Here is a 72089-nt window from a genome sequence, read left to right on the forward strand (position 1 = left end):
TTTACATACCTGAAAGCTTGAGTCTGAGCTTCTTTTTTTTTTCTTTTTTTTTTTTTTTGTAAATCCAAATGTACTTGACAATACTGAAGTTTACTTTTATTTACTCTTGTGGAAGCCAGGCGTGGGGGCACACACTTGTAATCTCAGCATTCGGGAGGCTGAGACCAGAAGATCGCAGTTTGTGAACAGCCTCAGTTACTTAGCAAGGCCCTTCACAACTCAGGGAGACCCTGTTTCACAGATAAAAGACTAAAAAATAAGGTTGGGGGTATAGCTCAGAGGTACAATGCCCCTGGGTTCAATCCCCACTACCACAAAAAAATATCAAACTTGGTCAGACAGGTGGCAAACACCTGTTATTCCAGTACTTGGGAGGTTGAGACAGAAGAATCACAGGTTTGAGGACAGCCTCATCAACTTAGTAAGACCCTGTTCCAAATAAAAAATAAAACAAGGCTGGGTATAGGCTGGAGGGAGAATGTCCCTGGGTTCCATCCCCAGTACTTAAGTAAATAAATAAACAAACCTTCAAGTTACTTCAAAAGGACTAAGTTGTATATTTTCTCTTTTTGTGGTACAAGGGATTAAACCCAGAAGCATTCTACCTCTGAACCACATTCCCAGCCCTATTTTATTTTGGAACAAGGTCTCACTAAGTTGCTGAGCCTGGCTACAAACCTGTGATCCTCCTGTCTCGTCCTCTTAAGAACTGGGATTATGAGTATATGCCATAATATCCAGCATATATTAAAAAAAAAAAAAAAAAAGATGCCGAGTGTGGTGGCGCACGTTTGTAATCCCCACTATTGGGAGGCTGAGACCGCAAGATAGCACGGGTTCAAACCAGCCTTAGCTACTTAGTGAGGCTCTCAGTAACTTAGTGAGACTCTGTTTCCAAATAAACTAGGTCTGGGAGTATAGCTCGGAAGTAGAAAGATACTGGGTTCCACTCCCAGTACCACCCCCCCCCAAAAAAAAAAAAAAAAAAGAAAAGATAAAGAGTCTGACTACACTGCCCATGCAAGTCTCAAACTCATAGGTTCAAGTGATCCTCTGACTTAGCCTCTCAAGTTGCTAGGATTATAAGCATTCACCATCACATAAGACTCCCCCCTCCTGTCTTTTTCTTAAAAGGGGTTCTTTTTTTTTTTTTTTTTTTTTGGGCGGGTCTGGGGATGGAACCCAGGGGCATTCGATCTCCGAGCTACACCCCCTGCCCTATTTTTTATTCTTTATTTTGAAACCGGGTCTCACTGAGTTGCAGAGGGCCTCACTAAGTAGCTGAGGCTGTCTGCGAACCAGGATCCTCCAGGTCTCAGCCTCCCAAATGCTGGGATTACAAGCGTGCGCCACCACGCCTGGCTCTTTTTTTATTTTTGTCTTTTTGGAACCACGGATTGAACCCAGAGTACCACACCTGCAAAGCAGGTGTTTTGTCACTGAGCTACATCCCACCCCCAATCCTGTCTTTTGAATATTTGGACAGTTAAGCCTAAAAGTCAGCATTTGAGGAATTTTAAATAAATTGAACAAAACTCTTGTTTACTGTTTTTTTTTTTTTTGAGGAAATGTCGGTACATGGTTCTTATTTTAGTCACAAATTCATTAAAAAAAAATTGATGTGGTTTTTCTCATAGCTATAGCCAGAAAATAGTTCATGTCAATATAATACATTTCTCTGCGAATGGTGACACACCTGTAATCGCAGTATTTGGGAGGCTGAGACAGGAGGATCTCACGGGTTCTAAGCCAGCCTCAGCTACTTAGTGAGGCTTTCAGCAACTTAGTGAGACCGTTTCCAAATAAAAAATATATATATAAAAAAGGTCTGGGAGTGTAGCCCGGAGGTAGAAAGCCTCTGGGTTCCACCCCCAGTAACACCAAAAACAAAAAAACAAACAAACAAAAAAAACCACTAATTCAGGATTTAGATACAAATAGATATGAAAAAATAAAATGCTTGCAAACTAAAATTAATTTTTGAAAAAAAATACCAAAAATGAGAGAGAGAAAGGCAGAACATATTACTCCTCTTCCTTCCTTTTTTTGGAGAAGGTAGTACTGGGAATCAAACCCAGGCACATCCTATCCCTGAGCTATATCCCCAGCCCTACTTTATTTTTTATTTTTAAACAATGCCTCAGTAAGTTGCCGAGGCCTTTGCTAAATTGCTGAAGATGGCCTCCAACCTGTGATCCTCCTATCTTATTCTCTCAAATACTGAAATTACCGGCTTACTATTCCTTCTTGTTAATGTGTTTATAAATCATTAGGTCCCTATCACCTTCCTCTTGTCTTCTTTATTAATCACAAAGTATATAAAGGAATGAGCACATTACTTAAAGTAAATTTCCATACAAATTATTAAAAAGCTACTACCTTAAGGCAACCTTCAAGAGAACGGGATTAGTCTATAAACAGAAACTTTTTACAAAGTTTAAGAAATTGAGAACTGTTGGCATAGTACTTCCTGTGCACTGACAGCATTTCTGGGTCATAAATCCAAACCCTCCAATACATACTGCCTTCCGCAAACGTTCCCACTCACCACTTCTCCTTCTGTGGCATGTCAGTCAAGCTCACAAGGCAATAAAAAGTCTACTGAAAGCAGTGCGCAAATGTTTCTCATTTGCCTGTCAGCAGGTTCTCTATAACCATTTATTTCTAACATGGTTATGCCACACTTTCCTCAGAAGAATATTAATGGTAGCCTATCATGCCAAAGCCAATTAACATTTCTATGTAATACCTATACATCCAGGTCTAATCCCAGCATAGATACCTCCTGACAATATCCCCCTAAGGAATTCAGTTCTTTATTTCTGTAATACTATTCCTCCACTATCTTCCTTCAAATAGGTACCCAATATCTAATATTGAATTTAAGTACAGGAACTCCATTTATCTATGAAATTACTCAATTACATAACTATTCAATCTGTTTGGCATAACTGAACCCACCATACCCCACCCAAAATCACCAACACAACATTTTGAACACGTTAAATTTTATTAAAAATATTAACATTGTACAAATATTCCAATACAGTTATGGTACATGAACACTGTACCAAAAGCATGGTTTTTCTTAATGTGATAACTAAATGGAAAGGTCATGTAAATGTCTCAGTTTAAATATTTCTCGTTAGTGTATGCATACCAGCAATTTAATGTTTGCAGGAGTTTTCGGTCCAATTATAGAAATAGTCTTAGAAAACAGTACTACACATCATAGTAAGATTCACTTAAGTACAATTCTACCTTTGTTATCAACAGACTAGAGCTTGCACCCAATCTTCATAGGTGAGAAATCAGGATAAGCAATGTTCATGGGATCCTGACAAAGTTGCTACAGAAAATGAGAGCCCTTATGAATATTTGAGCAATTTAAGTTTTTCACCACAAAGCTTCCTTTTTTGGTCCCATGAAATGTATATTGTTGTAAATGCATAAAATCAACAAGTCTGCACTACATACCTCTTACACAAACTCACCAGAATTACTTGAATGTTCCTATCGCTTACTATAAAACTTCCAGGAGCATGCGTTTTAGTGCAATCTTTAAAGCTCTAAACCCTGATTTTTTCTATCTCTGGTACATGCACAAAATGTGCCAGAAGAGAAAACAATGACCTGAACACAACACTCTAATTCTGAAAGTATAATTTTACCATAGGGATATTCAGCTAGTCTACCACAAACTTATTGATGAGTTTCTTTCTTCTTTCTTTTTTGGCAGATAGGGATTGAACCAGGGGCATTCTACCTCCGAGTTACACCCCCAGCCTTATTTTTTATTCCTTATCTTGAAACAGGGTCTCACTGAGTTGCAGAGGGCCTCACTAAGTAGCTGTAGCTGTCTGCAAACAGCGATCCTCCTGTCTCAGCCTCCCGAATGCTGGGATTACAAGCGTGTGTGCCACCACGCCCAGCTTGATAAGGGTTTCTACTCATGATGTTTAATATCTAGGAGATGTTTTACATTCCAACCAATTAAGAAGGTAAAGTCCTGTAGGAATAACTGAGAAGGTTCTTTAGGCATCCAAATACAAAAATGACTTTTAATCAGTGTTTATGTCATATTATTTTTATATGGTATGGTCACAAATGCTTAGTTACTAAGTTTAATTTCCAGAATTTATACTTTACCATTATAAAATATTCTATAAAATGAGAGATTTTAAACTTAAGCAATCATCTAAATTTTGAGCCCTAATTCTATGAGTATCTATTAATCTTATCAGGTGGTAGGACTATTTATTTTTGTGTATGTTAGGGATTGAACCAATGGCCTCTAACATGCCAAACATTTACTCTACCACTGACCTAAACCTAAACCCCAACTTTGCATTTATGTTATTATACAGGTCTTAAAATTTTTGCAATGTAATTTTTTGACTCAAAGTCAGTTATTAAATCAATGTGTCTAAACTGACACCACTATTATCTATAAAATTGCTAAAACTTTCAGGTTTAATTTTTATAACAGAATTTTTTGAAGGATTTATGATAAATATCTTTTAGTGTTTAAATCCTCTAGTCTGTTATATCTTCTTGTTTTCACTAAAATTAGCATGCAATAAACATCTCTTAAGATGCATTATATATCAACCTACCCAATAAAATACAGTAAGTATATTAGCGATTGAAATCATAGTAAAATTGACTAACTACTGTCTTTTCAAGATTCTTTTTACATCACAAAGTGCCTATCTTGATCACTTAAAATATACCTTAAGTATTCCATTATTTCAATACTTTCAGGCTTTTCCTGAGATCTGCTACCAAAATGAGAATAAGTACTTATTATATGTTCCTAATAAGAACAGATTTAACACTAAAATCTTATTTTTCTATAAGGCCAATATAATTGCCCACTTATAGGATATGGGGTTTCTCCCACACTTAATGCCCCACTACTAATTAAAAAAAAAATAGGAAAAAAAAAAGTTCTTACCAATAATTCCACTGGTTATCGTCCCCAGCGAACCCCACCTAGCAAGTCGACATCATGACATGTCAGGTCAGGGCAGCCTCAACCTCGCTCCCTGATAGTCAGGTGATAAAAGGAAGGAGTTAAAACAGGAAAAGCATACTTGCAGATTTCTGGATAACATCTGAAAATGATTTAAAAACCAAACAAAACAAAACCAGAGCTTCTGGTAACTTTAAATAAAAATATATGTATGTACTTTTAAAATTTTCTCCAGAAAAGTTAACAGTAACTACTTCAAATTAAATATATTAAATTACTGACCAATACATTAAATATGTAACATTTTTAAAGCCTGGCGTTTGCATTTCAAAAGTAAGCTCTAACAAACAAACTTGTAAAAGTAAACATGTCAGGTTAATGAATTTGTTATTCTGGATTCTCCAGTCAGACATCCAGTACTCAGAACAAGCCTAGCCCTAAGTTAACAGAAGCTCTCATTCTTAGAGAAACATAAACACACTTATAAATCCAGTGTACTCTTTCTATAAGGCTCTTCCTTAGCTGCTCACTTGAGAGATTTCAAATAATAAAGGACGACACCAACATTAACTGTAGTTGGTTTTCTTTAAGAATAAATTAGCCCAGCATAGCGAAATTCTCTTTGGAAAAAAATATCAGCAAATTTTAACATATTTATAAGTCTTTATAACTAATAGGTAATAAATAGCCTTATAGCAAGTATTAACTGGAAAAGGTTTGGTTTTACAAAAATACACAATTAATAAAACATAGGTATGATTATTTTTAAATGGGCAGGAGGCAAATGATGTAATGAATTTCAAGAATATTATTATATGGCTTTATGCTTGGAGTAAAATTTTTCATCTCTTCTCTTTTTTAATTTAAAATATGTAACTTATTTTGTTGTATGCTGACCTTTATAAGAGGGTTCACCTCTGAAATTAAGAGTACAAAATCAAATGAGAGAAAAATTACCTGCTACTAATAGAAAGCATTGGGCTTTCTTTGCAGAATGACCCCAGTAACTAAGAAAACTGAAAAAAAATTGTGCTGAACTCTTTCATTTAAAAAACTTACAGAACCATTGCTCATTTGATCAAGTAAATCTGGATTTATTGGAGATCTGGCAACTTATTAAAACTTTTTTTGCTTTTAAGTAATTTAAATACCTTCATATGAATGCATACATTTAAGCAACTGCTATAAATGAGTGATCAAATAAAAATTAGCATTTCATTATAGGGATGGGATATATTTGTTTCCAGAGGGTACCTATAAAGAAGCGGACTATCTCAACACAGAAATATTTCCTAACACACACTTTAGTGTTAATAGGTTCATAAATAAAGCCTAATTAATTATATTTTGGGAGAAAAAGATGGAAATGTAGAACAGAAAGCCAAATTCCACAGAGCTCATAATTTGTACCTACTTAAAAAAAAAAAAAAAATCTACCACCCTAACACAAATCTAGCTAAAGATTTTTTTTGAGGTTTATATATTATACTGTTAGATTTATTTCTATAAAAAGTTCTAGGTTTTCTCTGAATGTTACTATAAGCAATAAATGCATGAGATATCAAAAAGGAAAAGCTTATATTTATAGGATTATGCTTTATAGTTAACTAAGTCACAAAATTTATAAAGCAAATATTAAAGGGTACCTCTGCAGATAGATTTTTAATTAGTGAGGGACAGAGAAAAAAGTAGTCACTTTAAAATTCAAATTATAATTTGCAATTAAAGGGTTCTGACACAGAACATAAGTTAATGTTGTTTCTGTTTAGAGTTTATATTTTAGAGTAGGTGGGGGAAGCAAAATAAATGACTTTCTTAGAATCACTTCTTCTACTTCAAGTCCTAAATTTCTTCATGACAACTTTGTATCTTATAACATCTAATTTTTAAAAACATAAACAAATTAAATATTATTTGTAAATTTTTTTCTTTGCAAGAAAAAGCAGGCTTGAAGTCTAATTTAGACTTGTATTTTCAAAGTTTAAAAGCAGCATTTAAAGAACGTTTGGTGTCTTTACTTGTATACATGGACATAAGAAAGAAAAATAAGCCTAAATCTTACCAAATAATGCCCATGCTAATTTAGAACTACAATGGATCATACAATTTCTTTATCATTTTCCAAAAAATTTTAATAAGGCCTGTTAAACTGCTATACTGTGTAATAGGACTTGCAAAAGAAATTGATAGGCTTTCATCAGAAGTTAAAGTTTTAGTTAAAAAAGAAGTCATGACACCCAAAACAATCTAGTCAAGCTTATAAGAAATTAAGTAGCTTATGATTTTGAAATCTTAATATTGCTGTTACTTACAAAAGACACCAAACAGAAACAAAACACAAAATAATGGTATGTCCATTTTAATTATTCCCCAATGGCTCAAATCTTTTCCATTAAAAAAAATTTTTTTTTTTTTAGAGGAACTAGGGTATAGTTTGGTAGAGTTGCTTGTTTAACATGTGCAAGGTTCTAGGTTTAATTCCTAGCACCAAAAGAAAAAAAGAACACATTTTAAAAACCACCTAAGAGTAAAATGAAAGGGAAAATTTCACAGTAATTTGAAGGCGATACAGACTTTATTGCACTGTGGAGTTTATACTCTTTTGTTCCTCGCATTCTCAAGCCAAAATATGACTTTAGAATAAATCAGAATTTCTAAAGGAAATAGGAAAATAGATGTTATGATCTGGCCAATAAAAAACTCAGCCATTAGAGACAGTAAATATAAAAAAATAAAAGAGGTGTTAACACAAAGTCAGAGGTATAACTACTATTTAAAAGCCTCTCTCATAAGGCAGTACTGTTTCCCAAAGCAAATTTACATAGCAATAGGAAATTAAATTCCTAAACCAGTAACTGAAGTGGTAATCACAATCACGTATACAACTGAAGTTTATTCTGCAGTGCAATTGACGCCACAGTACTAACAGTTTGCTCTTTATGTACATTCATTTATCCAGCAAATAAGGTCTTCAGCCACAAATTATCCCTGATAGAAAGAATGTGGGTCAAAATGAATTGCAATCTGCTTCCCCACCCCCATTTTACTTGTTTTAATGAAAATTAGCCAATGTCTACAAAAATGTTCAAAAACCTTTGAACCTATTCTTTTTTAAATAAAGGAAAAAATTTCAAAATCAGAAGAGATTATGAAAGAACACCAATCAATGAAGTGCTATTTGGAATAAATACTTGAATTTAGACTAGTTCTCAGTCTGATATCCATAATACATGTTGGAATAGACAAGAAATTTTGCATGAATTTGATCACTCACATAGGCAGTTATATTTTAAAAACAATATTCCTTGCAAGGATTACGAATAAAATAATGTTTTAGGACACAATTGAATTTGAAATAGGTAATGTTTTGAATAGATTTTTGAGTTTTATTGAAATCTTACATGAACAAGAAATTGGAAATACAATCACATCAAAGAACAAATTGTCACGGCTTTGACGTTTAAGCCAAACAAATTTTGTAGGGCAGATTTCAAAAAAGTGTGAAGTTATAACAATTTAAAAACACATTTAACCTACTTCTAGGAATGCAAAACATACAATCATAGGTTATTTTCAATACAAGAAAACTTAAAATTTGTTTGCTTTAATTTCTTAAAACTACTAAGACAAAGCACTAGCTTGTATTTTTATTTACAGCATACTTCATACTCCTATGTAGTCTATCCCAAATCCAAAAAATGAAACTGTCCAAACCAAAGGTTCTGCAAAATCATGATTTAACAGCTTGTTCTGGAGCTAAAATGAAGCCTAAAACGATAAAAGCATTGTAACCCCCAGAATAAGGGAACTCTGCAAGCCCAATAATGTCCAAGAGCATTTATGAAAAGAAAAATAAAAAGACTTGAGTATATATACAATAGTGATTTCTTCAGCCCAATACAAATGGCAGCAAACTGCTACTTAAAAGATGAAACCGTTAAGCCAATTGTTTTTGAAGAATGTAGATCTAGAGCCAATCGTATCTTGCCAGTATCATTTTCAAGCCCTCACTTGTCTATTTCCACTGTTGCCCATAAGTATCCTGATAAAATTCCTGGTTGTCATTATTGTAACCATAGTTACCAGAATAGTCACCACCTTGCTGAAGCGGCTGCTGTGCGATGGGTTGGGAACCCCAGTTCTGTTGGTTGTTGGTCTGACGACGCTTGGAATCAGGCTGGTTGTACCCATCTGCCTTTCTCTTGCCTCCTACATTGCCCCCACGATTGCCCCGAGATCCACGGGAACGGCCTCTCTGCTGTTGTGCAGGACCCCCTCTACCACCCCTAGAGCCTCTTGGTGGTCCCAAAGGTGCCCCCCTCTGTGAATAGCCAGCTCTACCTCTTGGAGGTGGTGCTCCCCGCCCCCTTGGTGGTGGTGGAGCACCTCGCCCTCCCCTTCCTCCTCCTCTTCCTCTTACTGCATAGCCATCATCATAGCCGTAGTAGGGATCTTCATAGCCTCCACGATAGTCATGATAATCATAACCATAGTAATCATCATAATAATCTTCATAGCCATAATAATCTGGAGGGTAGCCATATCCACCTCTCCCTCCACCACGACCTCGACCTCTAATTGGAGGTGGCATTCGAGGAGGAGGGTGATAGTAATAATCTTCATACCTAGCGATGGAGGAAAGGGATAAAAAAAAATTAGTTTATGTCAAGATTTCCTGATTTTTTTTCATTAACCTCATCTCTGTTATCAAGTTATTCCTTACTCAAAGACATATCCATTAAAATATGGACTCACGCAGTGCTTCTCGAGGCCTGTCTAGCAGCTTGGCGTTCTTTCCTTTTCTTATCAGGTGGCTTAGCTAATACTATTTCAATTTCTTCCCCTTCTATTTCTTTTCCATTCATTTCATCCATAGCCTAAACAAAATTAGAAAAATAAATTTATTTTAAAAAATAGTATTTGGGGGTTTTTTTGGTACTGGAAATTGAACGTAGTGGTGTCCTACCATGGAGCTCTACCTCTATTTTTTTTTTACATTGAAACAGGGTTTCCCTAAGTTGCTAAGGGTCTTGCTAAGTTGCTGAGGCTGGCCTCAAATCTGTAATCCTATCTCAGCCTCCCAAGTACTGGGATTGCAGGCATACTTCACCATGCCTAGCAAGAAACAGTATTTTAAAACATTTAACATAAATGTCACTTAATATATTTGGTAAATATCTCAGTTATTTTAATTTGTGAAACATTAGCCTAGTGAGAAAATTTTTTAAAAAAGTACATCTTGCCGGTAATACATTCCTGTAACTCCAGTAACGTGTGGCTGAGACAGGAGGATTGTAGATTTAAGGCCTGCCCCAGCAAGTTAGCAAGAAACTTTTTAAAAAATAATAATAATCTAGGGATATAGCCCAGAGGTAAAATTCCCTGGGTTCAATTCCCAGTAACCACCCCATACACACAAATTACGAGTTATCTGTGTTCTATACCGTTGAAAATTTCAGAAATGAAGCATTAAAATCAATGCCAAGTTGGTCATTGTGGCACATGCTTGTAATCCTAACACTTGGGAAGCTGAGACAGAAGGATATTGCAGGTTCAAGGCCAGCCTTAACAATTTAGTCAGGACCTTTGCAACTTAGTGAGACTCTGTTTCAAAATAAGAAAATAGAGCTAGGGGTGTAGCTCAGAGGGAGAATGCCCCTGGGTTCAATCTGCCAAACTATGAATTTTATAAGCAACAGTTCCTAATTAGATTCCACTGATTAAGACAAGGTCTGGTGTGTAGCTCAGCAGTAGAAAGAGCTTGCCTAGTATGCATGAAGCCTTGTGATCCGTAGCAAGCCAACAAAAAAGTTCAAAACCAATTTAATTTTTCTTTCTTTTTCTAATTTGGCAGTAGGGGGCAGTGGAAGTCCCGACCCTCATGTACTATAGGCATGCACACCATGGAGCTATATCCCTAGCCCTTCATCTCCTTTTTCCTTCTTACACTGAGGACTGAATTTAGGGCCATTATCCATTTTCCCCCGCAGTACTGGGGATGGAACCCAGTGGCATTCTACCTCTGAGTTACACCCCTAACCCTATTTTTTATTCTTTATTTTGAAACAGGGTTTTACTCAGTTGCAAAGGGCCTCAATAAGTAGTAGCTGAGGTGGTCCACAAACCATGATCATCCTGTCTCAGCCTCCCAAACACTGGGATTACAAGCATGTACCCCCACTACCGGCTCCACCAGCCATTTTTATTTTTCACTTTGAAACAAGTTCTCACCAAGTTGCTAGGGGCCATCCTAAATTGCTGAGGCTAGTCTCACACCTGTGATCCTCCTGTCTCAGTCGCCCAAAACCGGGATTAGAGGCATGTGTTATCACACCCAGCTTGCTAATTTATTTATTTATTTATTTAGCAGTACGGAAAATGGAAACCAGGGGCATTCTATCTCTGAGCTACACCCCCAGCCTATTTTTTTTTCTTTATTTTGAAACAGGGTCTCACTGAGTTGAAAAGGGCCTCACTAAGTAGCTGAGGCTGTCTCCTATGCTCCTGTCTCAGCCTCCAAAATGCTGGGATTACAAGCGTGGGCCACCATGCCCTGCTTTATTTTTTATTTTGAAATGGTATCTTGAGCCGGGCGTGGTGGCGCACACTTGTAATCCCCTTGCTTGGAAGGCGGAGACAGGAGGATCTCGCAGGTTTGAAGCCAGCCGCGCTGGCATAAGAGACCCTGTTTCAAAAATATAAAATAGGTCTGGGAGTGTAGCCCGGAGGTAGAAGGGCTTCCAGGAATCCCAGTACCACCAAAAAATAAAAATAAAAAATGAAATGGTATCTTGATAAATCACTGAGACTGGCCTCCAATTTGTGATCCTCCAGGCTCAGTCTCCCAAATACTGGGATTACAAGAGTGCGCCACTGTACTTGTTTGTTAGCAAGTTTTAACAACAAAATCCAAATATCAAGAAGAAAATTGTCAAAGTCTCTACCTTAACAGCAGCTCCTCTATCTTCAAAATGGACAAATGCATAATCTTTCAACTTCTTTACTCTTTCAAGTTTTCCAAATTCAGAAAATGACTTTTCCAATATTTCTTCTGTCACAGTAGTAGCCAAGTTTCTTACAAATAAAACTTTCACCTAACAGCAATAAATACACAAAATTGGCACTGGATATTTATTTTTACCAGAAGATTTAAAATTTTCTTCATGTATTCTGGCACAGACTTTTCTTCTCCAAAACACTAAGTGCTAAAAGTGTTGTCATAGAAAGTATGAGAAACTGCCAACAAAATGATCTTGATATTAGCTAACCAATTTACATAAATTGCTGGTTCCTGCTTTCTATCTCTGGTTGGAAAAATACCTAATATGATGAATAGAGTCCTCAAGGAGCCATTGTATTATTATTATTAATTCACACATTTAATGATCTCTACATCCCCCACACAATTTTTCTATTTTCTTTCCTAGAACTGGATTAACCCTAAAATTCACATGAAAAAATAAGAAATGGGGGAGGTGACAAAATCTATAGACTACTGGATATAAAGAACCTATAACATTTAAACCACTGAATAAAAGTAACAATCAGAAAAAAGATAATACTAGTCTTTATCTCACACTATATACCAGGATAAACATAAAATAGGTAAAATATTTAAATGAAAAGAGGGAGAAAAAATTATGAGAAGTATTAGAAGAAAACAAGGTGAGCCGTGCGTGGTGGTGCACGCTTGCAATCCCAGCATTCAGGAGGCTGAGAACGGAGGATTGCGGTTCGTGGACAGCCTCAGCTACTTAGTGAGACCCTGTTTCAAAAATAAAGAATAAGCCGGGCGTGGTGGCGCACGCTTGTAATCCCCGCGCTTGGGAGGCAGAGACAGGAGGATCGCGCAGGTTCGAAGCCAGCCACGCGCGCTGGCTTAGGAGACCCTGTTTCCAAATAAAAAATGTAAAAATAGGTCTAGGAGTGTAGCCCGAAGGTAGAAGGGCTTCCGGGAACCCCAGTACCACCAAAAAATAAATAAATAAATAAAGAAAGAAAGAATAAAAAAATAGAGCAGAGGGAGGTCAAATGCCCCTGGGTTCCATCCCCCAACACCCCCCCACACACACACCAAGGAAAAAAAAAAAAGGAAAACAAGGTGATTCCTTTCAACAGTAAAGTGAAATGGACTTGTAACTTAAAATCTAGAAACCACACAAAAATGTGATATATTCAACTACAAAAGTGTCATAGCTTCTAAATGGCAAAAAACACTAGTCAAATATGGAAAGAACATTTGCAACTTGGATCACAAAGATAATCTTTTATGCTAGAGCACTAAAAAATAAGAAAAAGCTCAACAAATAAGTAGAAAATTAGACAGAGTTCATGAAGACGTGTGGCTCATCAACACTAAAAGTGAAAATTCATACACAGTAAGAGAAGCAAGCCATTAATAGCACTGGGATACCGTTTGTTATCAGAGTAGCAAAATCACAAGTTTAGCCATATACTATTTTGTTAAGGATGAGGAAAACCTCCTAAAAGGGGGACTATGGCAACATCTTAACAATTACAGATGAATTTACCCTTGGTCTGCCATTCTAATCCTAAGAACCTTTCTTGCACTTGTTATCAACTAACATGTTACAAGCTTATTCACTATACTACTGAAATAAAACATTAACACCAACTCAAAGTTCAGCTAGCTGAATGTACTTCCAAAATGGAATATTACATAGCAATAAAAAATCAAGAAGAGGTCTATGAGTGATCTACAGACTGCCAAGATATACTGTTGGTAAGACATGTTTTTTCCCCATTCTTTATTTCTAAAACAAGGATACAACTTACAGTGAGTGGAATAAATAACCACTGTACCAGTTCATTGGCCACACCCTATAATTTTTTAGTGGGACATACAGGTATATTTTCTGAGAGTTGATTAAACAAAATGGCAAATAAGCAAATAAACCAAATAAAATGATGCAGGAGGCTATCAAGCAACCAGGTATCTAAGAATCAGGGAAAATAAGAATATATATGCCTATATCCCCTAAGAAAACACTAAAAGGATAATCTGGAGACTACTAAACCTAGATGTCTTATAAAGGAGACAAAGGGGATACAGCAGAAAGGGGACTCATGGAAGCAAGATTTCCCTATACCTTTTTATATAATTTTGTTTGGAATTTTGTTTTTTTGTGGTACTGGGGATGGAACCCAGTACCACTGGGTTCTACTACTGAACTATATCCCCAGTCCTTTTTTAAAAATTTTCAGACACAGTCTCACCAAGTTGCCCAGGCTAACCTCAAACCTGCCTCAGCCTTCCCACAAGTAAGAATTATAGGTATACCCATCTCATAATTTTTTAACTAAAGAAATATATTATGTATTCAAACAAAAATTAACATACAACTGAACAAATATGTTATCTCAGATAAAGGGCTATGTGCATAAAGTTCTGAGAAGATATTAGTTCAATTATTGGCCTCTATCCCTTCCCTTTTATTTTTGTCAAGTTGTAGGATAGAGGTCCAGCCTCAACACAGAAAGGCCATCAGTGGCTTACTCAATACTTTTTTTTTGGGAGAAGGGGGTTGCACTGGGGATCAAATCCAGAGCCTTGCACATGTTAGGGAAGTACTCTACCACTGAGCTTTTTTTTTTTCAACAGGGTCTTGTCTTGCTAAGTTGCCAGGTTAACCTTATACATATGATCCTCCTGCTTCAGCCTCCTGAATAGCTGGAATTGCCAACAAACACAATCATACTCAGCATTATTTATTTTCTGTGGTGTTAGGTGGGGATCAAACCTAGGGCCTTTTACTGAGCTATATCCCAACTTTTTTTTTTTCTTAACTCAACATGGATCTATTATTTTCTGTGAAAAAACCATTAACATACTATATAAATATTAGAATTATGCTAAAAATGTTCAGTAGGTGGTCTGGGGTATGTTCAACTCAGTAGTAGAGTGTCTGCCTAAAAATGTGCAAAGTCGTGGGCTAGATTTCCAGATGTGCAGAGTAACAATAATTTAAGTGTTCAATAGGGCTGGGCATGGTGGTGCACTCTTATAATCCCAGTACTTGGGATCAAAGGCTCAATGCCAGCCTCAGCAACTTGGGGAAGCCTTCTGCAACTGAGATTCTAATTAAAAAAAAAAAAAAAAAGACTGGATATAGCTCAGAGGTAGAATGCCTCTAAGCTTTACTGGTTCAATCTCCAGTAGCACACACACAAAAAGTGTTCAACAGGGAAAAGTATCCCTTTAAGACAAGTAGGTTTAGGTTCTAGTTGATAATAAAACTGACTCTAGTACCTAGGAGACAGAGATAGGATTGCAGGTTCAAGATCAGCTACAGCAATTTAGTGAGACTTGTAGCAACCTAGCAAGACCTTGTTTCAAAATAAAAGGTACTAGTTCAAACCCTAATACCCCCCCCCCAAAAAAAGACAAAAAACAAAATTACAAAAATATTGACCCAACTTGGCAAAAATCTTCAATGAATTGTAACATTGGTAAACAGAAGCTTTACTCTAGTGAATAAACTTTTCTCCTAAATGAGTAAAAGAAAAAAAAAAAAAAAAAAAAGCTAGGCCTGGTGGTGCAAGCTTGTAATCCCAGCACTTGGGAGGCTGAGACAGGAGGCTTGCACAGGTTCAAAGCCAGCCTCAGCTACTTAGTGAGGCTCTCTGCAACTTAGTGAGACCCTGTTTCCAAATAAAGTATAAAATAGGTCTGAAAGTATAGCCCAGAGGTAGAAAGGCCACTGGGTTCTACCTCCAGCACAACTAAACAAATAAATAAGTAAATAAAAAAATAGGAAAAAGTAAGTTTCTAGTTTATACAGCCCCCCCATTCTGAAATCTGTTTCTGATTCAGCAAGAAGAGTTAGAAGAATAAAACCTTGAGGTAGTCTGACCGAGAGAAAAAGATTCAGAAGAAATTCCACTTGAAAAGTTACTAAGGGTGTGTGCAAAGTGGCTGTAAGCCAATCACTCGCTGAATGTTAGGTTTTCAAAGGCTGTTATTCCTCTCTCATAATGTAGATATATGTAGAATGCAATTTTAAGTGTCTTAATTTAAAAAAACATAGGTACCACTTAAGTTTCTAAACTCCTACACAGGCTCCAAGTTGTAGTGGACCTCACACTTATCCAACCCCAATAAAATAGATGATGTCCAAGATTCAGTAGTCTTCCCCAAGTCACAATTGTATTAGGAGAATAAGCATCTGGAATTAAAATTAAGCTAATTGAAAAAGAAAATGAAAAAAAAACTGGGGATATTTAGATTCCCTGTCTCTTTCCTAGACATCCATCTCTCTACTGAAGGACTATGAGATAAAAAGATACTGAGCAGCACTCATCAGAGCTTCTCTGGTCCATTTTCAATGGATCTTCTCAGCTTAACTAAAGATACTTTTCCCTATAGACTTTACACCATACTGGCATAAACTGAGTTCCCCAGATTAATCAGAATGATGATTTGCCTCTTCAAAATCTGGAAACCCTGATGAAAAGAATTCTCAGTCACAAAGAATCTAACCCACCAACTTATGGCCATCCACAGAGGTGCTGCCTCCCTAGGAAGGCAAGAGGCATAATCAATATTCAAGAATGCACTGCAAGCAGCAGAGATGCAATTCCCATGTGTCATTTTAATCTCAGAGTCACCTAGAGGAGAGCCTAAGAACCAGGACTAGGGCACGACCTTTCCCTAAGCAAAGACTGCCAATGCAAGCACAGGGCTGACAAGGGGACGGAGGATATGCTACAGGGCATATTTTGTCAATACCAAGTAACAGCAAACATGATAATCCTTTGCCTTTCTTCTTGGGACATCACTATTAAATAAAAAAGAGAAGCTGGCTATAAATCTAAATAGAGTATAAGTCACAATATGGTCAAAAAAGTAATAATTTATCTCCAAAATATTATAATAATTAATCTCCAAAACATTATTTGTCTTTACTCAACAAGAAACATCTTTATTTAAACCTCTATATGCCACATGTTGCCTAGCACTAAACAAATACTCAGTGTGTACAAAATGCTTAATTAAAGGGATTTAATTTCAGTTCCTTTGGCACAGTTAATCTGCAGGAAAAGGGAGGTTAACGGAAATTCCAGGATACCAATATAGGCTATTGCTTCGATGTAAAATCAGCTCCTTGCTTAAGTAATTAAAGTCTAGAGCTATAACTTGTACATATTATAAAACTCTAAAAGTTTGAGCTTTATTCTGAGTACAAAATTGAAATGATAACCTACCCCCACCCCAAGCAACTGCATTTACCTTAGCCATGACTTCTGGATCTGGTTCTTCCACAGGGTCAGCCCATTCAACTGTAACTACATTTCCCCATACTTTTACTTTTCCACTCATCAGCCGGCGTCTGGCTTGTGCTGCTGACTTGTGATCCTCATATTCAAGGAAGCAGAACCCCCGATTCTTCTTTTTGTCATCGGGTTGATGATAGAGAATAACGTCCACCAAACCCTCTGTTAAACCAACAGCCAGATATATAAGCCAAAAGCATCCACCACACATCTAGCGATTAGGCAGACCTAAATCCTTTTGCCAAGGAGCAAAAATAATTGAAAAAGCCTAAAAATGAGTCACTAATTACCTAGTAGACAATTAGATCAACATAATTAGATATGAGGTTTGGGACAACAGTACAAGTTTCCTATTAATTTTAGGGTCCTAAAGGCATAGATACAGGTCCGACTACTTTATTTTGACATTTGATTTACATGACCTCTAATTTAGAAAAGCACTATCAAAAACTTCAAAAAACCAAACTGTTAACAAATTCAAGAGAATTTTCAACAATTTTGGCCAAAAATTCTTCCTTAAATCTAAGTGAAAAATTATTGATTTTACCAAGAACAGTGATTGCCTTCTATTAGCAGTATCCCTCTCATTTTCAGTCCTTTGCCCTTGTCCCTCCATGTATTTTTTTTATAAGTTAGCCCTACTTTTAAATATTACCCTTGCTCTTGCAAATGCTTACATTTTGGCACACACCAAGTAATCCAGTACTTGGGAGGCTGAGACAGGAGGATTGCAGGTTCAAGACCAGCCTCAATAATCTCTAAAGACCCTCTGCACTGTAGTGAGACTCTTGTTTCAAAATAAAAAATAAAACTGGGCTGGGGATGTAGCTCAGATGTAGAATGCCTCTGGGTTCAATCCTAGTACCTCAAAATACTAATAAAAAGCTGGGCGTGGTGGGGCACACTTATAATCCCCGCGCTTGGGAGGCGGAGATGGGAGGTTCACACCGGTTAGAAGCCAGCCTTGCTGGCTTAAGAAACCCTGTTTCCAAAAAAATATATAAAATAGGTCCGGGAGTGTAGCCCAGAGGTAGAAGGGTTTCCAGAAACCCCAATACCACCAAAAAATAAAAAAAAAAATAAAAAAAAAAATAAAAAAAAACAAAAACAAAATTGCTTAGATTCTATTTCTAGAGCAGACTTCTCTAAATTGCATGTGCCTGCTTGCTTACCGAGGTCTCCTTTGATGTCTTCGACAAATATAACGACATATAGCACCACTATGCCCAACATGTCTTCTCTAGACATTTTTTTTTTTACCTAATATACAATAAATATGACCGAGTTCTCAGCAAGAAATTGAGGACACTTTTTTACTTCATCTTTTACTTCACTTCTCCTATGCACTTCCAAATCCATTTGTTTCTTTCTGTTTCTACTGCTACTTCCTAGTCCAGGCTTCCACCTACCTACTCTGACACTCTGACAGCCTCTTTTTTTTTTTTTTGTGGTACTGGGGGTGGAACCCAGGGGGGACCTTCTCCGAGCTATACTCCCAGACCTATTTTATTTTTTAATTTTATTTATTTATTTATTTATTTATTTGTTTGTTTGTTTATTTATTTTTTACAGTACTGGGGTTCCTAGAAGCCTTTCTATCTCCGGGCTACATTCCCAGACCTATTTTATATTTTTATTTGCAAACAGGGTCTCTTAAGCCAGCGTGGCTGGCTTCGAACCTGCGCGATCCTGTCTCTGCCTCCCAAGCGCGGGGATTACAAGCGTGCGCCACCATGCCCGGCTCCCAGACCTATTTTATATTTTTATTTGGAAACAGGTTCTCTTAAGCCAGCGAGGCTGGCTTCCAACCTGCGTGATATTCCTGTCTCCGCCTCCCAATCCCTCCTAAGCATGGAAATTACAAGTGTGCGCCACCACGCCCGGCGTGACAGCCTCATTTAATTCACCAGTTTTTATTCTTTCTTCTTTTTCTTCCCCTCTAGTACCAGGGAATAAACCTTAGAGGTGTGTAACCGGACATGATGGAGCACGCTTGTAATCCCAGTACTTGGGAAGCTGAGACAAGATGGCACAGGTTTGAAGGCTCTCAGCAACTTAGTGAGGACCTGTTCCCAAATAAAATATAAAATAGGCCTGGGGGTATAGCCTGGAACTAGAAAGCCCCTGGGTCTCAACTCCAGTACCACAGACAAAAAAAAAAAAGGATGCTTTGCTACTTAACTCCATCCCTAGACTTTTTTTTTTTTTTTTTTTTGCGGGTCTGGGGATGGAACCCAGAGGCATTCTACCTTCGAGCTACACCCCCTGCCCTATTTTTTTTAGTCTTTATTTTGAAACCGGGTCTGAGTTGCAGAGGGCCTAAGTAGCTGAGGCTGTCCGTAAACCGCGATCCTCCGGTCTTAGCCTCCTGAATGCTGGGATTACAAGGATGTGCCACGACGCCTGGCTATCCCTAGACATTTTAATATTTTATTTTAAAATAAATGGCACAGGCTGGTCTCAAACTTGTGATGCTCCTGCCTCCGCCTCCAAAGTAGCTAGGATTAAGTACCAGCATGTGTCACAAGGCGGGACCCAGCTTTGACTTATGGGGAAAGGGGTTCTGGGTATCGAAATCAGGAGGCTTTCTACACTGGGATTTAACCCCAGCACTTTTCTAAGTTACCACAAACTGACCTTGACCCTACATTCCTCCTGTCTCACTCTCATGTACTGGGATTACAGGTATGTACCACTGTGCCTGGCTTCGGCTTCTATTCTTAACCCTATTTCACTCCAGGCCTTTATCCACATAGCAACAGAAATAATATATTTGTAAACAGTTATTCCTTATGACCTTTTTTTTTTTTTTCGTGTGGTACTGGGGAGTGAACCCAGAGGCATTCTACCTCTGAGCTACACACCGAGCTCTATTCATTTATTTATTTTATTTTTTGTGGTACTGGGGATAGAACCCAGGGACTTTCTATCTCTGGGATATACTCCCAGACCTATTTTATATTTTATTTGGAAAGAGGGTCTAGCTAAGTTGCTTTCTGAAAGCCTCACTAAATAGCTGTGGCTGGACTCAAACCTGCACAATCCTCCTGTCTCAGCCTCCCAAGTACTGGGATTACAAATGTGTACCACTCTATCTGGCAGGAGTTTGGATTTTAATGTACATATAATGAGGATTAGAAGGTCATGCTGGGCATGGTGGCTTGGAATCCCAATATTTGGGAGGCTGAGACCAGAGGATCACCGTTTGCTGCCAGGCTCAGCTACTTAGTAAGGCCCTTTGCAACTCAGTGAGACCCTGTTTCAAAATAAAGAAAAAAAAATTGGGCTGGGATGTGTAGCTTGGAGGTATAATTCCCTGGATTCCATCCCTAGTACCGCAAAAAATGAAAAAAATTATTAAATTTTAAAAGGACCAAAATAAATAAATAAATAAAGCCCTGCCTATTCCACCTCAAACTCAAGTGTGTGTGTGTTACTGGGGATTTAACCCAGGATTATTCTACCTCTGAGCTGTACACCCAGCTCTTATCTTTTTTTCTTTTAAAAATTATTTTTAGTTGAGCGTGATGGCGCAATATATGCAATCTTGGAACTTACAAGGCTGAGCCAGAGGGATAGCAGGTTTAAAGTCAGCCTCAACAAGTAGTGAGGCTCTCAGCAACTTAGTAAGACCCTGTTTCCAAATAAATAAATAAATCTTTTTAGAGGTCACGGGATTGAGCCCAGAGGAATTTTACTGTGAGCTACACACCCAACCCTATTTTTTATTCTTTATTTTGAAACAGGGTCTCACTGAGTTGTAGAGGGCCTAAGTAGCTGAGGCTGTCCGCGAATCTGTCTCAGCCTCCCAAATGCTGGGATTACAAGCATGCACCACCACACCGGCTCTCACTAATTTCAGGGGGTCTCAGTAAGTAGCTGAGGCTGGTCATGAACCTGCTATCCTCCTGTCTTGGCTAAGACTCCCTGGTTCTGGGATTACTAGGATGCACAACCACGCCAGCTTAATTCAATTCCTAATTTTACCTTTTAACACTTGCCTCTCAGGTGTGTGTGTGTGTGTGTGTGTGTGTGTGTGTGTGTGTGTGTGTGTGTGTGTTGATAGGGATTGTAACTGGGGGCATTCTACCACTGAGCTAAACCCAAGCCCTATTTTTACTCTTTATTTTGAAACAGGGTCGCACTAAGTTTCGGAAGGCTTCGCTAAGCACCCTCCTTAGTTTCCCAAGTACTAGATTACATGAGTACACCACCACACCTGGCTTCTCGGTTACTTTAATATACAAGTTCTTCCTCGCCGTGGAGCAGGGATATGTGCTGCTCTCGGATGCACTTTTGCTATTGTTCTTTGAATGCTGCATCCACCTCATCCTTTAGGCACTGGCTGAATGTCACCTTACCCTAACACATGGAAACAAGGATAGGAGCTATTCCCTAGTTGAACATTCTATATTTTCCCCTTTCAGTATTTTACCACAATGTGTAAGTATTTCTTTCATTTTTGGTCTTAACTCCTTTTCCAGAATATAGACTCCATGAGGGAAGAGAATAAACCTCTTATTTACTGTTGTATCCTGGCACAGAGCACAATGCCAGTGTTTAACATGCACTTTAATAAACACCTGCTGAAGGAATAAGTAAATGGCCATGAAGCCAGAAAGGAGCTGGTAAATAAAAAGTGATGAGGTCAAAGAACTCTGCCGGGGGTGGGGGTGTCTGACCTACACAATTACAATGGACAGAGGCAGCTGTTACAAAGTGGGATGCTAGAAATCAAAGATTTCCGAGTGGGCAGAATTTCTAGTGACAAGATCTAGAATGTGATCTGGATTCGGGAGAGGTGAAGTAAAGGACTGGAGATGAGATGTCTCAGTCACAGAACTAGGAGTCTAAAGCCTTGGACGGGTGATTCACACAGATGTTAAAGGTACTAAGAATAAGTTAATTTAGGGCAGAAGAGGAAGAATGTGTACCTGAAGCAATCTTCAGATTAAAGAAAGGCTAAAACAAGAAGCGCAATAGATGAGAGCTCCAAGAAAGGGGAAAGAATAGCATTTCTAGATGATAATAATGCAAAGAAATAGTGATTTTTACAAGGGATAGTTGTCTAAAACAGGTTTTTAAGTCACATAGCATTAATCTCAATCAGCATTTAAAGAATGAAATGGAATAGGAAATAAAATAAATCACGTGTGATAAATAAAAGGATGATATAATTAAATTGCTTCAGTTACATATTAATATATAGAGACCTGTGATATAAAATGTACTCTTAAGTCAATTCAGTGGATTTGAAATTAGAAATTAAAAGGAAAAAAATGACCTAGACAAGTCAACAGGAAAGAAGAAATAAGAACTTTCATCTCCTTGCCCATAGGGTTCATTAGCTATCAGGTGGAAAAGCCTTCACTTAAGAATTATAGAACAAGGCTCTGGCAAATGCCAAGGTTCAATTAAGACAAAGAGGTGAATGGGAAATTCCAAGAAATCACGGACAGGAGGAACTGTGTTTACCACTAAAAACCAGAAAGAAAGCAATTTAGACAGAGGAGACTTGAACTCTATTTTAATATACATATATATGTAATATATATATACCTCCATTTTTAAGCACTTATAAACTAAAAAATAATACCAAAAGTCTCCCAAAACCAATTTCTAAAAACATTTTTGTTTTACCTGTGACTTTACTGAATTCTTCCAAGATGTTTTCTTTAGTCTTATTTTTCGGAATGGATCCAACAAAAAGTCTGTTATTTGCCACAGAAATGCACACTCCAAGGTGTTTACCAGGACGAATTTCATAGCTGTCACACTGCAAGAAAAAGAACCAGAGACCCCAAACCACCCCAAACTGAGGACAACCGAGCTTAAGCTAAAAGGAACTCGACAATTCATGGCCAATACTCCGTGCTTTATCAACTCATTTCCTTCAGGCTTACAATAATGTAAACGTATACTTTAAACTTGAGTTATCATCTCTTGTTTTAGTTTGGTTTTATAAGCCTCCACTCCTCCATTTAAAAGGACATGGCGGTGCACAATTGTAATCCCAGCATTTGGGAGGCTGAGACAGGAGGACATGGTTCACAGACAGCCTCAGCTGCTACTTAGTGAGGCCCTTTGCAACTCGGTGAGACCGTTTCAAAATAAAGAATAAAAATTAGGGCTGAATTACAGCTCGGAGGTAGAATGCCCCTGGGTTACATCCCCAGTAGGGCAAAAAACAAAAAGCAAAAAAACGGAAGGTTATTCATTTTATTTTTAAAAAGCTTTACTTTACTACTATTGGAAAATTCTTTTCCAGAGAATTTCAGAAAGAATACCTAACACTGATCATTCAGGGTCCTTGGGGATGGAATTAGAAATAGCTAAGCTGTAGTAAAAGCAATATACAAAGAGTATTAACTATGTTTAAAACTGTAAAAAAAATTTAGAAAAATTTTATATCACATGCAAAGCAAAATTGTGCGTGCGTGCGTGCGTGTGTGTGTGTGTGTGTTACAAAGGATTGAGCCCAGGGTAATTCCTCTGAGTTAAGACTCCCAGCCCTTTTCCTTTTTAGTTTTTAGAAACAGGTTTTCAGCTAGGTTGGTGAAAGCCTTACTACATTGCTGAGAATGCCGTCGAGGCTCTCCATGATACACAATTCTACTGTCTTAGCCTCCAAAATACTGGTATTACAGGCAAGCACCCCCAAACCCAACTATGCAAAATAATTCTAAACACATAAAATTTTGAACTTTTAGCCAGGAATATAGCACAAGCTTGTAATCCCAGCATTTGGGAGGCTGAGACAGGACTAAGGTTCGTGGCCAGCCTCAGCCCCTCAGTGAGACCTTGTTTCAAAACAAAGAATAAGCTGGGCGTGGGGACGCACACTTGTGCTTGTAATCCCAGCATTCGGGAGGCTGAGACTGAAGGATCACGGTTCGCGGACAGCTTCAGCTATCTAGTGAGGCTCTCCGCAACTTAGTGAGACCCAGTTTCAAATTAAAGAATAAAAAAACTAGGGCAGGGGGTATAGCTTGGAGGTCAAATGCTCCCGGGTTCCATCTCCAGACCTGAGGGGGGGGGGGGACAACCACAAAGAATAAAAAATAGGGTTGAGGGTGTAACTTGGAGGTAAAAAGCCCCTGGGTTATATCCCCAGTACCAAAAAGAAATAAACTGTCTTATCAATACTTTCAAATCTCTATCAACAGATAGGAAAAAAAAAAATTTTACTTAGCTGGGCGTGGTGGCGCATGCTTGAAATCCCAGCACTTGGGAGGCTGAGACAGGAGGATCACACAGGTGCAAAGCCAGCTTCAGCTACTTAGTGAGGTTCTCAGCAACTGAGTGAGACCCTGTTTCCAAATAAAGTATGAAACAGGTCTAGGAGTATAGCCCAGAGGTAGAAAAGCTCCTGGGTTCCACCCCCAAGTACCACAAAAAAAAAAAAAAAAGTAAATCACAATATAGAAATCGTTTCCCTGACAAATTTTCATTTCTCATTCTTTAACATTACCTACCCACTTATTACTGAAAAATATAATTACTAAAAGCCATCCATACTTTATATGAAAATAAAACTGAGCCCGGCATGGAGGCGCACACTTGTAATCCTAGCATTTGGAAGGCTGAGTCAGGAGGACCGTGGTTCAAGGCCAGCCTTAGCTACTTAGTGAGGCCTCTGCAATTCAGTGACACCTTGTTTCAAAATAAAGAATAAAAAATAGGGCTGTGGGTGTCGCTTGGAGGTAGAATGCCCCTGGGTTCCATCCCCAGGACCACAACAACAACAAAAAAGGAATATTTCTTAATATTAAATAAGTAAGTTTCCCGGCATTCGAGAGGCTGAGACCTGAGGATCGCTGTTCACAGACAGCCTCAGTTGTTTAGTGAGGCCCTCTGCAACTTAGTAAGACACTGTTTCAAAATAAAGAATAAAAAATAGGGCAGGAGGTGTAGCTTAGAGGTCAAATACCCCTGGGTTCCACCCCCAGACCCACAAAAATAAATAAATAAATAAATGCATTTGAAAGAAACTCCATAATAAAAATTAAAATCTGGGTTAGGCTAGAAGAGGAACTAATTCAGAGGCCACTGATGAGACCAAACTGCCTTGATAAAGAGGTTACCTTTTCTAGAAGGGCCAGAGCTAGTTTAAGTAAGCACTTGGATGCCTGGCAATATACCAAAAAAAAAGTGACATTATTATTTTAAGATTCTGAGATAGTCAGAATTCTATTACTACTGTAATAGAATGTAAGAGGCATGTAATAGTTATGGCACTGGAAAATGAAAGTTACCAGAAGGTTGGCTACTAAATAGTAGAAAACGAGAATAAGATTAAATACTGAAGAACTCAGTGGCTTAGAAGTAAAAAGAAAACAAGAACACAATTAGACAACAGCATGGCATGGTGGCATGCGACTAATCCCAGTAATCAGGAAGCTGAGACAGGATGATCACAGATTCAAGGCCAGCCTCAGCAACACATAAGGCCCTCTGCAACTTGGTGAATTCCTGTTTCAAAATAAAAAAGTAAAACAGGGGTGGGGTTGTAGCTCAGAGGTAGAATGTTTCTGGGCTCAATCCCCAGCACCACAAAATTAAATAAATAAGCTGGGCGTGGTGGTACACACCTCCTATCTCAGTATTGGAGGCTGAGACAGGAGGATTGCAGGTACAATGACAGCCTCAGAGAAAACAATGAGACTCTTACCAACCTAGGGAGACTCTATTTAAAAAAACAAAAAAGAAACTAGAGCTGGGGGTGTGGCTCAGAGATAGAATACCGCTGGGTTCAATCCCTAGTACTATAAAAGAAAATATGTGATTAGGCTGTGACAAAATTAAAACATATTCACAATTATTTCCTGAACTAAATCCTAAAAGTCACTGTTATCCAGTTATGTTCTCTAGAAATCAACTCAGCTTTCAATGTCTTTGACTTATCAATTGACTTTAAAGTCAGTCCAAAAGTATAAAAAGCAAGAATAAATACCACTTTTGTCTACCAAAGAAAAACCAAAATAAAAAACCACAAATGCTAAATTATTAGATAACTCCTTAAAGTTATGGGAAGCTTTCTATAACATTATTTCTTGGACTGTTTTTTAGTTTTATAGTCAGAAGAAAATAACAAGGGAGACATAACAACCCAAATAATATAAAAAAATTTAAAACAACAATGAAAGAAACAAACTTAACTGCAAATAATTTGAATTCAGATTTATTCTCTCAAATAGCAACTGTTGAACAATGAATATATGTTTATCACGTACCAGTTTAACAGCTTCCTGTGCAGCTTCCTTTCCACAGAAGGTGATAAATGCATACCCTCTGTTCTGACCAGACAGCGGATCCATCATAAGACGCAGATCCCAGATAGGACCAGCCTTCTCAAACAGGGGCACCAATTCATCCTCATATAAATCTCTAGGTATTTTACCAACAAAGACCTGAAATGAAACCTTCTTATTAGAATCCGAGATTAACATCTGATTTAAGCCATAAAACCTACCTGTCTTTAGGGACAAGATAGTTAAGAAAGAATAAGGACAATCTACTGAGAGAGGAGAATGGCAGGTTTGCGGCCAGCCTCACCTAGGTAGTGAGGCCCTCCACAACTTAGAACCTGATTCCAAATAAGGAATTAAAAAATTGGGTTAGAGCCGGGTGTGGCGGCACACGCTTGTAATCCCCGCACTTGGGAGGCCGAGACAGGAGGATCGTGCAGGTTCGAAGCCAGCTTCAGCTGGTTTAAGAGACCGTTTCCAAATAAAATATAAAATCAGTCTGGGATTATAGCCTGGGGGTAGAAGGCCCCTGGGTTCCATTCCCAGTACCACCCCCAAAAAAAAAAAAAAAAAAGAAAATTGGGTTAGGATGTAGCTCGGAGGTAGAATGCCCCAGCTTCAATACCCAGTATTACACCAAAAAAACCCAATTTGAATCTTGCAATTGACTTGCATACCTAACTCTAAAGTACATAACAGCCATAGGGTTATTAATGAAGAACAAAAGTCTATACTGAAAATGTTAAATGTATAGAAGAATAGGCAAATTTTGTACTTGCTAATAACTTTAAATTTTATTTATTTATTTATTTATTTTGGCAGTACTAGGGATGGAACCCAGGAGCACTCTATTTTTGGGCTACACCCCCAGTCCTATTTTTTATTCTTAATTTTGAAACGGGGTCCCACTAAGTCGCAAAGTGCTTCACTAAGTAGCTGAGGCTGTCCGCGAACTGCGATCCTCCGGTCTCAGCCTCCCAAATGCTGGGATTACAAGCTAGAGCCACCATGCCTGGCTTAAATTTTAAATTTTTATAAGTAGTCTTTTTCTCATAAAAACAGAGTAAAGTGCACGTATGAACCTTCATGAAAATATGATCATTGTATCTTTTTTCTTTGCAGTACTGGGGATTGAATCCAGGGACATTCTACTTCCAGGCTATATACCCCTAGCCCTATCTTTTTTTTTTTTTTTTTTTTTTTTTTTTTTTTTGTGGGTCTGGGAATGGAATCCAGGAGCATTCTACCTCCGAGCTATACGCCCCTGCCCTATTTTTTAGTCTTTTTAGTTTTTTTTTTTTTGGGGGGGTGGCACTGGGGGTGGAACCCAGGGGCTTTCTGCCTCCAGGCTATACTCCCAGACCTATTTTTTTAATATTTTACTTGGAAACAGGGTCTCACTAAGTTGCTGAGAGCCTCACTAAGTAGCTGAGGGTGGCTTCGAACCTGTGCGATCCTCCTGTCTCAGCCTCCCAAGTGCAGGGATTACAAGCATGCGCCACCACGTCCACCTCCCAGACCTATTTTTGATTCTTTATTTTGAAGCAGGGTCCCACTAAGTTTCAAATAAGTAGCTGAGGCTGGCCATGAACATGTGATCCTTCTGTCTCAGCCTCCCAAGTATTGGGATTACAAGCATGTGCCACCACGCTCATCTAACTATCTTTTTTAGGTAGTAGTGGGAATAAAATCCATGAAGTTTTGACACAGAGCTACATTCTCCAAACCCTGTTTATTTTTACTTTGAAACAGAATCTCACTAAATTACCAAAAGCTGAGTTCAAGGATAGCCTCAATAATTTAGCAAGACCCTCAGCAACTTAGACACTGTTTATTTATTTACTTACTTATTTGGTCTGGGGATAGAACCCAGGGGCATTCGACCTCCAAACTACACCCACTGCCCTATTTTTTCTTTATTTTGAAACAGGGTGTAAGTTGCAGAGGGCCTCACTAAGTAGCTGAGTCTGTCCATAAACTGCAATCCTCCAGTCTCCCACCTCCCAAATGCTGGGATTATAAGCATGCGCCACCACACCTGGCTTAGACACTGTTTTAAAATAAAAAAAAAAAGTTAGCTAGGGCCAGGTGTGGTGATACACACTTGTAATCCAGGTACTTGGGAGCCTGAGACAGAAAGATTGCAGGTTTGAGGCCAGCCTCAGCTAGTTAGTGAGGCCCTCTTTCAATATAAATAATAAAAAACAGGGCTGGGAAGTGGCTCGGAGGTAGAATGCCCCTGAAATCAGTCCCCAGTACAGGGCGGGGGGGGGCGCTGGGCTAGGGAATGTGACTTGGAGGCAGAATGTCCCTGGGTTCAGTGTCCAGTAACACACAATACACACCAAATATTTTAACAGGAACCTTGATATTATTCAGAAACTCTAGTGCTTCAAGCTATACCTTTACCTATTAAACTTTTTTTTTTTTGCGGATCTGGGGATAGAACCCAGGGCATTTGACCTCCAAGCTACATCTCCTGCCCTGTTTTTTATTCTTTATTTTGAAACAAGGTCTCACTAAGTTGCAGAGGGCCTCACTCACTAAGTAGCTGTTCCCAGACAACGAACTGCCTTCCTCCGGTCTCAGCCTCCCAAATGCTGGGATTACAAGCATGCGCCACTACCTATTAAACTTTTTAAAATTAAAGACAAGTTCTCACTTGTTGCAAGGCTGTTCTTAAATCCCTTGGCTAAAACAATTTCCCATCTCAGTCTCCAAAGTAGCTGGAACTATAAGAGTATGCAACAACACCTAGCTAGCATATTAAATTTTCAAGTGTGTAAAAAGGCAGGTATGGTGGTGCATGTTTATAGTCCTAGTACTTGAGGCTGAGACAGCAGAATCACAGGTTCATGGCCAGTCTCAGGAACTTAGCAGAGCCCTCTGCAACTTAGTGAAATCCTGTTTGAAAATTAAAAAAAAAAAAAAAAAAAAAAAAAAAAAAAAAAAAACCAAGATAGAGTTGGTGGTATACCCAGAGATTGAATGCCCTTGGGTTCAATCCCCAATACCGGAAAAAAATAAGTAAATACAAAATAAAATAGTGCTGACAGTATAGCTCAGAGGTAAAAAGCCCCTGAATTCAATCTTCAGTACAAAAAAATAAGTAAATAAAAGAATGAATCTCCATGACAGCACACATTTCACATCATGTTCCTTATTTTTTTCTTCCCAGCATTAAACATCATAGTTGATCCATAATAGATGTTCATCTTGTGTGTTTGTGACACTGGAAATTGAACCCAGAGGTATTCTGCCTCTGAGCTATACCTCCAGCACAACTTTTTTTCCTAATTTGGAAACGACGCCTCACTTTGTGGAGGGCCCCACAAGGTTGCTAAGGCTGGCCATGCACCTGCAATTTTCCCATCTCAGCCTCCCAAACACTGGGATTACAGGCGTGCTCACACACACCTAGCTCTGCTCATCTTTAAATGTATGTATGTATGTATGTATGTATGTATGGTACTGGGGTTCCTGGAAACCCTTCTACCTCTGGGCTACACTCCCAGACCTTTTTTTTTTTTTTTTTAATTTGGAAACAGGGTCTCTTAAGCCAGCGCGGCTAGCTTCGAACCTGCGTGGTCCTCCTGTCTTTGCCTCCCAAGCGCTGGGATTACAAACGTGCGCCACCAAGCCCGGCTTTTAAATGTATTTTAATAAACATCTACCTCACACTTGTAGCTAGTGCACTAGATCCAATCTCTTTTTTTTTATTCAAAAACACTTGCTCCAGCAACATTTATACCATCTTTTCCATTCTACTGGTTCTAACACAAATGTTATAATTTCTTCACTAATTTAAGCAGAAATATATTTTTACTCATACTCATTCTAGCTATTACACCATTTCTTTTTTTGTAACAAAATTTCTCAAAAGACCTGTATTTGTTTTCTCAAAGTTCTCATCCATCTCCCACTCTCTTGAAGTCTCTGAATCTGGCTTTTATCACTACTGTCTTCAAAGTCACTGTATCTTCATGTTGCCACCAACAACAGTCAAGCCTTAGTCCTCATTTTACCTAGAGAAGTTTTTATACAAACTGACTAGTTCACTCTTTCTGTGGGCACTTTCTTCAGCTGCCTTATGGGGTCTCACACTTCTGGAGTTTTCGCTTACCTCCAAGAATCTTTCCTACAAGCTTCTATTCCTGGTTCCTCCACATCTGCCCAAACTCTAAACATTGGTAGGCTGTGAGGCTCAGATCTTAGATCTTTGCTCTACCTATAAACATTTCCTTCGTGATTTCCTTGGAAGGCTTCATTTAATTCCAAACTTAAGAGTTTTTAAGTGTTATTTAGTAGACAAGTATGGTGGTACATGTCTATAATCCCAGTAGTTGGGAAGGAGCCTGGGACAGGATGATCTTAGCAAGACCCTTTTTCAAAATAAAAATTAAGCCAGGAGTAGCAGCACACACTTGTAATCTTAGTACTTGGGAGGCTGAGACAGAAGGATCACAGGTTCCCAGCCATCCTCAGCTACTTAGTGAGACCCTTTGCAACTTAGTGAGACTCTGTTTCAAAATAAAGAATAAAAATTAGGGCTGGAGATTTAACTTGGAGGTAGAATGCCACTGGGTTTAATCCCTAGTACTGCAAAAATAAATAGACAAATTAATTAAATTAAAATAGGAGCCAGGCATGGTAGCACACATTTGTAATTCCAGTATTTGGGAGGCTGACACACGAGGATGTTGGTTTGAGGACAGCCTCAACTACTTAGTGAGGCCCTTTGCAACTCAGTGAGACCCTGTTTCTAATTAAAGAATAAAAAAAGTAGAGCTGGGGGTGTATCTCTGAGGTAGACTATACTGGGTTCAATCCCTAGTATGGCAATAAATAAATAAATAAATAAATAAATAAATAAATAAATAAAATAGGGCTGGGGATGTACCACAAAGGTAGACTGTCCTTGGGTTCAATCCCCAGTACTACAATAAATAAATACATAAATAAATTTTTAGGCACCTATACCTGCCACTTGTGTGTGTGTGTGTGTGTGTGTGGTAGTGGGGATTGAACCCAGAGGCATTCTACCTTCAAGCCACACTCCCAGCCAAATTTAGTTTCTTATGTGGAAAAAGAGTCTCACTAAGTTGATAAGTCTTACTAAATGCTGAGGCTGTCCTCGAACCTACAATCCTCCTAGCTCAGCTTCCCAAATACTGGGATTACAGGTTATGTGCCACCACATTTGGCTCTGCCATATTTATAATCTCCAGCTCAACCTCTCCCTTGAACTCCAGGTTAAATTCAATTCTTCATTAACTAAAATAAAATAGAAATATTTTCCTTTTTGCAGACAGGAATAGTGGTACACACCTATAATCCTAGTACTTGGATAACTGAGATAGGAAGGTCACATGCTCAAGACCAGCCTCAGAAACTTAGTAAAACCCTGAACAACTTAGTGAAATCCTGATTCAAAATAAAAATTAAGGCTAGGTGTGGTGGCGCACACCTGTAATACAATGGAAGGTTGATAGGTTGAAGGACAGCCTCAGTAATATAGTGAGACTATGTAACCTAGTGAGACCCTGTTTAAAAAAAAAAAGAGAGAAAGGGCTAATAGAAAGGCCTGGAGATACTGGGTGTGGTGGCACATTTGTAATCCCAGTACTTTGGAGGCTGAGACAGTAGGATCCCAGGTTTTCTGCCAGCTTCAGCTACTTAGTGAGGCCCTCTCCAAGTTAGTGAGGCACTGTTTCAAAATAAAGACTAATAAGAGCAGGGAGTGGTGGCACACACTTGTAATCCCAGCATTCAGGAGGCTGAGACAGAAGGATTGCAGTTCACAGACAGCCTCAGCTACTTAGTGAGAGCCTTTGCAATTCAGTGAGACCCTGTTTCAAAATAAATTAAAAAAAAAAAAAAGGGCTGGGAGTGTAGCTCAGAGGTAGAATGCCCCTGGGTTCCACCCCAAGGATCACACAAATGAAAAAAGAAAGAAAAAAGACAGAAAGGAAGAAAGAGAGAAAGAAAGAAGAAAGGAAAGAATAGGGCAAGTGGTATAGCTCAAAGGTCATATATCCCTGGGTTCCATCCTCAGAACTGCAAAAATAATAGTAATAAAAATGAATAATGAATAATAAGCCAGGTGTGGTGGTACAGGCTAGTAATCCCAGTACTTGGGAGGCTGAGACAGGAGGATTGCACAAGTTTGAAGCCAGTCTCAGCTACTTAGTGAGGCCCTCCACAACTTAGTGAAACCGTTTCCAAATAAAATATAAAATAGGTTTGAGACTATAGCCCAGAGGTAGAGAATTCATGGGTTCAAGCTCCAGTACCACAAAAAAATTAAAATAGGAGGGAGGGAGGGAGGGAGGGAGGGAGGGAGGGAGGGAGAGAGGGAGGAAGGAAGGAAGGAAGGAAGGAAGGAAGGAAGGAAGGAAGGAAGGAAGGGGCTAGGGGTGTATCTCAAAGGTAGAATAATCCTGGTTTCAACCCCCAGAACCAAATAACAATTTAAAAAATTATTTTTCATTTTGTTAAATTGCTAGTCCCTGAAACGTTCTGGCTCGGTGTGAACAATTCAGGGTATGCAAGCACTGGGTAATGCTCATCATGTTCAGGTAAGTATCCCCTCCAGATCCTGCAGTATCTAGTGAATACTGTATCAACATTTGTTTCTTTACTCACTAGCCAGACAAGGCTTAGGAAAAGTTTTGGCTGTCTATAATCTATCCATGCTGTACTTCAACCCAACAAGGCCTCTTATCCAGGAAAGAGAAGGAAATCAACAGAAGTAACCCGGCAGTTCAACAGTCTTTTATGCATATACTAGGATTCTTTCATTATCCAGCTCCCACTTAAATTTGCTATTTTGGAAACATATCGGTTACTCTTCATACATAACTCATTTCAAGTAATACAAAGTTATATGCTCTTGAGTCTCTGTTGATACACTGGTTCCATACTAGCTCCATTAATAAAACATAGAATGAAGCCTTACTCTGCCATTTATTTTAATTCTTCTACAGAACATTAGTGCTATGCTCTTCAAACAAGTAAGAATCTATTGTAGGTGGCATGATGGCTCCAGCTACCCAGGAAGATGAGGTGGGAAGACAACTTGAGCCCAAGAATTGGAGATAAGTCTGGACAACACAGCAAGATCCCACCTGGAAAAAAAATTAAAAATATAGCAGGAGCCATGCGTGGTGGCACATGCCTGTAATCTTAGTACTTGGAAGGCTGAAACAGAAGATTATAGGTTTGAGGCCAGCCTTGGCAATTTGGCAAGACTTTCATCAACCAAGAGAGACCCTATTATGAAGCTGAGTGTGGTGGCGCCCGCTTGTAATCCCAGCATTTGGGAGGCTGAGACAGGAGGATTGCACAGGTTCCAAGCCAGCCTCAGCTACTTAGTGAGGCTCTCAGCAATTTAATGAGACCCTGTTTACAAATAAAATATAAAAATAGGTCTTGGAGTATAGCCCGGAGGTAGAAAAGCCTCTGGTACCACAAAAAAAAAAAAAAAAAAAAAAAAAAGAGGTGGCCGGGTGCAGTGGTATACACACTTGCAATCCCATCATTTGGGAGGCTGACACAGGAGGATCACAGTTCGCAGACAGCCTCAGCTACTACTTAGTGAGGCCTTTTGAAACTCGGACCCTGTTTGAAAATAAAGAATAAAAAAATGGGACTAAGGGTGCAGTTTAGAGATAGAATGCCCTTGGTTTTCATCCCCATTATCTCAAAAAAAAAAAAAAAAAATGAGGTGAGGTATAACTAGAAGGTCAAATGCACCTGGGTTCAATGACCAGTACCAAAAATAAAAATCAAGTACATTAAGCCAGGCGTGGTGGAACACAATTGTAATCTCAGTACTTGGGAGGCTGAAACAGAAGGATAACAGGTTAAGCTTCAACAACTTAATGAGATTCTGTTTCAAAATAAATAAAATAGGGCTGGGGGGGAGGTTGTATAGCTCAGAGGTAGACTCTGGGCTCCTTCCCTTATGCCACAATAAAATAAAACAAATAAATGAAAATAAAATAAAACCTTTTTACATAGCCATGACCTCAAGGTATATTACTTTTTTAGGGGGTACTGAAGATTAAACCTAGGGCATTCTACTTCTGAGCTACACCCCTAGCCCTTTAGCCCTTTCTTTATTTTGAAACAGGGTCTTAAGTTACTAAGACTGGCCTTGAACCTGCAACCATTGGAAAAAATACATGTTGTAGCCATTGAAGAAAGCTCAATTACATTTCTACAATGCTTTAAAAGTGTATAAAATAAAGCCATGCGAGGTGGCACACTCTTGTAATCCCAGCATTCAGGAGGCTGAGACAGGAGGATCGCAGTCTGGGGACAGCCTCAGCTACTTAGTGAGGCCCTTCGCAACTCAGTGAGACCTGGTTTCCAAATAAAGAATAAAAAATAGGGCTGGGAGGCTGGGCGTGGTGGCGCACGCTTGTAATCCCTGCGCTTGGGAGGCAGAGACAGGAGGAGCGCGCAGGTTCGAAGACAGCCACGCGCACTGGCTTAGGAGACCCTGTTTCCAAATAAAAATGTAAAAATAGGTCTGGGAGTGTAGCGCGAATGCAGAAGGGCTTCCAGGAACCCCAGTACCACCACCACCAAAAAAAAAAAAAAAAAAAAAAGGCTGGGGGTATAGCTCAGAGGTCCAATACCCCTGGGCTCCATCCCCAGTATATAAAAAAAAGGTGTATAAAATATACTATACTTGAGACTCTAGCCAGAGTAATAAGGCAAAAAAAGAAAATCAAAGGAGTACAAATAGGAAAACTAAAACTTTTACTATTTGCAGATGACATGATACTAAGAAAACTCAATAAACTCAAACAAAAGGCTTAGAGAACTGATCAACAAATTCAGCAAAGTGTCTAGATACAAAATCAATCTTAAAAAATCAAAAGCTTTTCTGCATACCAACTATAAATCCACTGGGAAAAAAATCCAGAAATCACTTCCACTCAGGATATCATACAAACACACACACAAAAATATTTAAGAATAAACTTAACCAAGGAGGAAAAAGACCTCTATAAAGAAAATTATAAAACACTGAAAAAAGAAATCAATACCTTAGAAGATGGAAAGATCTTTCATGTTCATGATAGGCAAAATAAATAATATCAAAATGGCCATACTTCCAAAAGTGATCTACAGATTCAGTGCAATGTCCATTAAATTACCAAGGTCATTCTCACAGACATAGAAAATCAGTCCTTAGATTCATTTGAACAACAAAAAACCCAGAAGAGCCAAAGTCATCCTCAGAAACAAAACCTATGCAGGAAGAATCACAACACCTGGCTTTATACTACAAAGCCTAATAATAAAAACAGCAAGTTATTGGCACAAAAACAGATACATAGACCAATGGGACAGAACAAAAGAAACAAATCCACACACAGCCAATTGATTGTTGACAAAGGGGCCAAAAACATACACTGGAGAAAAAAAATACAGCCTTTCAGCAAATGGTGTTGGCAAACTTGGTTAACCATATGCAAAAAAGAAAAAAGAAAAAAAGAAAGAAAAAGAAAAAAAACCCCACTTTCTCACCCTGCACAAAGTCAATTCAAGATGGATCAAAGACTTGAAAATTAAACCAGAGACCTGAGGCTCCTTGAAGAGGGGATAGATAGGTCCAACACTGTAACACATAGGCATAGGTAAACACTTTCTCAACAGGACCCCAAAGGCACAAGAAACTAAAAGGTAGATCAATATGTGGAACTGCATTAAATTGATGAGCTTCTGTACAACAAAAGAAACTATCAACCGAGAGCCAATAGAATGGGAGATTTTTGCCACCTACTCCTCGGATAGAGGCCTAGTATCTAGAATATACAGAAAACTCAAGAAACTGAGCACTAACAAATAACCCAAACACAGGGCCTCCTGTGTGCTGAGTTAGTGCTTTCACCTTTGAGCTACAATCCAGCACCTATATTTTATACACTTTTTTTTTTCAGGTCTGACACTTCACAAAAGAAATTCAAATGGCCAATAAATGCATTAAAAATTATCAACATCATTAGGAATCAGAGTTCTAAATCAAAATTACCCTGAGATTTCACCAAACTCCAATTATATTGGCAATCATTCAAACCATAAACAACAACAAATGCTGGTGAGGATGTGGAGAACTAGAAAGTCTAACACATTGTTGGTGGGATTGCAAATTAGTCCCACCACTTTGGAAAAGTTTGGAGGATCCTGAGAAGAATGAGAACGAACTTACCATATGATTCAGCAATACCACTTCTGGGTATCTACCCAAACAAATGGAAACCAAACTACCAACTAATGCATGTGTCTATGTTCATAGGTACACAATTCACATTGCCAAACTATGGAAACAGCCATGATGTCCATCAACAGATAAATGGATTACAAAACTTTGGGATATTACACAATGGAATTCTACTCAGACATAAAGAAAAACAAATTCAGGGAAATGGATGGAACTGGAGAACATTATGCTAAGTGAGATTACTCAGTCACAAATAAAATAAGAAATAGGATGCTCTCCTTAATATATGAAAGCTAGGGAGAAAATGGGTCATAGGAGGAACTCTTAAAAAAAAGGATACTATAGATGAACAAATAAGGTGACATAACCGAGGGGAATTGGAAGGGGGAAGAGGAAAATTCTCTAATGTACATGATGTACATTCATAAACATGTCAATCACTAAGCTAAACATGAGGAGAGAGGGGGAGGAAATGGGATGGGATTTGGGTAAGGGCTAACTGGGTGATGTGTATATGTATGCCTCTACCATCTTATATTCCATTAAGATGTATGACTACAATACACCAATAAATTAAAAAAAATTTTTTAATGTATAAGCATGGTGGTACACGCTTGTAACCCCAGCATTTGGGAGGTAGAGAACAAAGGTTCATGGTTCCCGGACAGCCTTAGCTACTTAGTGAAGAGTGAGGCCTTCCACAACTTAGTGAAACCCTGTTTCAAAGTAAAGAATAAAAAATAGGGCAGGGGTTGTAGCTCGGAGGTTGAATGCCCCTGGATTCTATCCCCAGACCTGGAAAAAAAAAGTATACAAAATATAGGTGCTGGATATGTAGCTCAAAGGTAAAAGCACTAACTTGGCACACAGGAGGCCCTGTGTTCAATTCCCAGCACCACCCCTCAAAAAGTACTTAAAATATAAACGCAGATTTCAAAAGCTTTATGACAGAAATAGCCCATTAAAGATGGAAGCTGGACAGATAGGAAATGTCTGTAATTCCAGTACTTCAGAGGCTAAGAAAAAGGAGAACTGCAGGTTCAAAGCCAGCCTCAGCCACTTAGTGAGGCCCTCAGCAACTTATTGAGACTTCCATTTCTCTCTCTTTCTTTCTTTCTTTCTTTCTTTCTTTCTTTCTTTCTTTCTTTCTTTCTTTCTTTCTGTTTTGCAGTACTGGAGAGGGAACCCAGGAGCATTTTACCTCCAAGCTACACCTGCAGCCCTACTTTTTAATTCTTTTTTTTAAAAGAGGGTCTGAGTTGTAAAGGGCCTCAATAAGTAGCTGAGACTGTCCACCAACCCTGATCCTCCTGTCTCAGCCTCTCAAATGCTGTAATTAAAAGCATGTGCCACCATGCCTGGCTTGAGACCCACATTGCAAGCTAAAAAGTAAAAATGGCTGGGAGTATGGCTCAGATATAAAATGTCCCTGGGTTCATTCCCCATGTCCACAAAAAAGAAAAAAAATAGCCGGATGTGGTGGCGCACACTTGTAATACCAGCATTTGGGAGGCTGAGACCGGAGGATCGCAGTTCGCAGACAGCCTCAGTTACTTAGTGAGGCCCTTTGCAACTCAGTGAGACCCAGTTTCAAAAAAAAAGAATAAAAAATAGGGCAGGGGGTGTAGCTCGGAGGTCAAATACCCCTAGGTTCCATCCCCAGACCTGGAAAAAAAAAAATTAAAAATTTCTTGGAACTCTAATAATAAGACCACCCAAATATTTAAAACAGATAAATACCTAAAAATGATAGCACCTGGATATTCAACTGACATCATCACCAAAAGTTACTCCCCCAGTACTGTTTTAAAGAAAATCCAGCCAGGCACAAAGGAACAGGTCTATAATTTCATTATTTGGGAGGCTGAGACGGGTGAACTGCTGGTTCTAAGACAGCCTCAGCAAGTAGTGACATTCTCAGCAACCTAGTAAGACCCTATTTCAAAAAATAAAATAGAGCTGGGCGTGGTGGCGCACGCTTGTAATCCCCGCGCTTGGGAGGCTGAGACAGGAGGACCGCACAGGTTCGAAGCCAGCCTCAGCTACTTAGGCTTTCAGCAACTTAGTGAGACCCTGTTTCCAAATAAAACATAAAATAGTTCTGGGAGTATAGCCCGGAGATAGAAAGCACCTGGGTTCTACCCTCAGTACCACCCAAAAACAAAAAACTATCGTCAATCTTTCATCAAATAATTGTGTGTTAAGCTGGGTGTGGTGGCACATGCTTGTAATTCCAGTATGTCTGAGGCTGAGATAGGAGGATCTCAGATTTGAAATCAGCCTCAGCATTTTAATGAGGCTCTCAGCAACTTAAGTGAGACCTTGTTTCCAAATAAAATACAAAATATGTCTGGGCATATAGCCCAGAGATAGAAGGCCCCTGGGTTTCATCCCCAGTACTACACACACAAACAAAAGATATATTGTGTGCCAACTATGTCCCTGACATTGTTAGACACAAAACATAGACAATGGAGATATCAAATAAAAGAATCTCTGCTGTAAATGAGGTTACTTTTTGGCACACAGTTTTCTCCATTTAAAGGATTAGAAGAGCTGGTTGTGGTGGCCCACACTTCTCATCCCAGCATTTGGGAGGGTAAGATCTGATGATCACTTGTTCGCAGCCAGCCTCAGCTACTTACTGAGGCCCTCCACAACTCAGTGAGACCCTGTTTCAAAATAAAGAATAAAATATAGGGCAGGGGGTATAGCTTGGAGGTAAAATCCCCCTGAGTTCCACCCCCAGACCCGCAAAAAAAAAAAAATTTAATAATTTAATGGCTTAGAAAAGGCTCCACATGGTGGTGCGTACTTGTAATCCCAGTATTTGGGAGGCTAAAATATGCCACAACAATGTACTCAGCCACATAGCATAACTGTTGGAAAAAAAAAAATGCTGGGCATGGTGGCTCATGCTTGTAATCCCAGTAGTGGGAGATGGGAGACAGGAGGATGTCCAGTTTGCTGACAGCCTCAGCTACTCAGTGAGGCCCTCTGTAACTTAGACCTTACTTTAAAATAAAGAATACCAGTGGTGCATGGTGGTACATGCTTGTAATCCTAGCATTCGGGAGGTGGACACCAGAGGATCACAGTTCACGGACAGCCTCAGTTACTTAGCGAGGCCCTTCGCAACTCATTGAGACCCTGTTTCAAAAATAAAAAGACTTGCCGGGAGTGGTGGTGGACGCTTGTAATCCCTGCGCTTGGGAGGCTGAGACAGGAGGATCGCACAGGTTCAAAGCCAGCCTCAGCTACTTAGTGAGGCCCTTAGCAACTTAAGTGAGACCTTAATTAAAAATAAATAGGTCTAGGGTTGTGTAGCTCATAGGTAGAATGTCCCTGGGTTCAATCCCAAGTAACACAAAAAATAAATAAATAAAAAATAAAAAGAAGAAGCCAGAGGTGGACGTGGTGGCGCACGCTTGTAATCCCAGCCCTTGGGAGGCTAAGACAGGAGGATCACGCAGGTTCAAAGCCAGCCTCAGCTACTTAGTGAGGCTCTCAGCATCTTAGTGAGACCCTATTTCCAAATAAAGTATAAAATAGGTCTGGGAGTATAGTCCGGAGGTAGAAAAGCCTCTGGGTTCCACTCTCATTAACACACACACACACACACACACACACACACACACACACACACACACACCTCTCACACAGGAAGTGGCGCACACCTGTAATCCCAGCATTCAGGAGACCGAGAACGGAAGATCACAGTTCACGGATAGCCTCAACTACTTAGTGAGGTCCCTTGCAACTCAGTGAAACCTGTTTCAAATTAAAGAATAAACCAGGCATGGTGGTGCACGCTTGTAATCTCAGCACTTGGGAGGCTGAGACAGGAGGATTGCACAGGTTCAAAGCCAGCCTCAGCTACTTAGTGAGGCTCTCAGCAACTTAGACCCTGTTTCCAAATAAAGTACAAAATAGATCTGGGAGTGTAGCCCAGAGGTAGAAAGCCCCTGAGTTCCACCCCAGCACCAGAAAAAAAAAAAAAAATTTAAAGAATAAAAAATAGGGCTGGCGTGTAGCTCAAAAGTTAGAATGACCCTGGTTTCCATCTCCAGCACCACAAAATAAATAAATAAATAAATAAATAAATAAATAAATAGGATTAGTGGTATAGCTTGGAGTCTAGTAGAATGCCTCTGGATTCAATTTCTAGTGACTGACTAACACACACTAACACACACACACACACACACACACACACACGGGGGGGGGGGCAATTGCTTCTCTCTTATTACCTCATCCCAAGCACCTAAAATGGTTTATCAACAGTAAAATGGAAACCAGGGATGGTGGCACAAGCTTTGAGATGGGATCACGGTTTGATGGCAGCCTCAGCTACTACTTAGGAGGCCCTTTACAACTCAGTGAGACCTTTTCAAAATAAAGAATAAAAAATAGGGCTGGGGGTTTAGCTTGGAGGTAGAATACCCCTGGGTTCCATGGTTCCATCTCCCCAGTAAAAGCAAAATGGTTTTAGCAACCAATTCCAAGAACCCTACATTCCTATATAAAGTATTTGAGTATCTTATTTTTTTGTGGGTACATGTTGTAAAAGGGATTGATCTCAGGGGTGTTATACCTCTGTGCTACAGCATGAACCTTTTCCAAGGTATACTGTCATCACTTTTTATTTTTAATTTTTTATTTGGTGCTGGGGGTTGAACCTAGGGGCATTCTACCTCCAAGCTATACCCCTAGCCCTATTTTATTTTTTTATTTTGAACAGGGTCTCACTCAGTAGCTGAGGACCTAAACTGCTGAGGTTGGCTGTCAACCTGCAAATCTCCTGCCTCAGCCTTCCAAAGCACTGGGTATACAAGCACGTACCACCACTCCCAGCTTTATTTTTATTTTGAAACAGGGTCTTACTAGGTTGCTGAGATTTCACTACTTGCTGAGACTATCCTCAAACCTGCCATCCTCCTAGCTCAGCCTCCCAAGTACTGGGATTACAGGTGTGTGCCACCACACCCAGGTTTTTTTTTTTATATCTACACAAAGATTATCCTTTCTAATAATAGCAGCAAAGTACACTTGAAGATCTCCAAAATAACAACAGCTAAACTTCCAAAGGAATCAAGTATTTCTCCTATCATACAGTAGACAGGACATTTAACACTTAAAAAACTGGACAGATTTTAGTAAAGAACTAAAGGACACTTACCTCTGTTCCAATTCCAGGCTGCACACCAGAGTACACACTGTCTGGTGGAGGACCACCATACTTCCTCTGTCCTGTGGTTACATCCAGAGTGTAACCAGTCCTCTCAAGCAAGGCCTAGAGATAATTATACATCTGTTCATACTTGAATATACAGTTACACAAACCAATACTAATCTCTTCCAAAAGATACCCAACATCTTAGGATATGTTTGTGCTGTTTTTGGTGGTTTTATTTTCCTTTGTGGTATAGGTATTTAACTCAGGGGCGCCTACATGCTAGGCAATTGTTTTACCCCTAAGTTATATATCCAGCCCTCTTTTTTTTTTTCAGGTCTGGGGATGGAACCCAGGGGCATTTGACCTCCAAGCTATACCTCCTGCCGTATTTTTTCTTTACTTTGAAACAGGGTCTCACTAAGTTGCAGAGAGCCTCACTAAGTAGCTGAGGCTGTCCATGAACCACAATCCTCTGGTTTCAGCCTCCCAAATGCTGGGATTACAAGTGTGCACCACCATGCCCAGCTTCCAGCCTTCTTTGATTTTTATTTTTTTTTGTTGTTGTTGTGGGTCTGGGGATAAAACCCAGGAACATTCTACCTCTGAGCTACACCTCCTACCCTATTTTGTATTCTTTATTTTGAAACAAGGTCTCATTAATTTGCATACGACTTCACTAAGTAGCTGAGGCTGTCCATGAACCGCAATCCTCCTGTCTCAGCCTCCTGAATGCTGAGATTACAAGCGTGCGCCAACACACTAGGCTCCCTCTTTTGAGATAAGAGCTCACTAAATTCTTGAGCTGGCCTCTAATTTGCCACCCTCTGCTTCTGCCTCTAGAGTACCTGGGATTACAGGTGTGTGCCACTACACTCAACTAATGTATATATTTTATAGTTAGGTTAAAATTTTTTAAATGTCAAAATTTGCCCTGGTTCCTCTCATATACAATTTTCTCGCTTCACTTAACTCATCCTTTCCATATAATTAATAAAAAGAGCCGTAGAAAGCCAGGCGTGGTGGCACACGCTTATAATCCCAGCATTTGGGAAGCTGAGACAGAAGGATCTTGGTTCCCAGACAGCCTCAGCTACTTAGTAAAGCCTTCTGCAACTTAGTGAGACCTTGTTTCAAAATAAATAAAAAAGGGAAAAAGGGGTGTAGCTTGGAATGCCCCTGGGTTCCATCACCGGTACAAAAAAAAAAAAAAAGACCCTTAGGGCTGGCCATGGTGGCATACACCTGTAATCCCATTGCCTGGGAAGCTGAGACAGAACAATCAGAGATTTAAGGACAGCCTCAGCAAGTACTGAGACTCTCAGCAACCTTGTAAGACCCTGTTTCAAAATAAAAATAAAATAGGGTTGGGGATGTAGCTCACAGGTAGAATGCCTCTAGTTTCAGTCCCCAGTAGCAAAAAAAAAAAAAAAAAAAGTGTAGCAAATTTAGTCTCTAAGCACACACTTTGTTATTATAAAAAGAAAAGCTGGGCATAGTGGAGCACGTTTGTAATCCCAGCATTCAGGAGGCTGAGACCAGAGGATCGTGGTTCACACACAGCCTCAGCTACTTAGGCAACTCAGTGAGACCCAGTTTCAAAATGAATAATAATAAATAGTGATGGGGGTGCAGCTCAGAGGTAGGATGCCCCTGGGTATCATCCCCAGTACCACAAAAACAAAAAACAAAACAGAAAAGGAGGATCAAGAATCATTAGATGTTCATCATAACCTGATCCTATGCTACCTATTCATACTTATGTAACCTAACATTCCTCATCTTTCACCATCTACATTTTAATTAGACCATTTTCCTTACATATACTTTAAGATACTTTACATATCATATTCATCTTTACCAGTATTTCTTCTCAAATAAGATGTTTTATTTGCAATAGAATCAGGAAGTCTGTTGGATATAGTGCCATATGTCTATCATCTCAGCTGCTCAGAAGCTAAGGCCCAAGTATATCAATTTCAAGGACAGCCTGGGCAACTTACAAGACCCTACCACAAAAATAAAAAGCCAGGCCAGACATGTTGGCACACACCTCTAATCCAGATCAAAAGTTCTAGACTAGTCTCAGCAACCTAGGGAAACTCTCTCAACAATACCCGGTTTCAAAATAAAAGAAAAAAAATTTATGAAATATAAAATAAGCCGGGCGTGGTGGCGCACGCTTGTAATCCCCGCACTTGGAAGGCTGAGACAGGAGGATCGCACAGGTTCGAAGCCAGCCTCAGCTACTTAGTGAGGCTCTCGGCAACTTAGTGACACCCTGTTTCCAAATAAAATATAAAATAGGTCTGGGAGTATAGCCCGGAGGTAGAAAAGCCTCTGGGTTCCACCCCCAGTACCACCAAAAAAAAATAAAGTAAAATAAAATAAAATATAAAATAGCTCAGAGGTAGAATGCCCCTGGACTCCACCACCAGAACCAGAAAAAATATATATATATAAAAAATAAAAAAGGGATAGGGGTATAGTTCACTGGTAGAACGCCACTAGGTTCAATCCCCAGAACCATAAAAAAATAGAGATATAATTAAAAGGTGTAGAAGCCGAATGTGGTGGCACATGCCTATAATTAGCAATATAGTAAGACTCAGCAACCTAGTCAGACCCTATTTCAAAACAAAAAAGAAAAAGGGTTGGGGTATAGCTCAGAGGTAGAATGCCTCTGTATTCAATTCTCAGTACCATAAAAAAGGGGGGGGGCAGAGATGTAGCTCATTGGTAGAGCACTTGCCTAGGATACATGAGGCCCTGAGTTCAACCTCTCTGTGCCACCAAAAAAACAAAGGGAAAAGCCAGGCATGGTGGCGCATGCCTATAATCCTAGTACTTGGGAGGCTGAGACAGGAGGATCGCACAGGTTCAAAGCCAGACTCAGCTACTTAGTGAGGCTCTTAGCAACCTAGTGAGACCCTGTTTCCAAATAAAATAGAAAACAAAAAATGGGGGCTGGGGTTACTGTTCAGTGATATACCACTTGTGTAGCAAGCACAAAACCCTGAATTTGATCCCCAGCATTGATGAGTCTATCACTGCAGCAAGACATTAATATCCATTTATTTTTATTTATTCATTTATTTGGTGGCACTAGGGATTGAATTCAGGGGCATTCCACCCCCAGCCCTATTTTATTTTTATTTTGAAACAGGGTCTCACTAGTTTAATAGAGAATCTCACACTTTGCTAAGGTTGTCCTCAAACCTTAAGGTTGTCCGCAGTCCTTCTGTCTCAGCCTCCCAAGTACTGGGATTACAAATGTGTACTCATTTAATGAAGGATTTAGGTTCATTGGGCTTTCTTTAAAAGCCCTGTATTAGCCAGGTGTAGGGTGCATGCCTGTAAACCTAGTACTTGGAAGGCTGGGACAGGAAGACCACGGTTTCAAAGCCAGCCTCAGCAGCTTAGCAAGACTCTCAGCAACCTAGGAAGGCCCTCTTTAAAAATAAAAAATAAAATAGGGCTGGGAGTGTAGCTTGGAATGAGAGAGCCACTGGGTTTAATCTTTAGAACCATGGACACACACAAAAAAGCCTACCAGAGAATTTTATTACAATTATACAATTCTTGATATATTCCAGGCAGTGTTCTAAATGCATTACATTATGTTAATTACTTAATCCTCACTCTTCCGAAGTAGGAACAATTAATCTTTCCATTACACAAGTAAATAAACTAAGACAAGTAAAAATTCAAAAGGAACAAAGTGGTAATACCTCTTTACTAAGAGAAAAGAAATAAAGCTCCTGAAAAGAAAGCAAACCGAGAAACATTACTGACTCAATCCAAGAAGCTATTATCAGAAGCATCAATAAACATGTCACAGAACAAAGAATGAAGGAGAATGAAGGTTTTTTTCATCAAACATTACAGCTACCCAAGTCAAGTTTTACCTTGATCTTTGCTTCATCAGGTCCTTTCGTGGACTCCTGCACTTTGCTGCCCTGTTTCTCTCTTTGCCTGTAGGTCTTCATAACTCCACATAAAAATGCACTTTTGTTCTACAACAGGCAAGTAATTCAATAAAAACAATCACCAGGAAATTTTGAAATGTCAATACACAGTCAAATTTAAATTTCAAACAACCAAAACTTTACAAAATATTCACTCATTCATTCATCCATTCAACAAGTATTTGCTGAGTGATTATTATGTGCCAAGACTGGTCCAGAGAGCGCTCAGACAATGTAGACCTCAAGGAGCCTTTCCACACTGGGAAAGTCTTTCATTTGTTGATATTCAACTGAATCTGGCCAGATGGCTGATAGTATCACTCACCTATATTACTTCCCTCCAAGATGATAAAACAGTATCAGATTAAAAAAAATGCTAAAAATGTGAGTGATTCAAAAATGTAAAAACAGTAACAACCATTAAACTGTGGCATTGTTGGCCAGGCATGGTGGCGCACACTTGTAATCCCTGCACTTGGGAGGCTGAGACAGGAGGATCACACAGGTTCGAAGCCAGCCTCGGCTACTTAGTGAGACCCTGTTTCCAAATAAAATATAAAATAGGTCTGGGAGTGTAGCCCAGAGGTAGAAAGCCTCTGGGTTCCACCCCTAGTACCACCAAAAAAAAAAAAAAAAAAAAACAAAAAAAAACAAAAAACACCGTGGCATTGTTTTTAAGTTTTTAAAGTAGCTTACTGCAGAAAATGAAGCCAAGGAGCCTTTTATTTCATATTCTGGAACTCTCTGCCACAGCAGATCTTTTTCCCCCTTAAACTTTAATTTTTATTTATTTTTTTGTTTTGTGGGTCTGGGGATGGAACTCAGGGGCATTTGACCTCCGAGCTACACCCCCTGCCCTATTTTATTCTTTATTTTGAAACCGGGTCTCACTGAGTTGCAGAGGGTCTCACTAAGTAGCTGAGGCTGTCCGCGAATCGTGATCCTCCAGGTCTCAGCCTCCCGAATGCTGGGATTACAAGCGTGTGCCGCCACCCCCAGCTTAAACTTTACTTTTTTAGTAAGGAGAGGTAGTAACAAACTACTACCCCACGGGAAAAAAGTACTGTGATAGAAAAATAATTTCAGCTCATTAACTGTTCAAAGGCTTTTCTGAGTAATGGCCTTACCTGAACATGTGATAAGTCACTTTCCTTGAACTGTTGTAGCACAGACAGAGCTCCTTCTTCATTAAATTCTCGGAGAGCATCAATTGCTCTTTCATCAAGATCGACATAAGCTACCAATCCTAAAAATTAAATTGAAAAAGGGTAACATTATTGCAATAAAAAGGGTAAGCTAAATTGTCCTATTGAAGTCTATAAATTGTACATTCAATACTATCATTAACCAATTGCATTTTCATTTAACTATTTACATGTATGTAGCTATACAAATACTACATAGAAAGATTGAGTAAAATATAAAAATAAAAGATGAAAAGTTAACACCTTTAAACAAACAAAAAATCCTAAAACCCATTTCCAACTCTCCAAACAGCATAAAGCTTTAATAAAGTTGAAAGGTCAATCTGATATATATACTGTAGAGCAGATTAAACATTCACTTAACAAATTACTATTTATGTTTTAGAGTGGTTAAGGATACATTGTATTTCCCAAGGACAACCTTCAAATTATGGGTTACAGTTATTTGCTACTTAAGAGGTGGAAAAAAATATAAGAACCAATTTTACTTATTAATTCCTCCCACTCTTCAAAAAATGTCAAAGGCTTTCCCTTCTTAGCACCAAAGATAACTGAAGTGTATTTATCTGAGCATCTACTTTGCTGCAGTCAGAATGTGGAAAGGCGTAATTTTGAATACTTCTACAAATCCAAGTGCCGCTTGATAAATCAATTCTGAAAGTCATATTGTAAGACATTCTTTGTTCTAAGGCAACAAGCTGAGATTTCAAAGATGCTGCGGCATTCGTAACACTGACTTATCCACAATTGTTTTCAAATGGCAGTAAGAATTTTCTGAACTTACTAGTAAATTTCACAGGAAATATATGCACTGTATTCTATATATGTAGTATATTTATGTAGTATATTTAACTGCACACAGAACATCTAAATTTGAAATAAAATTTAATTAACTCTATATAATGAATCTATTTCAGAATTGATTCAATATAAAATGGGACTATTTAACAGCTTAGAACCCCCAAGTCCATATGAACTAACATCAAAAGTGACTACATCTTGGTAAAGCCAAAAAGAACTCATTCCGTACAGAAAAATACATTTTATTTAACTTTTTGGTACTGGGGACTGAACCCAGGGGCATTCCACCTCTGAGCTATATCTCCAGTCCTTTTTATTTATTTTGAAACAGGGTCTAAGTTGTACTAGGATTACAGGTGTGTGCCATGCCCCAGCTAGTTAAAAAAAAAAAAAATTTTAAATAAATATGCCACTTGCAAAGTTACTTTCGAAAAAGAGTTGCCATGATTTGTTTTAAAAGCTCATAATGAGCAAGCCTAAATAAATGGAATTTTCTTACTTGAATATTTCATACCACCACCGGAAGGCACAACTCAGGACACTCATCAATCCATTCTGTCAATCCAATCCTACACCCAAACCATCAGCCTCTTAGCGACAACAAAATACTCTACAGGAGAGCATCTCGAAGCAGATCACTGCCAATTCTCTATGGCAGAATGTCACAGAAAGTTCCCAAGGACTGATTTGCAAATGGGATCATCACCCAGGAGTCATTTTTTAAAGTCGTTTTAGCATCTAAAATTATCCTGAGCTGCCCAGATTTTTAAAAATGCTAAGGACAAAAAAGAAGAAAAAAAAAGAAAAAAGAAAAACAGATATTTATCTACTGTACTTCAGACACGTTTATGAGTGAGACAATTCAATTCTCTCTCTCCCCTAATCTGGATAGGCACACAAAACACAGAGGAAGAAAGTTTCCATCTATGGCCCCAAAGGAGGAGGACACGTTTATTTACGAACAACGCTCCCTAAGGGTAAATATTTCTCTCCTTTGAAACTTCAAACCACTTACAACCAACCATATTAAGATATTCAAAGTTGCTTAAGCACTTAACCATGGGACTTCTGGATTAAAAAATAAAAAAGCAGCGGTTACAAACCAAACACTTCCAAATTACCGAGAGATGTGGATTTTTGTCTATTAGAAACTAGACATGCCACAAACTCTCAAGGAGTCTGACATTTATAATCATTTCAGACAATAACTATTCCTCTTATTCTTCCACCTAATCAGACCTAAATCAGTTAACAATCACTTTTAAGAAGCTAAAAGTAGAAAAGTAAAAGCAAAAATGATGACTGAATTTAGGTTAAGAAAAAACGCAAAATTTGGTATGCTGAAACATACATTTTAATTGGTAGTAAATCTAAGATAAGTTGATGTACTGTTCTGAAACAACTAAGACTGCATATTCAACACTAAGAAGGCTTCAAAATAATGAAATAAGAATATCAAAGTCAAACCCAGTATGTCCTCAGTGAAGGGAAAGTAACAAATAATTCAGCTCTACACAGATCAGAAACAGTAAGCATTATTTAACCTTAAAAATCTATAAAATTCAAAGTGGTTTGCCCTCACTTTCATAACCAGTCAGAAACAAGAAATGCATATTATACCTGTCTGAAATATTTCATCAAGTCTTTCTGCCACCTTCTGTGGGAGGCCTGCCTCTATCAGTGTCTTGTAGTGTTCTGTGTGAGTTACACTGGAAGTATCCATTGGTTCTTCCTCTTCTTTTAACTGTACCGCATTACCATTCACCTGATTAGCCATTTTATTATGCTGCTGGAAAAAATTCAGGAGCTATATTACATTAAGCCAGAAATAACTAGTTTGTAGGACAATGCATGATTTATCTAAACTAATTTGTACACATGCTGCTAATAACTTCTATCCGAAACAGTATTTTATGCCTTTTGTGATGCATCTGACCTAAATTTGCAATAATAATCCTGTAAAACTATAGAAAATGTACATGAAAGCATTAGCTCTTTAAGGAACTTCATGTACACTAAGTTAAATAAAAACAAAAATACTGAAGATAGAATTACTGATTACAAAAGCAGCTGTTGTACCCTGGTGAGAACAAATCACCACAAAATCCTAAAATCCTCAGCTCTCAATTCTTATACAGTTTTAAAGTTTGGTTTAAAAACAGAATGAACACCCACAGACCACTTAATCAAAATTTAAGGACTTTCAAATTTTCCTAACTCTGCTTCAAATACTATACAGGGTGAAGTAAGTCCCTATCGTCTCTAGTCCAACATGCTGGTGGCTTGGGTTTTCTCCACTTCACTTAAACAAAAAAACCACACAACTTTCCCATTAATTTTTGTTCTAAGATTAATTTGCTATTCCCATTCACAGATTTAAAAGAAAAAATGACCAAGTTTAAAAGCTAGACAATTAGTTTAAGTCCATATAAAAATAAGTGAGCTAAAGTTGAAGTTGCGTCTTTAAAAATAAAAGTATTGAATTTTCCATATCGGTAAAATAAAGATGCAGAAACATATTGAAGAATGGACAATTAACTTCTTCCAGATAATTTCCACAACAATCTAATTAGGATAAACTAATGCCAAAGTTTTGGGGGGCAGGTTAACCTAATAAAAGTCATTTTGTATCTTCAGCCTGTATGTAAAAATGCTGAAATGGCCCAATTATCTGAAGAGATAAACCATACAAGGCCAGTTTCTATCCTGCCTCAAAAGTCGGAGAATTAAAAGTCCATTTGTCTACTATAAAAATTATAATATGATGAAGATAACAGGCAGCAGAATAAAGACATTGCAACATACTGAAATAAAAGACATGAAAAGTGGATCAAGAAAATGCCTACTTTTCTTGAAGAAACTCAAGATACCCAATCAGCTATAAAGAAAATAAAGTCTCCTAAAAAGCACTAAGACAATATAAGATAACCACACTTCCAAATTGCTTATCAAACACTGTGCAAATGCACCCGGTGCAGTTTTCTGGCTTAAAACAGCTTTTCATTTCAAAGTCCACTGATATTTAGTTGAAAGAGGGAAGAAGACCACTAGGGAAAGAAGTAATAGAAGAAAGAACGGAAAATGTAGAAGTGTTACTCTGAAAATGAGATAAACAATATCATGAATTCTCAGGATCACAAAACATTATTAAGACTTGATAATCCCCTAATGTCTACACAGACACAGGATGCGGTTAAACTTTGGGTAGATAAATGTTTCTCGAGGCAAGCCTCAAATTCTGATGGACTAGCAAAAACAGAAACACTCATAACTGGCACACCTTGATCAAGAAACTATCATCATGTGAGATGAATAATATTTATTGAGTATTACAACCCAGTTCTATAAAGATGCATCCTAAAACCCAAAATCTTTGTGGACATATAGTTATTCCTCCCAGGCCCACCCTCCTCCAAATACTACGGTAAGATAATCAGAACTCAAGTTTTCCGTATCACAAGACCCTCACAGTATTCCACCTGAGAATACTATTAGTTACAGAAAAGAGGCAAATTTTAAACAGAAAAGTTCAATGAACACCTGTGTGTTTTTTTTTAATGTGTAAAGCAAAAAGACAAGCTATGTATTAAACACAAGATAGAAATATTTGTGCCTACCATTTCATTGTAAAAGCTCTGGAAGTTGATACTGAAATTGGTTAAATTCCCCCCCCCCAAAAAAAAGTTTGTAAACTTTAACAAAAAACGTAATATAATTAGATTCAGATCAAGGAAAAACCTCTCTTCAAGCCGAATACAAATGCTCATTTAAAAGACATTATGTCATGTGAGATCATTTAAAACTCATGTCAGTTCAACACAATGCCACACAGCCAAACCATATTTCTGGATGCAGCAAATATACTAAGGTGACTGTAGAGTCATTTGACCTAAACATTTTTGCACAAAGTAGACATTTATGTAAGATTTAAAAGGGCTGCTGGGAGACTTCCTGAGTTTTTCGGAACATCTCGGGGCAAATTCTTCACGTTAAGAGACGGGTTCTAAAAGAACCAGCGAAATGAAAACTAACGGTTACCTCCCGGCTCAGGAGTGTCAAGCCCTTGCCCTAGACTGACTCGTGAGACGTGAACTCAGCCGCTTGAGGACAGCAAAAATCTCAAACAGGTAGTGCGAGAGGATGGAACCTTTCAAGAACCGCTTGACTTTACGTTTTGGCAACATGGCTACTACTGTGTAAGAGGAAGAATCGCTTCTCCGATTTGGTGCGCCTATAACCTCGCAATTACCAATTTCGGGCGCCGCTCGAAGCCTAAGTTTCACGGCCTCTAGTGTAGTCATTTTTTCCTTCAAATCTCAGCTCGCAGCATGCAGAATGGGGGAGGGGGCAGGCTTCCCACACCAATCGGCCCTGCGGCTTCCGCTCACACAAAAGTTTTCTCCCAGCTCAGGTGCCCTGGGATCTGCACCCGCCCTCTGCCCACCCCACCCACTCGGGCCCGGCCCGATCAGCGACACAGCCGCTCCGGCTCGGCTCGGCGGCGGGGGCAGAGCCCGGCGGCTCGGGGGCAGGCGCGGCGCCCGGCGGCCCCGGCCCTCCGCCGGCCGGGCCGCGTGGAGCGGCGGGCGGAGGCGGGAAACGCGCGGCCGCGCGGAGGACGCGGGCCGGGCCGAGGGACCGGGGCGGCAGGGGCGGGAGAGGACGAGTGAGCGCGAGGAGGCGCCGCGGCCCGGCTAGGCCCGCAGCCGCGCCGCGGGACCAGACCGAAGCCGCCCCCGGCCCGTCCCCACCCCCACCCCGGGCCTCGGAGCGCAAACGAAACGACCCGGCGCCGAGCCTGGGCCGGGCCGAGTCGGGTCGGGGCTCGCGGCCCCTCCCCCCACGGGCCGGCGCGAGACTCACCAGGGCAGAGCGGGGGCCGGCGGCGGACCCGTGAGAATCAGCGCGAGGCGCTTTGAAAACGACTAGAAATGGCGCGCGCGCCACCCCCTCCCCCCCCTCATGGACAGAGACGCGATCCCGGCAGCACGCGGGGTTTCCCGGAACTGCTTCCAGGGACTCTGAGCCGCCAAGCAATCACCTCGCGAGGTGACCTGACTGGCAGCTCGGGCGACCAATAGGAGTGAGGCAGGGAGACCCACGCCGGACGACTCGGGAGCCAATCAGTGTAGCCGTTGGCTGAGCCAATGAGGGTACTCAGCGCCACTGGCTGGGGCGCCTTCGGGGCGGGGGCAGGCACACAAAGGGGTCTGTGGTGGGAGCCCTGGTAGTGGTGAGGCTCCCCGGCTGCCGGCCCTCAGTGGCCGAGACTCCTCCCTCCCTGTCTGCTGTTCTTGCGAGCGCAGAATGTAGGCCTTGCGCCGCGTGGCCGCCTCCGCAGCCCCGCCCCCTACGGTCCGCGCCGGCCCCGCTCCGCCATGGCGCTCCCGCCCGGTCGCCGGTGCCGCCTCGCCCCCGAGTCCCTCGCGCCCCAGACACGCCCATCGCCGCGCGTTCGGTTCCCTCTCGGGGTCATCCTTCTGGCTCAAATTAGAACACGACTTAAGAATTGATCGGCTTGACATTTTTCTGGAGAATTTTTGTAAAGAAGCATCCTTTGGAAAGATCGGAAAACTGCCTCTTTCCCTCCCTGGCTCACTTCCACACATCCTTGGTGGCCGCTCAGCCTGGGAGGAAAATCGCTGAAGAGATGACTCGAGACAAATGTGTATCACAAATAATAAAGCAGGGAGCCAATTAAAATTCATAAAGTAGATAGGAGCCAATTAAAATTCATAAAGTAGATAGGGCCGATAGGTCCTAGCTACGAAGTCAAAAGAGCCATGCAAGGAAAGAAGTTAGTTCCCAAAGGAGACTGATTACTGTTATTCCTAAACCTGTTTTGCACCTTTCATCCCTACTGACTTGTTCTCTGTCCTCCCCTCAGTTCAAAGGTAGCTCATCCCTCCCATTGCACTTCTGTAGAACCAGCCCTTGTCTTTCCATCCCAACCCCAAACTCCCAACTAGATGCAGGGACGGTCATTAAGTTTCTCAAAACTGTAAGTCAAAATTTAATTATTAGCCGGGCGTGGTGGCGCACGCTTGTAATCCCAGCATTCGGGAGGCTGAGACCAGAGGATCGCGGTTCGGGGACAGCCTCAGCTACTTAGTGAGGCCCTCCGCAACTCAGTGAGACCTGGTTTCAAAATAAAGAATAAAAAAAATAGGGCAGGGAGTGTAGCTCGAAGGTCAAATGCCCCTGGGTTCCACCCCCAGACCCACAAAAAAAAAAAAAAAAAAAAAAAAAAATTTAATTATTACTTACAGCTGGGCATGGTGGTGCACGCTTGTAATCCCGGTATTTGGGAGGCTGAGAAAGGAAGATTGCAAGTTTGCTGCCGGCCTCAGCAACTCCTGAGGCCCTCCGCAACTTACTCAGTAAGATCCTGTTTCAAAATAAAGAATAAAATAGGAGCCGAGCATAGTGGCACACGCTTGTAACCCCAGCATTTGGGAGGCTGAGACAGGAGGATCATGGTTCGTGGACAGCCTCAGCTACTTTGTGAGGCCCTTTGCAACTCAGAACCTGTTTCAAAAATAAAGAATAAAAAATAGGGCTGGGGGTGTAGCTCAGAGGTAGAATGCCCCCTGGGTTCCATCCTCAGTACCGCAAAAAAAAATTATATACATATATATTTACAGATGGGCATAGTGGTGCACACCTGTAATCCCAGAATTTGGGGGGCTGAGACCAGAGGATCTCAGGGTCAAGGCCAGTCTCAGCAATTTAATGAGATCCTGTTTCAAAATTAAAAGGACTGCGGTTGTAACTTGGAGGTAGAATGCTCTTGGGTTCTATCCCCACCGAAAAATAAATATTGCTTACCTACAGCTATGGTTTAAATGTGTTCCCCCAAAAGGTACGTGTTGAAAACTTAAGCCCAAGTGCAGCTGTGTAGGGAGGCATAGGCTACTGGAAGTGTTTCTGTCGCTAGGATTCCACACTCATGAGTGGATTACTGCTGACTGTGGAAGGACTTGATGCTGTGAGTGTGATCTCTTGCATTCTTTGTATTTTCACCATAGGTGACCTGGCAAGAAGATCCTATCAGGGGTACCCTGAATCATGGACTTTCTGGCCTGTTTGTTTGTTTGTTTGTTTATTGGCAGTCCTGGGCAATTGAATCTAAGAAGTCTACCTCCAAGCTACACCCCCAACCGTATTTTATTTTTGGTAGTAGAGATTGAACCCAAGGGCCTTCTACCTCTAAGCCACTTCCCAGCGTATTTTTATTTTATTTTATTTTATTTTATTTTATTTTATTTTATTTTATTTTATTTTATTTTGTGGTACCGCGGATGGAACCTGGGGGTATTCTACCTCCAAGCTACAACCCTAGCCCAACATTTTTAGTCTTTTTATTTTTGAAACAGGGTCTCACTGAGTTCCAAAGAGTCTCACTGAGTAGCTGAGGCTGTGAGCGATCCATGATCCTCCAGTCTCAGCCTTCCAAATGCTGGGATTGCAAGCATGCTCCACCACACCCGGTTCTCTCTGTTCTTTTTAAAGTACTCAGTCTCGGGTATTCTGTTATAGCAATACAAAATAGACTAAGACATCCACTCAGTGTCCAGGATCAAGCTAAATCTCTGAGCACATCTAAGTTCTTGTGTTATGGTATGTAAAACCTATAGAACTGCTGGCATACAAGTGTGTCTCAGTGTTAGAGCTGTGCTTAGCATCCAGGAACCCCTGTGCTAGATACTTTTTTGTTTTGCTTTTTGTTTGTTTTTTGTGTTTTACAGTACTGGGGATGGAACCCAGGGCAGTTCTACCTCCGAGCAACACCCCCAGCCCTATTATTTTATTCTTTACTTTTTTTGTTGTTGCACATCTAAAGATGGAACCCAGGGGCATTTGACTTCCAAGCTACACCCCCTGCCCTATTTTTTATTCTTTTATTTTGAAATAGGGTCTTATTAAATTGCGGAGGGGCTCACTAAGTAGCTGAGGCTGTCCGTAAACCACGATTCTCCTGCCTCAGCCTCCCAAATGCTGGATTTACAAGCGTGCGCCACCACGCCCGGCTTATTCTTTACTTTTGAAACAGGGTCTCACTGAGTTGCAAAGGGCCTCCCTAAGTAGTGGAGGCTGGCTGCGAACTGCGGTCCTCCTGTCTCAGCCTCCCAAATGCTGGGATTACAAGCCTGCACCACCACACCCAGCTAGATACTGTTATTAAAGCAATTCTATCCCCAAATGTCATATGGGATAATATTTCAAATATTCTGCCATATAGTCCTTATAGGTATATTCCACTTTTTCAGACTATATGTCTTGATTTTATGTATAATACACACATACATATATACTTTTGTAGTAGTAGTAGTAGTAGTAGTAGTAGTAGTAGTAGTAGTAGTGGGGATTGAACCCAGGGGTATTTTACCACTGAGCTACAGCACCAGCCGTTTTTATTTTTTATTTGAAAGTATATTGCAGCCCAGCATGGGCTGCCATATACACATGGCAGTACAAATGTGTAATCCCAATACTTGGGAGGCTGAGATAGAAGGATTGCAGAATCCAGGATAGCATCAGCAAGTAGTGAGACTTTCATCAATCTAGCAAGATCTTGTTTCAAAATAACAATAAAATAGGTGTGAAAGTGTAATTTGGAGGTAGAATGCCCCTTGGTTCAATCAGAGAGAGAGAAAGAGAGAGAGAGAGAGAGAGAGAGAGAGAGAGAGAGAGAGAGAGAGAGAGAGAGAAGAGAGAGAGAAAGAAGAGAGAGAAAGAAGAGAGAGAGAGAGAGAGAGAGAGAGAGAGAGAGAGAGAGAGAGAGAGAGAGAAGAGAAAGAAAAGCAGCACCCAGACATGGTGGCAAACTCCTTTAATCCCAGTACTTGGGTGGCTGAGACAAGAGGACTGCAGGTTTGAAGACAGCCTTAGACAGTAGTGAGACTCTCATCAATGTAGAAAGACCTGGTTCCAAATAAGAAATAAAATCTTGCTGGGGTATAGCTCAAAAGTAGAATGCCTCTATGTTTAACACACACACACACACACACACACACACACACACAGTAGTAGTTTGGCCAGGTATGATTTGGGTAGAATTCTTTTTTTTTTTTTTGTGGTACTGGGGGTGGAACCCAGAGGCTTTCTACTTCCGGGCTATATTCCCAGACCCATTTTATATTTTATTTGGAAACAGGATCTCATTAAGTTGCTGAAAGTCTCACTAAGTAGCTGAGGCTGGCTTCGAACCTGCACGATCCTCCTGTCTCAGCCTCCCAAAAGCGGGGATTACAAGCATGCGCCACCACACCCGGCTAGGTAGATTTCTTAGAAAAAAAATTTCTCAGCAGGGCGTGGTGGTGCACATTTGTAATCCCAGCACTTGGGAGGCTGAGACAGGAGGATTACAGAGGTTCAAAGCCAGCCTCAGCTATTGAGTGAGGCTCTCAGCAACTTAGTAAGACCCTGTTTCCAAATAAAGTACAAAAATAGGTCTGGGAGTATAGCCCAGAGGTAGAAAAGCCCTTGGGTCCCATCCCAGTACCACAAAAAAAAAAAAAAGAAAGAAAGAAAGAAAGAAAAGAAAATTTCTCATTAAAATTATCTGTATCGCTGGGCGTGGTAGCACACGTTTGTAATCCCAGCATTCAGGAGGCTGAGACCTGAGAATAGCAGTTCGCAGATAGCCTCAGCTACTTAGGCCCTCTGCAACTTAGTGAGACCGGTTTCAAAATAAAGAATAAAAAAATAGGGCAGGGGGTACAGCTCAGAGGTTGAATGCCCCTGGGTTTCATCCCAGACCTGCAAAAAAAAAAAAAAAAATTATTTGTATCATGCTGGGCATGGTGGCTCACACTTGTAATCCCAGCGTTTGGAAGGCTGAGACAGGAAAATTGCAGATTCGAGGACAGCCTCAAAAACGTAGTGAGAATCTCAGCAACCTAAGGAGGCCCTTTTTTAAAAAATAAAATAAAAGCCAGGCAGGGTGACCCATGTATGTACTCAGGAGGCTGACACAGAAGGATTGCAGATTCACAGCCAGCCTCTACAATTTAGTTAGGCCCTCCACAACGTAGTGAGATCTGTTTCAAAATAAAATAGAGCTGTTGCCGGGCGTGGTGGTGCACGCTTGTAATTCCAGCATTCGGGAGGCTGAGACAGGAGGATAGAGGTTCATGGCCAGCCTCAGCTACTTAGTGAGGCCCTCAGCAACTAAGTGAGACCCTGTTTTAAAATTAAGAAGCCAGGCTTGGTAGCACAAATTGTAATCCCAGCATTCAGGAGACTGAGACCAGAGGATCTCAGTTTGAGGACAGCCTCAGCTACTAAGTGAGGCAGTTTGCAACTGAGTGAGACCCTGTTTCAAACTAAAGAATAAAAAATAGAGCCAGGTGTGGTGGCACACACTTGTAATTCTAGTATTTGTGAGGCTGAGACTGGAGGATCACACAGGTTCAAAACCAGCCTCAGCTACTTAGTGAGGCTCTCAGCAATTTAGGGAGACCCTGTTTCCAAATAAGATATAAAATAGGTCTGAGAGTATAGCCCGGAAGTAGAAGGCCTCTGGGTTCCATCCTCAGTACCACCAAAATAAACAAACAAACAAACAAACAAACAAATATAAAAACAATTAGCTGAGTATGGTGGCACATGCTTGTAATCCCAGAGTTTGGGAGGCAGAGACAGGATTGCACAGGTTCAAAGCCAGCCTCAGCTACTTAGTGAGGCTCTCAGCACTTAGTGAGACCCTGTTTCCAAATAATGTATAAAATAGGTCTGGGAATCTAGCCTAGAGGTAGAAAAGTCCCTGGGTTCCCCCCCACCCCCAGTACCACAAATACAAAAATAAATAAATACAAAAATAAATCAATCCCCAAACAAAAACAAACAAAAAAAAGACATAGGGTATAGCTCAGAGATGGAATACCCCTGGTTTCAATCTCAGTGCCACAAAAACAACAATAAGAGCCGGGCGTGGTGGCGCACGCTTATAATCCCAGCATTCAGGAGGCTGAGACCAGAGGATCGCAGTTCGCAGACAGCCTCAGCTACTTAGTGAGGCCCTCTGCAACCTAGTGAGACCCTGTTTCAAAATAAAGAATAAAAAATAGGGCAGGGGCTGTAGCTCGGAGCTCAAATGCCTCTGGGTTCCATCCCTAGACTCACAAAAAAAAAAAAATTGTTTATATAGACTTCTTAATCCTCATTAACATTTGTTAAGCACTTAACCATGTTATTTCATTTAATGTTCACAGTACACTATGCGAGTAAAAGGTGTCAACTTCTCCTGCAAATGAGGAAACTAAAGACTAAAGCCAAAGTCAGAGCTGAGACCCAAACTGTGGTGAAACTTGGAATTTCTATTCTCTCAATTATTATGCTACTTGTCAGAAGAGATTAATTGAGACCAGCAGTCCTGTGCAATGGCACGTGCCTGTGACCACAGTACTTGAAAGGCTGAGACAGGAGGAGTGAAGCTTTGAGGCCAGTATGTGGTAATTTAGTGAGACCCTGTTTCAAAATTAAAAAATAAAGCCGAGCACAGTGGTGCACACTTGTAATCCCAGTACTTGGGAGGCCAAGACAGGAGGATCACATAGGTTCAAAGACAGCCTCAGCTACTTAGTGAGGCTCTCAGCAATGTAGTGAGACCCTGTTTCCAGATAAAATATAAAATAGGTCTGGGAGTATAGCCCAGAGGTATAAGGCCCCTGGGTTCCATCCTCAGTACTACACATAAAACATATAAACGTAAGCCAGGCGTGGTGGCATACACTTGTAACCCCCGCGCTTGGGAGGCGGAGACAGGAAGATCATGCAGGTTCAAAGCCAGCCTCGTTGGCTTAAGAGACCCTGTTTCCAAATAAAAATAAAAAATAGGTCTGGGAGTGTAGCCCGGAGGTAGAAGGCTCTTGGGTTCCATCCCCAGTACCACACACACACACACACAAAGATATTAATGAATTTGAACACTGCTTTGATTGAGGATTGCTGTTTTGTAACCATTGGAAAATTGATGTGAATATGACCGAAAAATGCCCTAAGATTTGTGCTGGGAATAGCACTAAGAAGAATATGACGATGGGAGAACTTTCAAAAAGCTACATAGAAAAAGGCTCTTTGCTCCTCTGCTCACAACTCCTAACTCAAGGTTTTAGCCATGAAAGGAAAAAGTTAACTTCAGGCAAATTATACCTACTGTGCAAGGCCCTCCATATGTTGTTTATAAGTTAGGGGGTCGGCTGTGGTGTCCCCCTGGGGGGCTAGTGCTAATCAGAATACTTTTCCACCTCCAACCAATCCTCCACTTCCCTATACAAAAGTGTATGATGAATGGAAAACACAGAGTTCATATTACTGGAAAATGCTTGATGTCAGGACTCTGCCGTTCCTACAGAGGGTCGGGCAGGCAGGGACCTCCTTGGTGCCTGCTCACTAAGGCACAAAAGAGTCCTCTTGATAAACAATAGGTATTATAGGAAATTAGGTATAGGCATTGTATGCTAGAAAAATAGAATAAAGTTAGTGGGGGTGTGGTGGTTGGGTCAAAATAAGTAAATAGAATACCTAGTGGCCAAAATAGCAGATAAAATTAGCAGTTAATTTTAGAAGTAGATACAGTAAGTCTAACATTTAGTAGCTAAGATAGAGGATAGGATAAATTCAGTTAAGGTTTATTAGGTGTGATCTAGAGCAGTAATAGGTCTTGTGGGCCAATTCATTACAAATTAATAAAAAACAAAAAACAGGAAAAACAGGTGGCTTCAAGGTGTGCCTGCTATGTGAAATTCAGGTTAATGAAAAACTAAATGAAAAACAATGTATGTGCAATGTGGTTTTGAAAAACTAAATGAAAAACCAAATACTTATGATGTGGCTTGCTGTAATCTGTCAGATTCATGTATAAATAAAGTATATTCTAGGTACAGGCAGAGATGCCTTCCCCTGCTACTAAGCACGACATTTCTCATTCTTCAATTTTGCTGACCCTACACCTCCTTCAAGACCCCTGGGGATTACAAGAGTGCGCCACCACGCCCGGCGACCTTTCCCCTTTTGCCCCCATGTAAAGTGCTTCTACCCCTGCTCTGCCTAGGTCATCCTCCATTTATGTATGTATGTATGTATATATGTATGTATGTATGCACATGTGCATTTGGCAGTACTGGGAATCGAACCCTACATCCTCAGCTTTTAGTCCTCCATTAAAAAATCCATAAGAGGCCGGGCGTGGTGGCGCACGCTTGTAATCCCCGCGCTTGGGAGGCAGAGACAGGAGGATCGCGCAGGTTCGAAACCAGCCGCGCGCGCTGGCTTATGAGACCCTGTTTCCAAATAAAAAAAGTATAAAAAATAGGTCTGGGAGTGTAGCCCGGAGGTAGAAGGGCTTCCAGGAACCCCAGTACCACCAAAAAAAAAAAAAAAAAAAAAAAAAAACCATAAGAGAAAATTATTTGTAAATAATCTGAATATAAATAGGTGTGGTGGCACATACTAGTAATCCTAACGCTTGGGAGGCTGAGACAAGAGGATTGTACATTTGTGGCTGGTTTCAGCAATTTAGTGGGACCCTCTGCAACTTTGTGAGACCCTGTTTCAAAGAAAGAAAGAAACAAATAAATAGGGCTGGGGTGTAGCCCAAAGGTAGATTGCCCTTGGGTTCAATCCCCAGAACCACACACACACACACACACACACACAAAAAAAAACCCCTGAAAATTGTGGCCTTACCCTAAGAAACATAATCACTGCCACACTGTATCCTTGTATCGTGAATAGGGAACCTTTGTTTCTAAGAGATATCTTTGTTTTGGAAACCCAGTCTCAGTACAGCAGAAATTTAGTATTTTTTTTAATTTGGTGGTACTGAGGATTAAACCCAGAGGCATTCTACCTCTGAGTTATACTCCTATCCCTTTTTTTTTAGTTTTTATTTTGAAATAGGGTCTAAGTTGCTGAGGCTGGCCTTGAACCTGCAATCCTCCTGTCTCAGCCTCTCAGTACTGGGATTGCAGGTATGCGCCACCACCCCTGGTCTGGCTGTGGTTTTCTTTCCCCCAGCCCCACAACAACTGTCCAGGCTTTGTGAATCTTCTCAATATATGGCCATTTCTAGCGGGCTCAAGACACCGTATTCCCACATTCCCACAAGAACATCTATCTGTACAAAATACCTGTACAACATCTGTACAAGAAACATCACTGTAAAGACAATGTGCCCAATTTTAATGACTCCGATGAAAAGCCCTCATATGGATTCAGAGCTGGATTACTAAAACGAGTCTCAGCTGTTTTGATTTTTAAAAGTATACTTTTAATATAGGACATGGTTAGGATAATACAGATGTAGACAGACACTACAGTTAACTGACCAATACCATAAGGAAAACTGCTTTACAGACTTGTTTGCTCACTCTCCACAACCATAGGAAACAGGCACAGAGTGCTGGGGTATGTGCAGAAGCAGCAGAGACTTGGGAGCACAAGACATGCAGAGAGCGTTGGTGAGGAGGGTCTGATGCATGCCGTCTACACCAGGCGCAACACAGCAAGCGGCAGCAGTTGGCAGAAAGGGAGAAGAAAGAGCGGAGTGGCCCCTGCCCTTTAGCTTCCCAGCTGACGTGTGCAAGTAAGGAGAGGTGGCTGGGCCCTCGGAAACCTTTTCCTTGAGCCCTTCACCTTGAAAGAGCCAGAGCAGGTTGGGGTAAAGCAAGAAGAGCAGGAAAGGAAAAGGGTGCGAGACGAAGTTAGGTTACAGAGACGCTGTCGTCTCTGACCACTCCTAGGCTGAACTTGTAGTGGCTCAAAGAAGCAATCCGAGAACTTTGAAATCCATTAAAACCATTAGCAACATCGATGCTGGAGAAGACATTTTGTGGTACTGGAGATTAAACCCAGAGGCATTCTACCTCCAAGCTACACCTCTAGCCCTACTTTTTATTTTGAAACAGGATCTCACTAAGTATCTGACGGTCCCATTAAGTTGCTGAGGCTGGCTTCAAACCTATGATCCTCCTGTCTCAGCCTCTCAAGTACTGGGATTACAAGTGTGTGCCACCACATCCAGCTCATGAGAAGACATATTTGAGTTTAGTTACCAATAACGTGTAAGTCACCCGACAATTAAAAATGTCAATACCCACACGCTCCCTGTACCAAGTCCGTATTTAAATAGGCGTGGTAACATGAAGAAACCCCCTTGGAGTAGCTTTTCATTGTTACTTTTGAAGTTGTGCAAAAGCTATAATCCCACACAGCTGTGGGTCACAATAACTCACTATAGTCTGCTACTCAAGAGAAACCAATGGATCCTTTAACATCAAGTCCTGAAGAGCTATGGCAAAATCATGTTTTAAATGTTACAACATTCACAATAAAGCACAATAGAAATACGCTGGGGCACTCTCAACAGAAAATACAATCCTTACTCCAGTCCTAGCTTCTGGGCACAATTCCCTCCCATCTTCATAGGTTTGAATAAGCATCAACATTTAGGAAATTTCTTAATTCCTACTTGGGCTGAAATATGGGAAATGCACACTCCTAGGCTTAAATTGGATCAAATCTTATTTTAATCACTTACATATGTAGACTGGAAGGATAAAAATGCATTCCTATGTAGGCTTGTTAATTCCTTCTGACTAGGTCAGAGTTTTTCATTACTATAGAGGATAATTCAGTCCGAGGATAGAATAACCAAGCCATTTGTCCTTATCTCTCACAATTGATGGACTGGACACATACAAACAAGTGCCTAGTTCTGTACAAAGACAAATCTTGCAGGAGAGTGCACACCTGAGCACTAGTGTTTCAATTTTTTACCATAACAAATTAAAAAAAAAAAGACATTTCTTGCATTGGAGTTATCTCTGCAGTCTGTCACATGATATACATCACCCAAGAGCATGCTAATTCTTGTGAATTTAGTTTCTGCTATTAGAAAAACCAAAGGAATACATATTTCACTGTACACAGACATGCCCTTATGCACGCTACTAGAAACACTAAGTGGCCCTATCTGACCCTAGAGTTAGCAGTACAGGGAGACTAGATCTTAAAGGTTAGCGGGGAAGAACATAGAAACGACCTGAGTGCCTCGGGAAGGGCCTCTGTGCCTCCTTCCCTGACGGGGTCAATCCCACTTGCACCTTTCACTCCGTCACTTATGGTCCTAGCTTTTCTGAAGATATTTTCCCTACAATGTTCCCTACGGTGATCCCTAAACAAAACTCCTCAACCTGGTCAATGGCGATAGTGACAGTGGGCATCTCTTGCCAGAGTCACCATCGCTGATGGGTCCTTGGTCCTCAAACCTGTGTCTCAGTTCTCCTTTCATACTGTATCTTCAATCAGCTTTCACAAAGACACAAGCTATAAACAAGTTAATTAGAAAGAGTGAGAAGTTATGATCATTGCCTTCATCATGCAGAATCCTGCTCTCAGGAAGACGAAAAGATATAAATGCGTGAGCAACTCAAGGAAAAAGCCCTTTGAAGGGGAGGATATGTGTGCCCAACTACTATGGCGCGTGAATAGGCGTGGCAACTCAAACTGCCTTTGCCCAAAGCAGCTGTGACCACCCTATTACGGTCCCATGTTGCTCCTAACAGTTTTTCGGGTCTGGGATGGGAGAAGTAACTTTTACAAGTTGACTCCATTTTTCCAGCCTAGGCATTCACCAGCATCTGTTCCCCTGGTCTTCAGATTTCCAACTACCGTGGAGCTCATTGTGATGAAGTAATCCATTAAGACCAAGTGAATACAAATCACTATTTTGGAGGAAAGAATAATGTTCCCAAAGTCATGGGTCAGCATTGCAATTGAGCTTTCTTCTTCAATGTTTTGTGGCCCACAACTAAGAAAGTCAGCAGGGGGAAAGCTCTGATTTACGGGAGTTCACTGGTATCAAATAAAACTATACCGTCGGGAGAATCATTCCTCAGTCAGAATCGCAGCACCTAGTCAGTATGAACTCTCTTATGTTTAATAAGAGCTGAACTCCGGCTGAAACTCTTCTCACATTCGGTACATTCGTAAGGCTTCTCTCCCGTGTGAACTCTCTGGTGCGTGATGAGGTTGGAGCTTTGAGTGAACCCTTTCCCACACTGCACGCACTCATAGGGCTTCTCTCCCGTGTGGGTTCTCTGGTGTTTGATCAGATCTGACCTTTCCCCAAAGCTTCGCCAGCACTCGTTACACTCATAGGGCTTCTCCCCAGTGTGAATCTTCTGGTGTGTGATGAGGTGGGAGCTCCGGCTGAAGCTTTTCCCACAAGCATTGCACTCGTACGGCTTCTCTCCAGTGTGGGTCCTCTGGTGCTGAACCAAGTGTGAAATGCGGCTGAAGTTCTCGCCGCACTCGTTACAGTGGTACGGCTTTTCCCCTGTGTGCGCTCTGCGGTGTCGCACGAGGTCTGAGTTCTGGCTGAAGTTCTTCCCGCACTCGTCACACTTGTAGGGCCTCTCGCCCGTGTGCACGCGATAGTGCTTGATGAGATCGGACCTCTCACTGAAGCCTCGGCCACACTCGTTACACTCGTAGGGCTTCTCGCCGGTATGCGTCCTCTGATGCTGAGCCAGGTGGGAGCTCCGGCTGAAGCTTTTCCCACACTCCTCGCATTCGTACGGTTTCTCGCCACTGTGAGTCCTCTGGTGCTGGATGAGGTGGGACAGCCGGCAGAAACTTTTCCCACACTCGCTGCACTTGTGAGGCTTCTCGCCCGTGTGGATCGTCTGGTGCTGGATGAGGTGAGAGCTCCTTCCGAAACTCTTCCCGCACTCGCTGCAGTCATAGGGCCTCTCCCCGGTGTGCGTTCTCTGATGCTGAATCAGGTGCGAGCTACGACTGAAGCCCTTGCCACATTCGTAACACTTGTAGGGTCTGTCTCCTGTGTGGGTTTTCTGGTGTCGATTTAGGTCTGAAATCTGATTGAAGGCCTTTCCACAATGGGAACATATATGATACCGGATGCCTGTGTGGCCTTCTTTGTGAACAAGCAGATCAGTGACTTGTTGCAGAGGGTAGCTGACCCACTCCTCGGCTGTCAGATCCCCCCACTGCCTTTCTGACCTGTCCCCACTTCCAAAGGCCTCTTCGCCTTCAGTATTTTCCTCAGCGTTGCCAACTGCTCCTTCAGACGTGCTCCCAAATCCCACGTCTTCGCTAATTTCTTGCTTTGGATTGGCTTCACTCTCACTCCTGATCTCAAAATCTATAATAAAGGGCAAATAATAAAAAGATCAGTAAACACACACAAAGACTATCTACTGTGTATTAGCAGGTACTAATTTTCTTTTTTTTTTTTTTTTGTGGTACTGGGGTTCCTGGAAGCCCTTCTACCTCCGGGCTATGCTCCCAGACCTATTTTTTATATTTTTATTTGGAAACAGGGTCTTCCTAAGCCAGCGTGGCTGGCTTCGAACCTGTGCGATCCTCCTGTCTCTGCCTCCCAAGCGTGGGGATTACAAGCGTGCGCCACCATGCCCGGCGCGGTACTAAATTCTTTACAAGAATTATTTCACTTATGATCATAGCCATCCTGAGCGTCAGGTGTTATGACCCAAAAACCAGGCAAGAGAAGTGACTTACTCAAGGTTATAGCAATAAATGGTAAGAGAAGTGACTTATTCAAGGTTATAGCAATAAATGGTAGAGTCAGTATTCAAACCCAGGTCTGTCTGACAAAAAAGTTCATACCTTGCCTAGGTTTGGAGTATATGGCTTCTAATTCCAGCCACTTAGTAGGCAGGGAATCAGAAGTTAAAGGCTAGCCTGGGCAACTTAGGGAGACTTCTTTAAGCCAGGCATGGTAGTACATGTTTGTAATCTCAGTACTTGGAGGCTGAGACAGGAGGATCACAGGTTCGAGGCCATCCACAGAAACTTAGTGAGGCTCTCTGCACCTTAGTGAGACTCTGTTTAAAAATTAAGAATGGCCGGGCGTGGTGGCGTACGCTTGTAATCCCTGTACTTGGGAGGCGGAGACAAGAGGATCACGCAGGTTCGAAGCCAGCCACGCGCGCTGGCTTAGGAGATCCTGTTTCCAAAATGAAAATGTAAAAATAGGTCTGGGAGTGTAGCCCGGAGGTAGAAGGGCTTCCAGGAACCCCAGTACCACCACAAAAAAAAAAAAAAAAAAAAAAGAGTGAGCCGAGTGTGGTGGCGCACACTTGTAATTCCAGTGCTTGGGAGGCAGAGACTGGAGGATCGCACAGGTTCGAAGCAGGGGGTCGAATGCCCCTGGGTTCCAACCCCAAACCCACAAAAAAATAAAATAAAATAAGGAATAAAATAGGGAGCCGGGCATGGTGGCGGACGCTTGTAATCCCAGCATTTGGGAGGCTGAGACTGGAGGATCGTGGTTCGCGGACAGTCTCAGCTACTCAGTAAGGCCCTCTGCAACTCAGTAAGACCCAGTTTCAAAATAAAGAATAAAAAATAGGGCAGGAGATGTAGCTCGGAGGTCGAATCCCCTTGGGTTCCACCCTCAGACCTGCAAAAAAAAAATAAAAAAAATAAAAATAAATAAATAAAATAAAATAGGGCTGGGAGTATAGCTTAAAGGTAGAATGCCCCCGAGTTCAATCTATAGTACCTAAATAAATAAATAAGGTCTGGGGTGTCACTAAGAACTAGAATGCTATCAGTTCAATTTTTAGAACCAAAAAAAGATTTTAAAAAAAAAAAGAACTACTGAGAAGTACTGGCCATATATTTGGCAGTCACATTTATTTATTTGTTTGTTTGTTTGTTTGTTTATGTATTTATTTTTGCAGTACTGGGGATGGAACCCAGGGGCATTCTACCTCTGAGATACACCCCCTGCCTTATTTATTTATTTATTTATTTATTTATTTATTTATTTATTTATTTATTTGGTGGTTCTGGGGATGGAACCCTTCTACCTCCAGGCTATACTCCCAGACTTATTTTATATTTTTATTTGAAAACAGGGTCTCTTAAGCCAGCGAGGCTGGCTTCAAATTACACGCATGCACCACCACGCCCAGTTTATTTTTTATTCTTTATTTTGAAACAAAGGACCTCCAGTACCATAAAAAAAAAAACAAAAAACATGAGGATCACAGGTTCAAGGCCAGTCTCAGCTACTTAGTATGGCTCTCCACAACTTAGTGAGACCATTTCAAAGTAAAAAATAAAAAATAGGGCTTGGGGTATAGATCAGAGGTAGAATGGCCCTAGGTTAAATGCCCAGTACTGCAAAAATAATAAATAAATAAATAAATAAATAAATAAATAAATAAATAATAAAATAGGGCTGGGTGTGTAGTCCAGATGTAAAATATCCTGGGATTAATCCCCAGTAACCCCCCCACAAATCCACAGTGCCTGATAACACATTAAAGTTTCAAAGGAGTCCTGAAGCAAATGAGCCTTGTAAATACTATTTAACCCTCTCCCAGGATTATTTGCAATAAACTAGTTTTCTGGTGCTTCCAGCTTTCTAACAAGTGCTCCTTGGGCTCAACTACAGAAATGCAAATTTACCCTTTTTTGGAGGACACTGGGGATGGAACCCAAGGGCATTCTACCTCTGAGCTACACCCCTAGCCCTATTTTTCTTTTACTTTCTTTTTTTTTTTTTTGGTGGTACTGGGGTTCCTGAAAACCCTTCTGCCTCTGGGCTACACTCCCAGACCTATTTTGTATTATTTTTATTTGGAAACAGGGTCTCTTAAGCCAGAGAGGCTGACTTCGAACCTGTGCGATCCTCCTGTCTCCGCCTCCCAAGCGCAGGGATTACAAGCGTGTGCCGCTATGCCTGGCTTTTTCTTTATTTTGAAACAGGGTCTCACTGAGTTGCAAAGGGCCACACTAAGTAGCTGAGTCTGTTCTCAAAACTATGATCCTCCTGTCTCAGCATCCCAAATGCTGGGATTACAAGCATGCACCACCACGCCCGCCTAAATTTACCCTTTTAAAGATTCTCATTTCTTATTTTTGTTAAATTGAATAAAATATTCAGGTTACAGATAGCAATAGATATGGTAAGATGACATTATTTTCATTATTAATTTTTTTTGGGGGTACTGAATGTTGAACCCAGGGGCATTCTACTTACAAGAAATACTTCCAGCTGTATGTATGTATGTATGTATGTATGTATGTATGTATGTGTGTATGTGTGTATGTATGTATGTATTTTATTGTGTGTGGGGGGTACTAGGCTATACCCTCAGCTCTATTTTATTTTTTATTAATTTTATTCTTTTTAAGTGGTACTGGAGATTGATCCAGGGGCATTTTACCTTTGAGCTATACCTTCTTCAGGCCTTTTTATTTTATTTTACTTTTGTTTTGGTTTTTGCATTACTGGGGATAGAATCCAGGAGCATTCTATGTCCAAGCTACATCCCCAGCCCTATTTTTTTTTTTCCTATTATTTTGAAACAGGGTCTCACTGAGTTGCAAAGGGCCTCATTAAAGTAGCTGAGGCTGTCTGCAAACCATGATCCTCCTGTCAGCATTCCAGCCCGGCCTTGTTTTATATTTGAACCTAGGAATTGAACCCAGGGACATTCTACCACCGCACTATACCCCCAGCCCTATTTTTTATTCTTTATTTTGAAACAGGGTCTAAGATGCAGAGGGTCTCACTAAGTAGTTGTGGCTGGTCTTGAACCTGTGATCCTCTTGTCTCAGTCTCTTAAATACTGGGATTACAAGCATGGGCTACCATGACTGGATTATTCTTTGTTTTGAAATGGGGTCTCATTAGGTTGCTGAGACTCTTACTACATTTCTAAGGCTATTCTTGAACCTGTGATCCTCCTATCTCAGCCTGCCATGTACTGGGATTACATGGTGTAGGCCACTCATTAGGTATGGCTCTATTTTCTTTCTTTCTTTCTTTCTTTCTTTCTTTCTTTCTTTCTTTCTTTCTTTATTTATTTATTTCGAAAGTCTGGGGATGGAGCCCAGGAGCATTCAACCTCCAAGCTACACCCCCTGCTCTATATTTTCTTCTTCTTCTTTTTTTTTTTAATAGGGTCTTAGTAAGTTGCAAAGGGCCTCACTAAGTAGCTGAGGCTGTCCGCGAACCAGGATCCTCTGGTCTCAGCCTCCTGAATGCTGGGATTACAAACGTGCGACACCACGGCCGGGTCTTTATTCTACTTTTTTAAAAACTTTTTTTGTGGCCAGGCGTGCTGGTGTACACTTGTAATTCCAGTATTTGGGAGGCTGAGACACGAGGATTACAGGTCTAGGAGAGCTTCAGCAAATAGTAAGACTCTCACTAACCTAGCAAGATCCTGTTTCAAAATAAACAGAGCTAGGGGTTTTGCTTGGAGACAGAACACCCCTGGGTTCAATCCCTAGTGCTACCAAAAAAAAAAAGAAGAAGAAAAATTTTGGCCGGACATGATGGTACACACTTGAACTCCCAGTACTTGAGAGGGTAAGATGAGAGTATCACAGATTCAAAGCCAGTCTTGGCAATCTAGCAAGGCCCTATGCAATTTAATAAGACCTTGTTTCCAAATAAGAAATAAAGCCAGAAGTGGTGGCGCACGCTTGTATTCCCAGCATTGGGAAGGCTGAGACTGAAGGATCACAGTTCGCGGACAGCCTCAGCCACTTAGTGAGTCCCTCTGCAACTCAGTGAGTCCCTGTTTCAAAATAATAAATAAAAAATTGGGCAGGAGGTATAGCTTGGAGGTCAAATGCCTCTGGGTTCCATCCCCAGATCTGCAAAAACAAAAAACAAACAAGAAAACAAATAAAATCGGGCTGGGGTGTAGCTCAGAGGTAGAATGCCCCTGGGTTAAATTCTCAGTGCCACACACACACACACACACACACACACACACACACACACACACACACAAAATAATAATGATAAAAAAATATTTTTGGCGGTATAACCCAGGGGCATTCTACCTCTGAGCTACACTCTCAGCTCTATTTTAATTTTGAAACAGAACAGGATCTCACTAAGTTGTAGAAGGCCTCACTAAGTTGCTGTGGCTAGCTTGAACTTGTGATTTTCCTATCTCAGCTTTCCAAGTGCTGGTATTATAGGTGCATACCACCATGCCCAACGTCTATTTTTTCTTTTTTTTAATGTGGTACTAGGTGTGGAACCCAGGGGCTTTTCTACCTCTGAGCTATACTCCCAGACCTATTTTATAGTTTATTTGAAAACAGGGTCTCACTAAGTTGCTGAGAGCCTCACTATGTAGCTGAGGCTGGCTTTGAACCTGTGCAATCCTCCTGTCTCTGCCTCCCAAGTGCTTGGATTACAAGTGTGTGCCACAATACCCAACTTTTTTTTTTTTTTTTCAGTTACAAGGGATTGAACCCAGGCGTATTCTACTTCTGAGAGATACCCTCACCCCTATTTTTTATTCTTTATTTTGAAACAGGGTCTCACTAAGTTGCAGATAGCCTCACTAAGTAGCTGAGGCTGGCTGCAGACCTAGGGTTCTCCTGTCTCAGCCTCCTGAGTGCTGGGATTACAAACATGTACCACCATGCCTGGCTCCAGCTTCTAATTTTGTTTTGAAATAGGGTCTCACTAAGTTGCTGGGGGTCTTGCTAAATTGCTGAGGCTGACCTCTGATCTTCCTGTCTCAGTTTCCCAAGTACTAGGATTACAAGTGTGTGTCACCACACCCAGCTCCAGTGACATTATTTATGGTTGCTTTTCTACAAAAAGGATCCAAGCAACTAGAGATATCAAAGAAAGTCCAAGTTAAGAAGAAAACTCCTAGCCAAATGTGGTGGTACACACCTGTATTCTCAGAATCCCAGTACTTGGAAGGCTGAGACAGGAGGATAAAAGGTTTGTGAACTGCCTCAGCAAGTAGTGAGAGTCTCATCAACCTATTTTTTTGTGTGTGTGTGTGTGGTACTGGAGGTGGAACCCAGAGGCTTTCTACCTCCGGGCTATACTCCCAGACCTTTTTTATATTTTATTTGGAAACAGGGTCTCACTAAGTTGCTGAGAACCTCACTAAGTAGCTGAGGCTGGCTTCAAACCCGTGCGATCCTCCTGTCTCAGCCTCCCAAGCACGGGGATTACAAGCATGCACCACCATGCCCGGCGCATCAACCTATTTTTAAAAACCTGTTTCAAAAATAAAAATTAGGGGCTGGGCATGATGGTACATGCTTGTAATCCCAGCATTTAGGAGGTGGAGACTGGAGGATCGTGGTTTGTAGAGCACCTCAGCTATGTAGCAAGGTCCTTTGCAACTCTGTGA

General features: G+C 40.6%; 1 protein-coding gene across 3 annotated transcripts; it reads right to left on the bottom strand.

The window, feature by feature from the left end:
* Positions 1-8990: 8990 nt before the first annotated feature.
* HNRNPR (heterogeneous nuclear ribonucleoprotein R) lies at positions 8991-49678 on the bottom strand (the record flags this gene model as incomplete). 3 transcript variants are annotated; one of them, XM_080691777.1, is made up of 10 exons in its annotated part: positions 8991-9600; positions 9731-9852; positions 11920-12069; positions 17331-17431; positions 22910-23045; positions 26503-26679; positions 41934-42047; positions 45836-45943; positions 47023-47141; positions 49522-49678. In XM_080691777.1, the coding sequence occupies 10 exons, from the start codon at positions 49676-49678 to the stop codon at positions 8991-8993; spliced, it is 1794 nt and encodes a 597-aa protein (XP_080547903.1). The 3 variants fall into 3 exon arrangements, with proteins under 3 accessions (XP_080547903.1, XP_080547901.1, XP_080547902.1); XM_080691775.1 differs by having other exon boundaries at positions 17226-17431; XM_080691776.1 differs by lacking the exon at positions 41934-42047 and having other exon boundaries at positions 17226-17431.
* Between the last annotated feature and the right edge of the window lie 22411 nt (positions 49679-72089).

Source organism: Muscardinus avellanarius (assembly GCF_963383645.1).
Source record: "Muscardinus avellanarius genome assembly, chromosome: 3".
NCBI classification, from domain to species: Eukaryota; Metazoa; Chordata; class Mammalia; order Rodentia; family Gliridae; genus Muscardinus; species Muscardinus avellanarius.